The sequence below is a fragment of the Phacochoerus africanus genome, chromosome 2 (genome assembly GCF_016906955.1).
Source record: "Phacochoerus africanus isolate WHEZ1 chromosome 2, ROS_Pafr_v1, whole genome shotgun sequence".
NCBI lineage: Eukaryota > Metazoa > Chordata > Mammalia > Artiodactyla > Suidae > Phacochoerus > Phacochoerus africanus.
The window spans coordinates 127,467,832-127,539,920 of record NC_062545.1 but is presented as its reverse complement, the minus strand read 5'-3'; the positions used below and the strand labels follow the sequence as shown (position 1 = coordinate 127,539,920).

At 35.9% G+C, this 72,089-nt stretch overlaps 1 pseudogene; it reads left to right on the top strand.

Moving 5' to 3' along the window:
* Positions 1 to 48,113: 48,113 nt before the first annotated feature.
* On the top strand, positions 48,114 to 48,663 carry LOC125121172 (60S ribosomal protein L17-like; annotated as a pseudogene).
* The last annotated feature ends 23,426 nt before the right edge of the window (positions 48,664 to 72,089 follow it).

Sequence of the window (72,089 nt, the reverse complement as noted above, 5' to 3'; positions counted from 1 at the left end):
CAGAAGGATTCCATGTGGGTTGGCAGCTATGCCCAAGCCCTTTCCAACTAGAAGTATTCTAGGATTGTTTTTAATCCATAATAACATAGTATTTTATATGCTCCCCCACATCTTGCCCCACTCATCATTTTATTACTGGCTGCTTTTCTTCATGCTTTATAAGTAATACTGGGTTTCCACCACCACAGAGACTCCTTTCTCTCAGGCCTGGTGTTGGTGAAGAGAGAGGGTCAATGAAAGACTGAAACAGAAGCCCTTTACCCTATTTGGGGGCATTCTCCATTGAAGGATCTCAAGGTGATTGACTCTTCCATTATCCTGTGGAATATATAAATATATCAGCATGCACTTTTCCCCTACTGAAGCTGATGAAGAATTTTCTCATTAGAGCTTACTAGCACAGGAATTGCTGTAAACCCAACTATACATGAGCAACCACAAAAACTGTTCTCTGTACCTATAGATAGCCCTGCTTAGGGATATTGGTATCTTGAAAGAAGAATGTAACCGATGGCCTTTAATCAGAGCTTGCAGAAAACACATAGGAGGTAGCAGATTATGAAAGAGGGGAGGACAGGACCACTCTGGTCAGATATTTGGAGAGCCAGCAGGACCCTAATAATAAGACAAAATAGGGATGGTGGCACAAAGTTAAATGCTATGATACTCATTGTATGTGTAGATTAATTATGGCTTTCCAATAATTCTGATATATTGGTCTTGGTGGCTAAGACATTATTAAAAAACACTTGTATAAACTATTTTATTATCTCAGGATTAGATTTTTTTTCATGAGTGTTGAAAGTATGACCAAAAGATAAATTATGAGTACTTGACTTTTGGGATTTTTTTCAGAATTGGTAAGAGGTTGTAAAGGAAATGAAGCAAATGGCAACCCTGAGTTAGCATCAAAATGTACATATTGAGCACGAGAATTTATAAGCACACAGAAGAAAATTGCCAACACTGCAGGATCAGTGGGAGATATGTTCATCCAGTTTAAACAAAACTAAGCTGGCTCAACACATTTGCTTTCCTTCCTACTGTGTCTTAATGGCCATTTATCCCTCCCCAAGATTAAGCTACTGTCATGACTACAGATATTTATAAAATTATTTTCAATAGAAGGTAAACTAATGTATAATCTATCCTATCTCTTAAATCAAAATCAGAGGGCCCCTGTCTTTCATTAATTTTGTCTCCTTCGTAGACATAAATGAGGCGAAACCCTCCTTCCAGACCAAACTTGGATAATGTGATCACGGGGTCATGCTTGCTGTGCTCTTCCCATGTTATCACTTCGTATCCATATCCTAAGAAGAATTTGGGTGATACTGGCATTAAGATAAAGTAGAAAGCACTTAGGGTTAGATCTGCATCTAGTTTGAATTAACCGTTCATTCTTGGTCACTTACAGAATAAGCCGCATCCTAAAGTGAATTGACCAAACTAAAACAGAGGTCGCATTTGTCTGCAGATTAGTAGACACAATGAAGTGAATCCATAATGTGGCTGAACTTAAATGAGGTTACACCAGTTCTCATAGGCAAAGAATCCCCAGTCCTGCAAACATGAAATGGGTATTAAAACATGTAGAGATAGGGCCAGAATACCAACATTTCTGGTTTCCTGGAGTTTTAAATCACCCTTTCCCCCTTAACCACAGAGGAACATGATTATGCCAGCCAAAAGGACAACGTCATCTATAAGCAGTTTTTATGATTTCCCTCCTGCTCATTTTGATTTAATTTTATCTTCTGTTTTCTTAACAGGAAAGTTTATGGAGTTCCTGTCATTGCTCAGCAGAAGACAAGTCTGATTAGTATGCACGAGGGCGTAGGTTCAATCCCTGGCCTAACTCAGTGTGTTAAGGATCTGACATTGCTGTGAACTGTGGTGTAGGCTAGCGGCTACAGATCTGATTCGATCCCTTGTCTGGAAACCTCCATATGCTGTGTGTGCAACCCTAAAAAAAAAAGGGAAAGATTTTAGGTTATTAATTTGAATTTTTTTCTTTTTTTAGTATAGGCATTTTATTGCTATTCAGATAACTTATTGAGTAGTTTGTGTCCTCTGAGAAAGTTTTCCACATAATGTAAGTTACCTAATTTGTTGGCATAGCATTGCTCTTATATTGTGTTCTAGTTTTCATTTTTCTGAAAGTATTTTTTAATTTATATTGTAATTTCATCTTTGTCTCATTGGTTATTTATGCATGTGTTTTTTCATTTCTACATATTTGTGAATTTTTGAAATTTCCTTCTATTGTTGATTTCTAATTTTACTCCATTGTGTTTGGATATCATACTTTGTATAAATTTTAATTTTTTAACATTTGTTAATGCTTGTCTTATGAATTCACATATTGTATATTTAAGAGAATTTTCTATGTGAGTTTAACAAGAATCTGTACTCTTGTTGGATGTAGTGTTCTATAAATGTTAATTCTAGTTAATTTATAGTATCATTGAAGTATTTTTCTTGTTGATTATCAGCAGAATTGTTATATCCTGCCTTGAAAGTTTGTATTGAAATATCCAAGTATTAATTTTGTCAGTGGTTGCAAAGATTTTGAGCACATGCACACACCCACACTCTTATCTATGTGTGTGTATATTTATTTTATCTTCCTGATGTATTGTATTCTGTGGTCATTATAGCTATACAGTTTCCTTTTGATTCTAGTAAAAATTTTGTCTTAATACTTTTTTGTTTGGAATTAGAATAGCCACTTTTTTCCCATCCTTGTACTTTCAACTTATTTATGTCTCAATCTAAAATTTGTCTCTCATAGACAGCATATATTTTGGTATTTTAAAAAATCTATTCTGAAAAAATTTGCCTTTTGGATTATTTATTTTACATTTAATATAACTATAGACAAATTCAAATTATAGTTCCCATTTTAGCATTATTTTCTATATGTCTTTTTTAGATTGAGAAAGTACTTTTTAGTTCTAATTTGCTGAGTGATTTTTTTGTTTCTGTTTTTTATATTTTTTGTAGTTTTATTGAGATATGATAGGCATTATAGCACCATATAAGTTTAAGATGTACAGCATAATGAATTGACTTACACAACATGAAATGATTTCCACAAAAACTTTAGTGAACATCCATTATATAGATACAAAATTTTAAAAATGTATTTTTTTCTCTGCCATAGGAACGTTCAGGACTTACAATCTTAACAAATTTCATCCATAACATATGGCAGTGTTAATTACATTTATCATGTTATACCATACCTACCTAGTATCTATTTATCATATAACTGGATGTTTGTACCTTTTTGACTGCCTTCATTCAATCCTCCCTTCCATGCTCCTGTCTCTGGTAACCAAAAATACGATAACTTTTTCTATGAAATTTTTTTTTATTACTCAGTGAATTTATTACATTTGTAGTTGTACAATGATCATCACAATCCAATTTTATAGGATTTCCATCCCACAACCCCAGCACATCCCCCCACTCCCCAAACTGTCTCCTTTGGAGATCATAAGTTGTTCAAAGTCTGTGAGTCAGTATCTGTTCTGCAAAGAAGTTCATTCTGTCCTTTTTTCAGATCCCACATGTCCGTGAAAGCATTTGATGTTGGTGTCTCATTGTATGGCTGACTTCACTTAGCATGATAATCTCTAGGTCCATCCATTTTGCTAAAAATGCCGGTATTTCGTTCCTTTTAATGGCTGAATAGTATTCCATAGTGTATATGTACCACATCTTTATCCACTCCTCTGTCAATGGACATTTAGGTTGTTTCCATGTCTTGGCTATTACAAATAGTGCTGTAATGAACATTGGAGTACATGTGTCTTTGCGAGTCATGCTTTTCTCTGGATAAATGCCCAGAAGTGGGATTGCTGGATCAAATGGTAGTTCTATTTTTAGATTTCTGAGGAATCTTCATCCTGTTTTCTACAGTGGTTGCACCAATTCACAATCCCACCAACAGTGTACTAGGGTTCCTTTTTCTCCACACCCTCTCCAGCACTTAACTGTTTGCAGACTTTTTGATGATGGCCCTTCTGGCTGGAGTAAGGTGGGACCTCACAGAGGTTTTGATTTGCAATTTCCCTAATAATGAGTGATGTTGAACATTTTTTCATGTGTTTTTTTTGCCATCTGTATGTCTTCTTTGGAGAATTGTCTGTTTAGCTCTTCTGCCCATTTTTTGATGGGGTTGTTTGTTTTTTTTGTATGGAGCTGCAGAAGGTGTTTGTAAATTTTGGAGATTAATCCCTTGTCAGTTGATTCACTTGCAAATATTTTATCCCATTCTGTGGGTTGTCTTTTTGTTTAGTTTAGGGTTTCCTTTGCTGTGCAGAAACTTTGAAGTTTGATTAGGTCCCATTTGTTTATTTTTGTTTTTACTGTCATTACTCTGAGAGGTGGATCTGAGAAGATGTTGCAGTGGTTTATGTCAGAGAGTGTTTGGCCTATGTTTTCCTCTAGGAGTTTGATAGTGTCTGGTCTTATATCTAGGTCTTTAATCCATTTGGAGTTTATTTTTGTGTATGGTGTTAGGGAGTGTTCTAATTTCATTCTCTTCCATGTGGCTGTCCAGTTTTCCCAGCACCACTTATTGAAGGGGCTGTCTTTTCTCCATTGTATATTCTTGCCTCCTTTGTCATGGATTAGTTGGCTGTATGTGTGTGGGTTTAATTCTGGGCTTTCTATCCTGTTCTACTGATCTATATTTCTGTCTTTGTGCCAGTACCATATGGTTTTGATGATTGTTGCTTTGTAGTATAATCTGAAGTCCAGGAGCCTGATTCCTCCAGCTCCATTTTTCTTTTTCAGGATGTCTTTGGCTATTCTGGGTCTTTCGTGCTTCCAAAGAAATTTTAAAATATATTGTTTGAGTTCTGTGAAAAATGTCCTTGGTAATTTGATAGGGATTGCATTGAATCTGTAGATTGCCTTGGGTAGTATAGTCATTTTGATAATATTGACTCTTCCAATCCAAGAGCATGGTATATCTTTCCATCTATTTGTGTCATCTTTGATTTCTTTCGTCAGTGTCTTATAGTTTACAGAGTACAGGTCTTTTGTCTCTTTAGGTAGGTTTACTCCTAGGTATTTTATTCTTTTGGATATGATGTTAAACGGGATTGCTTCCCTAATTTCCTTTTCTGCTTTTTCATTGTTAGTATATAGAAACGCTGTCAATTTCTGTGTATTAATTTTGTATCCTGCAACTTTGCCAAATTCGTGGATAAGCTCTAACAGTTTTCTGGTAGAGTCTTTAGGATTCTCTAGGTATAGTATCATGTCATGTGCAAAGAGTGATATTTTTACTTCTTCCTTTCCAATTGGGATTCCTCTTATCTCTTTTACTTCTCTGATTGCTGTGGCTAGGACTTCTAGAACTATGTTGAAGAGTAGTGGCAAGAGCAGACATCCTTGTCTTGTTCCTGATCTCAGCAGGAATTCTTTCAGCTTTTCACCATTGAGAATGATGTTCGCCGTGGGTTTGTTGTATATGGCCTTTATCATGTTGAGGTAGGTTCCCGTTATGCCCACTTTCTGAAGGGTTTTTATCAGAAATGGGTGTTGGATTTTGTCAAAGGCTTTTTCTGCATCTATTGAGAGTATCATATGGTTTTTATTCTTCAGTTTGTTAATGTGGTGTATAACACTGATGGATTTGTGGATATTGAAGAACCCTTGCATCCCTGGGATAAATCCCACTTGATCATAATGTACACTTCTTTTAATGTGTTGTTGGATGTGGTTTGCTAGTATTTTGTTGATTTTTGCATTGATGTTCATCAGTGATATTGGCCTGTAGTTTTCTTTTTTTGTGGAGTCTTTGTCTGATTTTGGTACCAGGGTGACGGTTGCCTCATAGAATGAGTTTGGGAGTATCCCTTCCTCTGCAATTTTTTGAAATAGTTTCAGAAGGAGAGGTGTTAGCTCTTCTCTAAATGTTTGATAGAATTTGCCTGTGAAGCCATTTGGTCCTGGACTTTTGTTTGTTGGAAGTTTTTTAATCACAGTTTCAATTTCAGTTCTCGAGTTGGGTCCATTCATCTTTTCTATTTCATCTTGGTTTAGTCTTGGAAGATTGTACTTTTCTAAGATTTTGCCCATTTCTTCTAGGTTTTCTATTTTATTGGCATATAGTTGCATATAGTAGTCTCTTATGATCCTTTGTATTTCTGTGATATCCATTGTCACTTCTCCTTTTTCATTTCTAATTTTATTGATTTGAGTCCTCTGTATTTTTTTCTTGATAAGTCTGGCTAGGGGTTTATCAATTTTGTTGATCTTTCCAAAGAACCAGCTTTTTGTTTCATTGATCTTTTCTATGGTTATCCTTGTTTCTATTTCATTGATTTCTGCTCTGATCTTTATGATTTCTTTCCTTCTACTAACTTTAGGTCTTGTCTGTTCTTCTCTCTCAAGCTGCTGTAGATGTAAAGTTAGCTTGTTTATTTGGGCTTTTTCTTGTTTCCTGAGGTGGGCTTGTATTGCTATAAACTTTCCTCTTAGAACAGCTTTTGCTGCATCCCATAGGTTTTGGAGTGTGGTATCTTCATTGTCTTTTGCTTCTAGGTATTTTTTAATTTCCTCTTTGATTTCTTCAGTGATCCATTGGTTGTTTAGTAGCATGTTGTTTAGTCTCCACATGTTTGTGTTTTTTGCAGTTTTTTTCTTATTGTTGATTTCCAGTCGTATAGCATTGTGGTTGGAAAAGATGCTTGATATGATTTTAATTTTCTTAAAGTTACTGAGGTTGGATTTGCAGCCCAGGATATGATCAATCTTAGAGAATGTTCCATGTGCTTTTGAGAAGAATGTGCATTCTGTTGCTTTTGGATGGAATGTCTTATAAATATCTATTAAGTCCATCTGGTTTAATGCTTCATTCAGGGCCTGTGTTTCCTTATTGATTTTCTGTCTGATTTATCTGTCCATTGCTGTAAGTGGGGTGTTAAAGTCCCCCACTCTGATTGTGTTATTGTCGATTTCTCCTTTTAAGGTTGTTAGCGGTAGCCTTATATATTGTGGTGAACCTGTATTGGGTGCGGAGATGTTTAAAATTGTTATATCATCTTCTTGGATTGATCCTTCAATCATTATATAATGACCTTCTTTGTCCCTGAAAATATTCTTCAATTTAAAGTCTATTTTGTCTGATATGAGTATTGCTACCCCAGCTTTCTTTTGATCCCCGTTTGCATGAAATATTTTCTTCCATCCTCTCACTTTCAATTTCTACGTGTCCCTAGAAGTGAAGTGGGTCTCTTGAAGACAGCCTATATATGGGTCTTGTTTTTGTATCCATTCAGCCAGTCTATGTCTTTTGGTTGGGGCATTTAGTCCATTCACATTTAAGGTAATTATTGATATGTATGTTCTTATTGCCATTTTATTAATTACTTTGGATTTGTTTTTGCTGCTCTTTTTCCTTTCCTTCTTCTCTTGTTCTTTTCTTCCTAGAGAAGTTCCTTTAGTATTTGTTGTAAGGCTGATTTAGTGTTGCTGAATTCTCTCAGCTTTGGCTTATCTGAGAAGGTTTTGATTTCTCCTTCAAATCTGAACAAGAGCCTTGCTGGGTAGAGCAATCTTGGTTGGAGGTTTTTTCCTTTTATCACGTTAAGTATATCATGGCACTCCCTTCTGGCCTGCAGAGTTTCTGCTGAAAAATCTGCCAATAACCTTACTGGGGTTCCCTTGTATGCTATTTGTTTCTTTTCCCTAGCTGCTTTCAAGATTTTCTCTTTGTCTTTAATTTTGGTCAGTTTCATTAGTATGTGTCTCGGGGTGTTCCTCCTTGGGTTTATTTTGTATGGTACTCGTTGTGCTTTCTGGATTTGAGTGAGTGATTCCTTCCCCATGTTAGGGAAGTTTTCAGCTATTATCTCTTGGAATATTTTTTCTGTCTCCTTCTCTCTCTCTTCTCCTTCTGGCACCCCTATAATACAGATGTTGGTGTGTTTCACGTTGTCCCAGAGTTCTCTGAGACTCTCTTCCTTTGTTTTCAATCTTTTTTCTCTTTTCTGTTCTGCATCCGTAATTTGCACTAATCTGTCCTCCATCTCGCTTATTTGTTCTTCTGCCTCCTGTATTCTGCTGTTAGCTGCTTCTAGTGAATTTTTTATTTCAGTTATTGTATTTTGCATCTCTTCTTATTTAAGTTTTATATCTTGTATCTCTTTGGTCAGTGTTTCCTGTAAGTTGTCCATCTTTGCCTCCAGTTTATTTCCAATGTCTTGCATCTTCTTCAGCATCGTCAGTCTAAAGTCTTTTTCCTGGAGGCTGAGAATCTCCTCATGGCTTAGCTGTTTTTCTGGGTTTTTTTCTTTCTCCCTCATCTGAGTTATAGTTCTCTGTCTTTTCATTTTTATAGGTTTTTGGTGTGGTGACCTTCTTACCGATACTAGAGTTGTAGCCTCTCTTACTTCTGATGTCTGCCCCCCTGTGGCTGAAGTCAGTATGGGGGCTTGGTGTAGGCTTCCTGATGGGAGGGGCTGATGCCTGCCCCCTGGTAGGAGGAGCCGATTCTAATCCCTCTGGTGGGTGGGGCTTAGTCTCTGGATGGGATTAGAGGCAGCTGTGTGCCTGAGGGGTCTTTAGCCTGTTTACTGAGAGGTGGGTCTGTGATCCCACCTGGAATGTTGTTTGCCCTGGGGCTTCTCAGCAGCTGGCTGATGGGTGGGGCTAGGTTTTCCCAAAATGGCCACCTCCAGAGAAAGGCACTGATGATGAATATTCCCCAGAGCTTTGCTTTCAATGTCCTTCCCTCACAACAAGCCACATTCACCCCTGTTTTCCCAGGATGTCCTCCAAGAACTGCAGTCAGGTTTGACCCAGATTCCCTTGGAGACTTTGCTTTGCCCTGGGACTCAGTGCACATGAAAGTCTGTGTGCGCCTTTTAAGAATGGGTTCTCCGTTTTCCCCAGTCCCATGGAGCTCTTGTGCAGAAGCCCCACTGGCCTTCAATGCCAGATCCTCCGGGGCTCTTTCTCCCTGTGCCAGATCCCCACACATGAGAGTTTGATGTGTGGCTCAGAACTCTCACTCCTGAGGTGAGTCTCTGAGAACCAGTTAGTTTCCAGTCTGTGGAGCTTCCCACCCAGGAGGTATGGGGTTGTTTATATTGCAAAATCACCCCTCCTACCTCTTGATGTGGCCTCCTCTTTTTCTTCTGGAGTAGGGTATCTTTTTTAAGGTTTCTGGTCCTATTTGGTGAAGTGTGCTCAGTATTTAGTTGTGAGTTTTGTTGTTTTTAGGAGAGAAGTTGAGTTCCAGTCCTTCTATTCCACCATCTTAATCCTGTCTCCTATCTTTCATACTCTGTGGTGTACACATCCACAAACACTTTGTCGCTTTACCTGTGAAATCCTGAGTAAGTCTCTAAACTCCCTCCAGGCTCTGTCTTCCTTTGCAAAAGCAGATTAATACATATTTCACATGGTTCCAGGTTGTTCAAAATGTAATCCTGAGAGCCATCTATATTGGTTCCTATCGGTGAAATTACCACAAAAACAGTAGCTGAAAATAACACCAATTAATTTTCTTATTGTTCTAGAAGTCCAAAGTCCAAAATGGATATCACTGGGCCATAATCAAGGTGTCAGCAGAGCTTCATTTCTTCCAGAGGCTCTAAAGAAGGTGTTGTTTCCATGCCTTTTCCAGTTCCCAGTAGCTGCCTTCATTCTCTGGCTTGCAATCCATCCACCATCTTCAACAGCAGCATATCACATCTTCCCCCAACTTTCTTTTAATTCTTTAAACTTGGTTTACTATTGTCTTAAACTTATTTAAATATCCAATTTTATGCATTTGCCTACTAAGTCTAAAACCTGGGCTCTTTTAGCCACATTTTCCCCTGGCTACTTTTTTTTTCTACCATGTATACAACATAATTACCTGCTTGTTTGTATGTCACAATTTAGTTGAAACATAAATATTTCAGATGATGTAACACCTCTAGTATCAGATCCCTCCCCTATTCTTAGGGTTTGTGTTTGTTCTTCTTGTTGTTGCTATTTGTTTAGAGACTTCTTGGAATAACCCTGCAGATTGTGTATTTCACACAGTGTATTGTCACTGAGTTCTCTACTAGCTTTATTTTTTTTAGTTCTTTTTTCATTTTTCTTTTTATTCTGTGAATTATCATGTTATTTATTATTGAGATATCATTGGCCAGATGTACTACACAATGAAATGTACATATTGCTAACAATCACCACACAGTTACAAATTTTCTTGTGATAATAACTTTCAAGACCTAATCTTAGCAACTTTAAAATATACAATACAGTATTATTAATTGTGTTCATTACGCTTTATTTTATATTACCAGGAATTTTTTATCTTTTAAGGAGAAATTTGTGTCTTTTAACCATTTATACCCAGGAACCTCACCCTTTTCTTCTGGCAGCCACCAATCTGTTCTCTGTATGCGTTTTAAGTTTTATTTTAGATTGCACATATATGAGCTGAAACAAACTTGTCTCTGCTTTATTTTCATGAGTATAATGCCCTCAGGATCCATCCATATTGTTGCAAGTGGCAGAATTTTCTTCTTTTTTTAAGGAATAATATTTCATTATATATACACACTCTCGTTTTCTTTATATATTCATCCATCACTGGACACTTGAGTTGTGTCCGTATCTCAGCTATTGTAATAATGCTGCAATGAACATAGGAGTGCAAGTTAGTGTTTTCATTTCCTTCAGATGAATGCTCTAAATTGGATATTCTGGATCATATGGTGGTAATATTTTTAATTTTTTGAGAAAGCTCCCTAATTTTTCCATTTTGGCTACACAAACTTACATTCCCACTAACAGCACCTAAGGGGTTCCTTTTCTCTAAATCCTTTCCAACAGCTGATTTTTTCTTATCATTTTGAAAACAATAATTACCACCTCTGTGAGATGATATCTCACTGTGGTTCAGAGTTTTATAACTACATGATTAGTGCGTTGCACATCTTTTCATGTACCTGTTGACTATTGTATGTCATATTTGGAAAAATGTCTATTCAGTTTCTCTGCCCATTTTTAAATTGGATTGTTCAAGTTGTTTTTTTGTTTTTGTTATTTTGCTATTGAGTTTTATGTGTTCTCTGTATTTTTTTTGGCTATTAATCCCTTATCAAATATATGATTTGTATATATTTTCTCCTATCCCATAGGTTGCCTTTTCATTTTATTAATGGTTTGGTTTGCTGTATAGACGATTTTTAGTTTCATGTAGTTACACTTATTTATTTATGTTCCTTTGCTTTGTTGTCAAAGGAAAAAAAATCATTGTCAAGACCAATATCAAGGAGGCTATTGCCTGTGTTTTCTTCTAATTTTGTGGTTTCACATCTTACATTCAAATCTTCAGTCCAATGTGAACTGATTTTTGTGTATAGTGTAAAATAGTGATATAATTTCATTCTTTTGCATGTGGCTGTCCAATTTTCCCAATACCATTTTTTGAAGAAAATATCTTTCCCCTATTGTATATTCTTGGCTCCTTTAACAAATTAATTGACCATAAAAATATGTGTGTGGGTTTATTTCTGAGTTTTCTATTCCATTACAGTGATTTATGTCTGTTTTTAATGCCCATACAGTACTGTTTTAATATGTTTATAAAATAGTTTGAAATCAGAAATTATGATGCCTTCTTCTCTGCCCTTCTTTCTCAAAACTACTTTGGGTATTCGGGATATCTATACAACTTCTAGACTTGTTTTTTTCTATTTTTGTGAAAAATGACACTGAAACTTTGATAGGGATTAACTTGACTCTGTAGATGGCTTTGGCTGGCATGGGCACTTTACAGTATTGATTTTTCTAATTCATAATCACAGACTATCTTTCCATTTATCTACATCTTTTTCAATTTCTTTCATCAATGTCTTACAGATTTCAGTGTAAAATTCTTTCATCTCCTTGGTTTAAATTGTTGCTAAGTATCTTATTCTTTTTCATATGATACTAAATGGCATTGTTTTCTTTTTTCTTTTCTTTTTTTCTTGTCTTTTGTCTTTTTTGCCTTTTCTGAGGCCGCTCCTGCTGCATATGGAGGTTCCCAGGCTAAGGGTCTAATCAGAGCTGTAGCTGCCGGCCTGCACCAGAGCCACAGCAATGCGGGATCCGAGCCGCGTCTGTGACCCACACCACAGCTCACGGCAACGCCGGATCTCAACCCACTGAGGAAGGCCAGGGATTGAACCCACAACCTCATGGTTCCTTAGTCAGATCCGTCAACTACTGAGCCACGACAGGAACTCCAGCATTGTTTTCTTAATTCCTCTTTGTAATAGTTTGATATTAGTGTACTGAAACACAATTGATTTGTATATTAATTTTGTATCCTTAAACATTTCTATATTTCTTTATAAGTTCTAACAGTTTTTTGATGGAGTCTTTAGAGTTTTCTATATATAAAGTCATGTAATCTGCAAATATAGACATTTTTTCCTTTCTGATTTGGATACCTTTTATTTCTTTTTACTTCTTAATTCCTCTGGCTAGGACTTTAGTACCATGTTGAATATAAGTGTGATCAGTGGGCATTCTTGTCTTGTTCCTGATCTTAGAGGAGAAGCTTTCACTTTTCCAACTTTGAATATGAAGGTTACTGTAGGCTTGTCCTATAGGGCCTTTATTCTGTTGAAGTTGGTCCCCTGTATATACACATTGTGCAGAATTTTTATCATAAATGAATTTGAATTTTGTTAAATGCTTTTTTTTTGCATTTTTTGAGATATTCAAGTGGTATTAGTCCTTTATTTTTTAATGCAATATACCAAATTAATTGACTTACAGATGTTGAACTATCCTTGCAGGCCTGGGATAAATCTTACTCCATCATAGTATATAATTCTTTTAACATATTGTTGAATTTTTGGCTAATACTTTGTTTAGAATTTTTGAATCTCTGTTCATCAGGGATATTGGCCTATAATTTCCTTGTAGTATCTTGGTCTGGTTCTGCTATCAGGGAATGCTGACCTCAGAAAATAAGATTATTAAGTTTTTTTTTCTTCAACAGTTTAAGAAAGATTGGCATTAGCTCTGCTTTACATGTTCCCTAGAATTAACCAGGGAAGCATCTGGCCCTAGACTTTCGATTATTGGGAGGTTATTTATTACTGACTCAATCTCTTTAGTAGAAATTGGTACATTCAAATTTTCTTTTTCTTCCTGATTCAATCTTGGTAGCCTGTATCTTTCTAAGAATTTATCATCATTTTCTAGGTTGTCCAAGTCTTTAGCATATAATTGTTCATAGCAGTCTTTTATGACTCTTTCTATTTCTGTGGTATCAGTTTTAATATTTCCTCTTTCATCATTGATTTTGAGTCCTCTTTTTCTTGATAAGTCTAACTTAATATTAGTTTCTTTAAAGCTAAGCAATAAACAATCTTAATTTCATTGATCTTTTCATTGTCTTATAAGTCTTTATTTGACTTTTTTTTTTTTTTTTTTTTTTTTGCTTTTTAGGACCACACACATGGAGGTTCCCAGGCTAGGGGTCGAACTGGAGCTGGAGCTGCTGGCCTATGCCACAGCCACAGAAATGCGGGATCTGAACCATGTCTATGAACTACAAAACAACTCACAGCAATGCCAGATCCTTAAAGCACTGAGCAAGGCCAGGGATATAACCTGCCTCCTCTTGGATGCTAGTCAGATTCGTTAACCACTGAATATTGATGGGAACTCCTTGACCTATATTTCTGATAGATCTTTGTTATTTTTTTCCTCTTACTAACTTGAGGCTTAGTTTTATTCTAGTTCCTTGGTTAGGTTAGTTTATTTAAGATCTTTTCCTTTTTTTTTCTTCTATCCTTTTTTTTTCTAAGTGTTATTTCCCATTTTTTTTCTGCTATACAGCATGGTGACCCAGTTACACATACATGTATACATTCTTTTTTCTCACATTATTATGCTCTTTCATAAGTAACCAGACATAGTTCTCAGTGCTACACAGCAGGATCTCATTGCTAACCCAAAGGCAACAGTCTGCATCTATTAACCCCAAGCTTCCCATCCATCCTACTTCCTCCCCCTCCCCCTTAGCAACCACAAGTCTATTCTCCAAGTCCATGATTTTCTTTTCTGTGGAAAGGTTCATTTGCACCATATATTAGATTTCAGATGTAAGTGATATCATACTTCACTCAGCATAAGAGTCTCTGGTTTCATCCATGTTGCTGCAAATGGCATTATTTTGCTCTTTTTATGGCTGAGTAGTATTCCATTGTGCATATATATCACATCTTCCTAATCCAATCATCTGTTGATGGACATTTGAGTTGTTTCCATGTCTTGGCTATTGTGAATAGTGCTGCAATGAACATGCAGGTGCATGTATCTTTTTCAAGGAAAGTTTTGTCTGGATATATGCCCAAGAGTGGGATTACTGGGTCATATGGTAGTTCTACGAATAGTTTTCTAAGGTACCTCCATACTGTTCTCCATAGTGATTGTACCAGCTTACATTCCCACCAACAGTGAAGGAGGGTTCCCTTTTCTCCATCCCCCCTCCAGCCTTTGTTATTTATGGACTTATTAATGATGGCCATTCTGACTGGTGTGAGGGTGGTACCTCATGGTAGTTTTGATTTGAATTTCTCTAATAGTCAGTGATGTTGAGTATTTTTTTCATGTGCTTGTTGGCCATCTGTACATCTTCCTTGGAAAATCTTTTGCCCCTTTTTCAATTGGGTTATTGGGTTTTTTGCTGTTGAGTTGTACAAGTTGTTTGTATAGTTTAGAGATTAAGGCTTGTCAGTTGCATCATTTGAAAGTATTTTCTCCCATTGTGTAAGTTGTGTTTTGGTTTTCTTTTTGGTTTCCTTTACTGTGCAAAATCTTGTTCATTTGATTAGGTCCCACTGGTTTATTTTTGCTTTTATTTCTGTTGCTTTGGGAGACTGACCTGAGAAAATATTCATAAGGTTGATGTCAGAGAAGGTTTTGCCTATGTTTTCTTCTAGGAATTTGATGGTGTCTTGTCTTACATTTAAGTCTTTAAGCCATTTTGAGTTTATTTTTGTGCCTGGTGTGAGGGTGTGTTCTAGTTTCATTGACTTGCATGCAGCTGTCCATGTTTCCCAGCAACTCTTCCTGAATAGACTTTCTTTTTCCCACTTTATGTTCTTGCCTCCCTTGTCAAAGATTAACTGGCCATAGGTATCTGGGTTTATTTCTGGGTTCTCTATTCTGTTGCATTGGTCTGTCATTGTAGACATTTATTGCTGTGAACTCCCTTTTTAGAACTGCTTTTGTTGCATCCAGTAAGTTTTGGTAAGTTGGATTTCCATTTTCCTTTGTTGAAAGAAATTTGTTCAAATCTTTTGATTTCTTCTACTTATTGTATTGTATGTTCAGAACCATGTTAAATCTTAACGTATTTGTGAATTTTCTAATTTTAACTTGTAATCTATCTTTAGTTTCATACAAATGTGGTCAGAAAAGATGATTCTATGATTCCATATTCTTAAATTTATTATGCATTTTTTGTGGCCTAACATATGATCTATCTGGGAGAATTTTCCATGTGTACTTGATAATGAACATGTATTCTCTTGCTTTGGGGTAGAATGTTCTGTATATCTGTAATATATCTAGCTGATGTAATGATTTTCTAAAATCCAATGACTCCTTAGTGATTTCATCTAGATGGTTCCTCCATTAATTAAAGTGAGGTATTAATATCTTTATTATTATATAGCTGTCTAGTTATCCCTTTAGGTCTGTTAATATTTGCTTGCTCCTATGTCGTATATGTAAATATTTACAAATGTTATAGCTTGTTTGAATGTCCTGCTTATCATTTTATAGGGGACTTCTTAGTTTCTTATTGCAGTTCTTGTCTTAAAATCTATTTAGTACTTACATAAGCATAGCTATCCTTTCTTTCTGTTTTGTTTCCACTGCATGGAATATGTTTTCCCTTTTCTTAAAGTTGAAGTGAATCTCTTGTAAGCAGCATATATACTGGTCTTTTAACCCATTTAGCTACTCTCTTTTGATTGGAGAGTTTAGTTCATATATTTGAAGTAATTATTGATAGGTATGGGCTTATTGCTGTTTTATAATTCCTTTCTTCCTCTTATCTTGCTGTCTTCTTTGTAATCTGAGATTACCAAATTGAAAAGTAATTTGTTACAGTGGTTTTATGCTTAGATTCCTTTCTCTTTATCTTTTTTGTATATACCAAGATTTTTTTTGCTTTGTGGTTACCAAGAAGCTTACATGAAGCTACTTGTATTTATAACAGCATATTTAAAGTTGATAACACGTTAATTTGCATTCTAAAGCTCAACATTTTTACTTGCCCTCCCACATTTAATGTTTTGATAGCACTATTTATTTCATGTCTCCAATGAGAAATTATTGTAATTATATGCCTTCTTACTACTTTTGTCTTTAGCCTTCATGCTAGATTTATAAGTGACTAACATACCACCAATACAACATTAAATTATTCTTAATTTTAATATGCATTTGCCTTTGTCAGTGAAATTTATACTTTCATACATTTTCCTTTCACTAACTAGAACCATTTTGTTTCAGCTGAAAGAAGTTCCTGTAACATTTTTTGTAAAGTTGGTCTCAAGCTTTTTCTTTTCTGGAACTCTTTCTCCTTCAATTCTGAAGGAAAATTTAATGGATAGAGTGTTCTAAGTGGGAACTTTATTCCTCTCAGCACCTAATATATTGTGCCTCTCCCTTCTGGCTACAAAATTTCTGCTGAAAAATCTGTTAATAATCTTATGCAGGTTCCCTTGTACATAACAGGTTGTTTTTTCTCTTGTGACTTTTGAGTTTATCCTTGCTTTCTTTAACTTGACAATTTAATTGTTAATTATGATGTGTCTTGGTATTGATCTGTCTGGATTAAACTTGTTTTCAACAATTTGGGATCCATGGCTCTAGATGTCTGTGTCCTCCTCCAGGTTAAGGACTTTTTCAGCCATTATTTCCTCATAAAATTTATTGCCCCTGTCTCTCTCTCTGTCATTCTACTACTATAATCTAATACTACTATCTAATACCATAATATATACTTCTAATACTATAATAAATTATTGGTTATCTTGATGTTGTCCATCAAGTCCCTTAAGTCCCTTAAGCTTTCTGAATTCCTTTTCTTTTTTCTTTTTGCTACTTTGACGAATGCATACCACTGCCTTATCTTTGAGTTTGCTATCCCTTCTTCTGTTTTATCCAGTCTTCTTTTGAAAGCCTTTATTGTTTTTGTGTGCTTGTTTTTTTGTTTTGCTTTTTAGGGCTGCACCTGCAGCATATGGAGGTTTCTAGGATAGGGGTTGAATTGGAGCTTCAGTTGACATCCTACACCACAGCCGCAGTAATGCCAGATCCTTAATCCACTAAGTAGGGTGAGGAATCAATTTGGCATCCTCATGGATACTAGTTGGGTCTTTAACCCGCTGAGCTACAATGGGAACTCTGTACTTTTTATCTCTTTGTTGAAGTTCTCACTTTGTTCATGCATTGTTCTGCTGACCTTGGTGAGGATCCTTATGATTGTATGAACTTCAAGTTGAGGCAAAATATTGGCTTTGCTCTGGAGATGGTGTATTTAAAGTAACCACAAAAGAGATTAGTTTTCTCCATTACCTTGGAGGTCATTGGATTTTACAGCTACTGTGCCACTGAGGTTTTTAGAGAGGGGAATGAAAAGAACCCCAAATTAAACCTTTCTAAAAAAGTCAAAAAATTATAATCCAACCATTTTACCAAGGATCACAAATTTCTCTGGGATAGGTGATTTGCAACTCAATCTCTGATTTCTGGTGAATTTCCAGAGTTCTGAAATTATTTTAGTTGTTTTGCCTGTAATTTTCTTTTCTTTCTTCTTTTTTTGCGGGAGAGTTCATTAGTTCCTTACTCTATCATCCTGGAACTCAATCTTTAGCCATTTGTACTCTGTTCCAGCACAGCTTGTGGGGATATGTGACTCACTAGAATAGATGTCTGAGGAAAGTAGATTGTGCGGGCTAAAGAAAGGCCTGTGTGTCCACAAATAGCTGCAACAAAGGGGAGCTGATCCAGGTGGCTGAGAATTAATCACCTCTTTGCTCCATGAGAGCCTTATAATAGAGAAATCTGCAAAATCTTGGGCATGGTAAGTGTCTCAACACCTGATTACTAATATTATTTTAGCCTGAATAGTAAAAGGGCACAGAGTAGATGATTAATTTGTTTATTTTTATAGCAGATTCTTTTGGAGCTCTGGATAATATTCCCATTGCCTATGGATAATAGCACTTCTGACTGTGGTAACGAATTCTCATGCTTGACTACAATTTCCTGATTCAAGTGCATGCCACATCCCTAGACTTTTCTTTATTTGAGCTTTGGAATGTCACTGAGCCCAAATATAGTAACAGTCCAGTTGAAAATGGAAGTTAAATCTGCACAGGATAACCCTTATCAGTGTATGATATGTCAGTGCCCCAGTTTCCCATTGTGAAGGTGCTTTAGGAAGTGGAATGTGTAAGGAGCCTTTTCAGACAGTATGACTATCTGAGGACAGGTGGCCATGAACTTCTGAGTACTGCCCCATGTGAGCACAATAAGTGAACCAGGCAATGAAAGTCCGTCTTAGGCTTGGACAAGGGGAAGATGAATAAGAATGTAGGGATTGGGGTAGGCAATAATAATCGGCTAATGGTCCATATATTATGTTACATGGTACTTCATTTTGTAAAAGTTCCTAACCATTAATTAGACATTAGAGGATATATTTAAGTTGTCAGAGGAAAAAGAGTAGACCTCAGCAAAGAATAGAGTGAACCTGGGGAGGAATTCATGAGAGTTCACTGAGAGATCTATGTTCATTATAGGAAGGTTGCTCACCTGCCTTTAGATTCTAAGTAATAGATATTTAATGTTGGAACCCAAAAGTCCAGGTTTTGCTGTGACAAATGACTAAACACAACTGAAAATGTACCTTTCTAATAAACAGGTTATAGACCTGCCATTTTGCAAAACATTACCTCATCTTTTTGTGTTCAGATTAAGCCAAAATATGGGTTTCTTTCTTTTAGAATGATGTTTCACACAAAAGGAATCTTGGTATTCCTGAATGTAAATAGACAGTTAAGGTAGAAATTAGGAAAGAGAAACAGGCAAGTAAATAGAGGCCTCTTCTATCTCTTCTTGAGGAAAAAAAAAGTACTTAATTTTAAATGGCTGTGATAGGAAGTATAGCTTATAACCATGGTGAATTAACTATAGCTGTACCCCATGGTTTACTAGAATAAGCTTGCCTGGCACTTGAAACTTTTTGTGTTTCAAAGCAAGATTAGTCAGTGGTCCCTAATCCCTTTAACATTGATTGTTCAGGGAGATAGAGCTCTGGTTGCCTACTGAGCTACTCTTCCTTGTCTCGCATTCCCTATCCTTCCCCTTCAGATCTTGGGATGATGTTCCAAAACAATGACTTACGTCAGCATCACTTTTCAAAGCCACCCAAATTAGATGGTCTCCATTCCATTCTTAAAGCCTGTAATGTTCCTGCTTCCCTGACAAATTACCTATGGAGCAATGAAATTAAACCAGGTCTTATCTGTGACTATTCTGTGCTGTTCTTTTTCTTACTTCTGACTTCCTGTATACTCTGCCAGTATTTATTTTTGGCAACTCAGTTTCATCGTACAAGTTCAAGCCAAAATTTAGTTCTGAGCCACAGATAAGATTCTCAACAAAAGGTTGGGGAGGAATAAAGGGAATTTGTCAGTTGGAAGATGATCTTCTTTTAAGGGAACTTGTCTTTACAGACTAGGAGTACTCTAACAAGCCATTAGGAACCAGCAATTAAGTCGCTGCTTGTTCCACATTACTACCAATATTTGTTTGCTTTTAAAATCTACTTTTTGTTTTCTAAATTCAGTAATCTTTGAGATAGGCCTATCTCTTTGCCAACTGGAATTCTGCAGCCAAAGCAGTTGGTAGCATTGTTGGTCATAAACCAGATGTTTTTAACCTTCCCAACAAATAAATGAGTTGAATAGAATTCTCTTAGATAAGGCCCAGTATGCTGGATAGCTAAGGAATTCCCACAGTGAAGACTGTTGCCATCCAAGATATTACTGTTCTTAACTAAAATGGGATGCCATTTAATATTCATGCCCTAGATGATCTTTGATGCACAGCAGATATTGGTTCATGTTTCTATCACACACATGGTCTTCCCCAATTTAGACATTAATTCCAAATAGTTTTACATCATTCAATCACACACATAAGTAGAGAGAAGATAAAGTTTAAGGTAACTTTAAAATTGTTTCTAAAATGGACCATGGGAGTTCCTGTCATGGTTCAGTAGAAACAAATCTGACTAGTGTATAGGAGGATGCAGTTTCACTCCCGGCCTCACTCAGTGGATTAAGGATCCGGTGTTGCTGTGAGCTGTGATGTAGGTTGCAGATGCAGCTTGGATCTGACATTGCTTTGGCATTGGTGTCGGCCAGAGGCTACAGCTTGGATTTCACCCCTAGCCTGGGAACTTCCATGTGCCATGGGTGTAGCCCTAAAAAGACCATGTCTTTTACTTAAAAAAAAATCTTTAACATACATTCTATAGTCTGTATAATTCAATTTAACTGTATGTGTGTTAATTTCTTGACTGTGTTTAAATTTTACTTTTTTCTTTCATTTTTATTGAGCTATGACTGACATATAGCACTGCATATATTTAAGGTTTACAGCATAATGACTTGATTTACATATACTGATATAATCACGACAAGTTTACTTAACATCCATTATCGTATTCAGTCCAAAAAAATTTTTTTCCCTTGTGTTGAGAACTTTAGGATCTACTATCTTAGCAACTTTCAAATAGACCATACAGCAGTATTAACTATTGTCATGTCATACGTTATATCCCCAGTACTTATTTATCTCATAACTAGAAGTTTCTACCTTTTAACAATATTCATCCTATTACCTCACCTTCCACCCCCCATCTCTGCTAACCACAAATCTGATCTTTTATCAATGAGTTTGTTTGTTCTGGTTCTACCTGTAAGTGAAATCATGTAATCTTTGCCAACCTTTTTATTACTTACTTCACTTACCATGGATGGCCCTTGAAGGTATTATGCTATCAAAAATGGCAGGATTTTGTTTTTAAATTTTTAAAAATTTTATTATTATTATTTTTTTCTCTTCTTAGGGCCGCTCCCTTGGCATATGGAGGTTCCCAGGCTAGGGATCAAATCGGAGCTGTAGGCACTGGCCTATGCCAGAGCCACAGTAACGCACGATCTGAGCCATGTCTGTGACCTACACCATAGCTCACGCCAACGCCGGATCCTTAACCCATTGAGCAAGGCCAGGGATTGAACCTGTGTCCTCATGGATGCTAGTTGGGTTCCTTAGCCACTGAGCCATGATGGGAACTCCAGTATTTCTTTTTTTAATGACTGAGCAGTTTTATATTGTGTATATGTTACCATTATTTAATCAGATATTTTCTTTATTCATCTGTTGATGAACATGAAGTTTGTTTCCATGCTTTGGCTATTATAAATACTGCTGCAATGAACATGAGGGTGCAGACATCTCTTTGACATAGTTATTTCATATCCTTTGGATATATACCCAGAAGTGGAATTGCTGGATAATATGGTAGTTCTATTTTTTAATTTTTGAGGAGACTCCATACCACTTTCTATAGTGACTGCATCAATTTACATCCCCATCCACAGTGTATAAACGTTCCCTTTTCTCCATATTCTTGCCAACATTTATCATCTCTTATCTTTTTGGTAAAAGCTGTTTTAATAGGCATGAGGTGTTATTTCATTGTAGTTTTAATTTGCATTTTTCTAAAGATACGTGATGTTGAGCATCTGGTCATACATCTGTTTGCATCTACATTATTTCTTTGGAAAAATGTCTGTTCAGATCCTTTGTCAATTTTTTTTAATTTGATTTTTTGCTATTGAATTATGAGCTGTGTATATATATTTTGGTATTAACCCATTATCAAATAAATAGTTTGCATATTTTTTCCATTTCCCATAGGTTGTCTTTTTTACTTTGTTGATGGTTTATTTTGCTGTGCAGAAATTTTCTAGTTTGATGTAATCTCATTTGTTTATTTTGAATTTTGTTGCTTATGCTTCAGGTGTCATAAGCCAAAAAATTATTACCAAGATCCATGTCAAGAAGCTTTATTCCAATGTTTTCTCCTAGGAATTTTATGATTTCAGGGACTTAGAATTTAAGTTGCTAATCCATTTTGAGTTAATTTTTATGATTGGTTAAAATAGGGGTCTAGCTTCATTTTTTGCGTGTGAATATCCAATTTTCCTAGCACTACTGAAGAGACTAGACTTTCTCAATGAGAATTAATGCCTCTTTTGTCAAATATTAGTTGACTGTAATTACGTGGATTCATTATGAGCTCTCAGTTCTGTTACATTGGACCATGTATTATTTTTCATTCAAGTACTACACTATTTTGATTAATACAGATGTATAATAGAGCTTGAAATCTGGATGTGTTGATGCTTCCTATTTTTTTTTCTTCTTTTCGAGGACTCCTTTGACCACTCAAGGCTTTTACAGTTCTATATAGATTTTAGGTTTTTTATGCTAATTCTGTAAAAGATTCATTGGAATCTTAATAGGGATTGCATTGAATCTGCACATGGATCTGGGTAGAATGGACATTTTAACAATGTTCTTTCAACCTATGAACATGAGATACCTTTCAATTTATTTGTCTTCTTCCATATCTTTCATCATGTATTATAGTTTTCAGTGTAGAACTTTTTCACCTCTTTAATTTTTTTCCTAGGTAGTTTATTAGTTTTGAATGCTATTGTAAATGAAGCCATTTTCTTTTTCAGATATTTGTTGTTAGTGTATGAGCACACAACTGATTTTTTAATGTTAATTTTGTGCCCTGAAACTTAGTGAATTCAGTGATAATATCTGATAACTAGTTTTGGGATGGAGTCTTAAAGGTTTTCTAATATCAAATCTCATCATCTGCAATTAAAGACAATTTTATTTGTTATGTTACAATTCTGATGATCTGGATTTCTCTTTCTCACAGATTGTTCTTGCCAGGGCTTACAGTACTTTATTGAATAGGAATAGTGAGAGTAGGAACTCTTTCCTTTTTTTCTGATCTTAGAGTAAATCTTTCAACCTTTCATCATTGAGTGTGATGTTAGCTGGGAACATATCATATATAACCTTTATTATTTTGTGTCATGTTTCTTATATACCTAATTAAGCAAATTAGAAGCAAATGTTGAATTTATAAATGTTTTCTCTATATCTACTGAGATTATATGATTTTTTTTCCTTCATTCTACTAATGTGACACTGATTTACATATGTTGAACCATTCTTGCACCCCAGGATAAATCCCACTTAAACATGATAATGGTTCTTTAATGCACTGAATTCAGTTTGCTTGTGTTTTATTGACTTTTTCATCTACATTAATCCAGGGATATTGGCCTATTTTTTTTGTAGTGTCCTTATTTGACTTTATCAGGGTAACACTGTTATTGTGAAATTACTTTGGGAGTATCCCCTCCTCTTTGATTTTTTGAGAGAATCTGAGAAGAATTAGTATTAACTCTTCTTTAAGTATTTGGTAGAATTCACCGGCAAAGCCAGCTAGCCCTGAATTCTTTTTTGAAGAATTTAGAATACTAAACTTGGCCTCCTTGGAAATATTTGGTCACATCAGATTTTCTATTTCTTCCTGATTTAGCCTTGGCAGTTTGTCAGTATATAGTTGCTTAAAGAGACCTTTGAAGATTCTTTGTATTTCTTGGGTGTCAGTTGTAATATCTTGTTGGTTTGAGTCCTCTTTCCTTTATCTTTTGTTAGTCTAGCTAAAGGTTTGTCAAACATTTAATTTTTCTATTGTTTTCCTCTAAGTTCATTTATTCATCCTCTAATTTTAATTTTCTTCCTTTTATTAAGTTTGTTCTTTATTTTCTGGTTCCTTGAGGTGTAGGTTAGGTTGTTTTGAGACCTTTCTTGATTCGTAAGTGGAGGTGTTTATAGGTATGAACATACCACTTAGAATTGCTCTTGCTTCATCTCATAATGTCCTATGACATGCTCCCATTTTCATTTGTTTCAAAATAATTTTTAGTTTCCCTTTTACTTCTTTTATCCACTTGTAGTTCGGGAGTGTTGTTTTATTTCCATATAATTGTGAACTTTTCAGTTTTTTCCTTTTATGTTTTCTAGTTTTATACTCTTGTGATCAGAGAAATTACTTGGTATGATTTCAGTATTCTTGAATTTGCTAAGACTTGTTTTATGGCCTAACATAGCAGTATCCTAGAAAATACTCCATGTGTGCTTGAGAAAAAGATAGAATATTCTCTTTATGTCTGTAAGGTTCATTTAATCTAAAATGTTTTTCAATTTGCTGTTTCCTTACTGATTGTCTGTCTGGGTGATCCATTCATTGTTATACTGCTATTAATTTTTCCTTTTGGCTGTTAGTTTTTGCCTTATATATTTGGGTTTATAAATATTTACAATCACTATATATTCTTGATGCAGTGACTCTCAATTTATAATGGCTTTTTTTAACACTATTTTTATTTATTTTATTTATTTTTTTTGTCTTTTTGTCTTGTTGTTGTTGTTGCTGCTATTTCTTGGGCCACTCCCGTGGCATATGGAGGTTCCCAGGCTAGGGGTTGAATCGGAGCTGTAGCCACCGGCCAACGCCAGAGCCACAGCAACGCGGGATCCGAGCCGCGTCTGCAACCTACACCACAGCTCACGGCAACGCCGGATCGTTAACCCACTGAGCAAGGGCAGGGACTGAACCCGCAACCTCATGGTTTCTAGTCGGATTCGTTAACCACTGCGCCACGACGGGAACTCCCTATTTTTATTTTAAAATCAATGTTATATAGGAGTAGCTACCCCTGATTTTTTTTTTTGTTAACATTTGCTCAAATTATCTTTTTCTATCCTTTCATACTATGTGTGTTAATAAGGCTAAAGTGAGTCTCCTTTTAGCAGCATATTGTTATTTTAAAAAAATCCATTAAGATACTCTATGTTTTTGGCAGAATTTTATCTATTTGCATCTAAAGTAATCATTGATATGTTAGAACTCAATATTGCCATTTAGTTAACTGTTCTGGTTGTTTTGTAAATCTATTGTTCTTCTTATCCTCTGTCTTTGTCTTTTGACATCAGTATGCTTTGATATCTTGTCATGTTTGTTTGTGTTACTATTACACACCCTGTGGTTACCATGGGGCTTACATAAAATATCCTAACATTTTAACACCTTATTTTAACTGGTAACTTCAATGGCATTCCTAAAATTTAAACTTTTACTTCTCCCTTCACATTGTTTTGGTCACTGATGTTAGAGTTTACATATTTCTCCTTATGATGTCAATTAGCATTCCTTTTACTTCTACTCAGTGAACTCCCAAAGAATTTCTGGTAAGGAATATCTGATACTGAAGAACTCCCTCAGTGTTTCTTTGCTACAGAAAGTTTTAGCATTTCACTTCTAAAAGACAGCTCTGCTGGGTATGGAATACTTGAGTGACATTTTAGAAATATTTTGAATATATCAATCCATTCTCTCCTGCCCCAAAAAGTGTCTGTTGAGAACTCTGCTTATAGCCTAGCCTTATGAGTGTTCACTTGCATGTAATTTATATTATTTCTCTTGCTGCTTCCAAGAACTTTCTTTGCACTTAACATTTTAAGTACAATGTGTCTCAGTGTAACTCTATTCAGGTTTGGCACCTGGAGGTAATTTGGGCCTCATGGATCTGGATGCCCATTTCACTTCCGAAGTTGGGGAAGTTTTCAGCCATTACCGCTTTCAATACACTGTTTTTTTCTTCTCCTTCTGTAATTCTATAATGTGGATCTTTGTTTCTAATAAGTCCCAGTGGCTTTCATCAATTTTTACATTCTTTTATCTTTTTGTTCCTCTGACTGCATAATTTTAAATGTCTTATCTTCTAAGTTGTTTCTTCTTTTTGCTGCATGGCATGGTTTATTCTTAAAGCTCTTTACTGAGTTCTTAAGTTCAGTAATTGAGTTTTTCAGTTCTAAGATTTTTTTAAAAAATTCTTTTTGTTGTTGTTTTTGTTGAACTTCTTGCTTGGTTCTGCATTATTTTCCTGATGTTATTTAGTTTTGTCTGTGTGGTTTTGTGCTTTATTAAACTTTTTTTCCCAGAGACTGTTGATATTTCATTAACTCTATTTATTTAGGATCAGTTACTGTTTTATTAGATTTCTTTGGTTATGTCATTTTTACCTGATTTGTCATGATCCTAGATTCCTTTTGTTGTTATCTGCACCTTTGAGTATGCAGATTGCTTTTCCAGAATTTATTGGTTCACTTTATGGGAGAAAATTCAGAACCAGTTTGGTTGTGTGAAGTTCTGGACATGGAACTTGGTAACATTTTTGGGAAAGTAGGGCTTTCTTTCAGACTCTGTTTTTGAGAAAGGCCACTGCCCATTCTGTGAGGTCAGAAGATGGTGCTTCTGGCTGAGAACAGTGGAATAGGACTGCTGTTTTTGTTCCCTGCTAAGGTAAACCTACAGTTTGGGATCCGTACTTATGTGTTTTATACTGGGTTTGGTTTATTTCCTCTGTGCATTTAGTTACATACTTATATACTATTCCACATTTAAATAAAATCATGGTATTTGTCTTTATACATCTACTTATTTCACTTAGTTAACTACCCTAAAGATCCATCCATGTTGTCGTAATGGCAAGATTTCATCTTTTTTAGGGCTGAGTGTGGATAGATGAATAGATGCTATATCTTCTTTAACCATTCATCTGTTGATGAGCACAAAGGTTGCTTCCATATCTTGGCTATTTTAAGTAATGCTGTAATGAATATAGGTATAATGTTTTTTGAATTAGTATTTTCATATTCTTTGGATAAATACCAAAAAGTAGAATAGCTGGATCATATAATAGTTCTATTCTTAGTATGGAAAGTGCTCAAAAAAAGTGTTTCCTATAGTGGCTCTTAATTTACATCCCTAATAACAGTGCATGAGTCTTTCCTTAACTCTATACTTGTTATTTCATGGCTTTTTAAATATTACCCTTCTAGTGGGCATGAGGTGATAATCTCATTGTGTCTTGATTTACATTTCCTTAAAAATGAGTGATGGAGTTCCCGTTGTGGCGCAGTGGTTAATGAATCCGACTAGGAACCAGAAGGTTGCAGGTTCCATCCCTGCCCTTGCTCAGTGGGTTAACGATCCGGCGTTGCTGTGAGCTGTGGTATAGTTCGCAGACACGGCTCGGATCCTGCGTTGCTGTGGCTCTGGCATAGGCCGGTGGCTACAGCTCCAATTCAACCCCTGGCCTGGGAACCTCCATATGCCACGGGAGCAGCCCAAGAAATGGTAAAAAGACAAAAAAAAAAAAAAAGAGTGATGTTGAATACCTTTTTATGTGCCTTTTGACTATTTCTATGTGTTCTTTGGAAAATTGTCTCTTTGGGTCCTCTATTCATTTTTAAAATCAGGTTGCTTGTTTTTTTTTCTTGTTGTTGTTCAGTAGTATGAATTCTTTATATATTTTGGATAGCAACCTCTTACTGGCTATGTGCTTTACAAATATATTATTTGTTTCTTTTGCCATGTAGTTTTTTAGTTTGATGTAGTCCCATTTATTTATTTTTGTATTTTATCCCTTGCCTGAGGAGACAGAGCCAGAAAGATGTTGCTAAGACAAATAAATGTCAGTGAGCACACTGCCTGTGTTTTCTTCTAGGAATTTTATGGTTTCAGGTCTTATATTTAAGTCTTCAGTTGATTTTTGTGTATGATGCAAGATACTGATCTAGCTTCCTTTCTTTCCTTATTTCCATGTGGCCATCCAGTTTTCCAACACTATTTGTTGAGAAAACTATCCTTTCTCTATTGTATGTTCTTTGCTCCTTTGTCAGACATTATTTGTTTGTGTGTGTGTGTGTGTTTATTTCTGGGTTCTCAATTCTCTATCATTGATCTCTGTGTTTTTCTGCCAATACCATATTGGTTTTATTACTATAACTTTGTGATATAATTTTAAATCAGGGAGTGTGATCTCATGTCCACTATGTTCTTTTATTCTTAGGATTGCTTTGGTGATTTGAGTTTGGGGATTTTTTTTTTTGGTTCCATATAAATGTTAGTATTTTTTATTCTATTTCTGTGAAAAGTTTTGATAGGGATTACATTTAATCTGCAGATTGTTAAAATGTTTTACCTAAAGCTATATTAATTATTCTAACCCATGAGCACAGAATATCTACTTCTCTGTGTCTTCTTTAAACAGTGTCTTATATTTTTCAGTGTATAGGTTTTTCAAGTCCTTGGTTAAATTTCTTCCTAAATGTTTTATTCTTGGGTTGTAATTGTAAATGGGATTGTTGTCTTAGATTCACTTTCTGCTAGTTTGTAGTTAATGCAGAGTGATGCAATATATTTTTGTATATTGGTTATGTAATTTTACTGTATTTATTATTTTTAATAGTTTTTAATGGAATCTTAAGGATTTTATATATATTAAAGCATAACATCCACCCTTAGTGATAGTTTACTCCTTCATTTCCAATTTTGATGCCTTCAATTCTTTTTCTTGTCTAATTGCTTTGGCTAGGGCTTCCCATACAGCATTGAATAAGAGTGGAAAATAGTGGGCATCCTTGTCATGTTGTTTATCTTACAGGGATGGATTTCAGTTCCTCATCATTGAGAATACTGTTAGCTGTGGCTGGTTATATATTGCCTTAATTATTTTGAGTAACATTCCTTCTATACTCATTTTAGTGACAATTTTAAACAAATGATTGTTGAATATTGTCAAATCCATTTTTTCCTGAAGCTATAGAGATGATCAGTATGACTTTTATCTTTCATTTTATTAATGTGGTGTATCACACTGATTGATTTACAGATTTTGAAAAATCCTTGTTCCCTGAAATAAATCCCACTTGGTCATGGTGTATGATCTTTTTCATGTATTGTTGTACTTCTTTTGCTAATATAGTGTTGAGAATTTTTTCATCTATAATTTTCTTCTTTTATGTGTTTTTCTTATTAGGTTTTGTAGAAGAGTAATGTTGGAGTTGCAAAATAAGTTAGCATTTCCTCTCATTTTTTTGTAAGAGTTTGAGAAGGATAAGTATTAAATCCTTTTAGAATACTTTGTAAAATTTACCTGTGAAGCTGTCAGGTTCTGGCTCTGGATTTGTGGTTTGGGGGATGTTTTAATTACTGTTTTAGTGTTACTAGTGATCAATCTCTTCAAATATTCTTTTATTTCACCTTCCCTGATTAAGTCGTAGATGGTTGTATGATGGTAAGAATGAATCCATTTTTTTCTAGGTTTTCAAAATTTTTGGCATATAGCTGTTCATAACATTCTATTATAATTCTTTGTATTTCTATGGTATCCATTGTAACTTTTCTGCTTTCATTTTAGCTATTATTTCTCTGAGCCTACTCTTTTTTATTCCTTAGTGGGTATAGCTAAAGTTTTGTCAATTTAGTTTATCTTTTTAAAGAACCAGCTCTTGGTTTTATTCATCTTTTCTATTTTTGTCTCTATTTAGTTCTACAATGACCTTTTTCTATTTCTTTCCTTCTACTGACTTTGGACTCCATTTGTTCTTTTTATAGTTCTCAGGTATGAGATTGTTTGGTGTGTTTTTTTGTTTGTTTTTTAGGTAGGCCTATATTTCCATTTTTTGCATCCTTTAGATTTTTGGTATGTATTTTTGTTTTGGTACATTTTATTTCTCCTTTGACTCAGAAACAGCAGACAAAATTTTCAGGAGGGAGGCCAGAGGGCACCACCTTCACAGTCCTGTTTCAGGTCCCCATTGTCTCAGCAAAGGACTTTGTGCTCAGGTAAATCGCCCAAGCTTTTGGAACTGTTGCCTTCTTTGGTGGTCAGTGTGGCTTGTGTTCATATGTTCAACAGGAGAGTAGCAAATTTTATCTAGTTATGTTCAGGACTCAGTGAAGAAGGAGTACATGGAAAAATGTTCATCTCAGTGCCTTACCCTGGCAGAAGTATATTTTCATGTTTTAGAAGCTACTGAGTTCCTTCCCTTTATAACACTTTCCACACTCTCAAATACTGGGAGCCATGAGAATAAAAAAAAATGGCCTGGACAACTACAAAGTACTGAAAGTTTACAAAAATCTAGGGCAGGGTTGACCAATGAGGTTTTTCTCATACATTAGAGTACTACTTCAAGATCAGGAGAAGTGGCTGTTTAATTCAGAGAAACCAACAAAAAGAGTCAAAAATGAAGAAATGGAGGATTATGTTCCAAATTAAAAAACAAGATTAAAACACAGAAAAAGACTTTAATTAAATACAGATACATGACTTACCTGACAAAGTGTTCAAAATTAGTCATAATGATGAGGCTTACCAAGTTCAGCAGAACAATACACAAAGTAAGAATGTCCATGAACAGATAGAAAATTTAATGAAGTACCAAATAGAAATACATTAGCTTTAGAATGTAATATATGAACCAAAAATTTCCAGAGAGGAGGTTCAATAGCAGCCTGGATAGAGAAGAAAGTATCAGTGACTGGAAGACAGAGCAGTGGAATTCATCCAATTGATGGAGCAAAAAGAATGAAAAGGAATTAAGATTACTAAGGATACTTATGGGGCAATATTAAGTGGACACAGATTTCAATGTAGGTCTCAAAGAGGAGAAAGAAGAAGGAAACAGTCATCCAGAGAGTTCAAAAAGAGAGGAAGGAATACAAAAAGACCCATACCAAGATACATAATAATTAAATAGTCACAAGTTAAAGATAGGAAATAACCTCAAAAGTAGCAATAGAAAAACACGCTTTTATGTAAAAATGAATTATCAACAGAATTTTCAGCAGAAAATCTGCAGACCATAAGAGAGAGTCACAATATATTTAACGTGCTAATAGGAAGAAAGTACCAATTGAGAAAACTCTGTCAAAGTTGTCCTTCAGGACTGGAGAGATAAAGAGCTTTCAAGACTGAAAAAAATGCTGAAGGAGTTCATCACTAATAAACTGGCCTTACAATTAATGTTAAATGGGATTTATTCACCTGGAATAAGAGCTCTAATTAGCAAAAGAAAAACATAAGGCAGTACAAATTTTATCGTCTAAGGTAAATATATTAAGAATAAACTAATGTTGTATTGGTGGTAGGTTAATCACTAATAAATCTAGTTTGAAAACTAAAGCAAAAAACAGTAAAAAATAACTATACTATTTGTGGGTGAATATACAAGGTTAGTGGATACCCAAAGTAAAAGGACATAAATTGGATGGTAAAAACATGTAACCTGTTGGGAGAGTAAAATTGTAGAGCTTTAGAATGCATTCAAATTAACTTTATAAACTTATAATTGACTGTTTTATATAAATCTTGTGTTAGTCACAAATAAAAACCTGTAGTAAGTGCACAAAAGATTAAGGAGTATAATAAGCATTACACTTTTTGCTAGAAAAAATCATCAAATCTCAGATAAGAGAAGAAATGGACTGTAAAACAGCTCCATAAAAATGGACAAAATGGCAATAATAAGTCCACATCTATCAATAATTACTTTAGATAGAGTAATTCTCCCACCAAAAGACAAAGTGGTTGGTGGATAAAAAAATAAAAACCAACTATATAAGGGACTTTCCATCTATCACCTCAGTTTTATGATTGGAAGTTTTAAGAATGATAACAAAAAATGGATAAAGATATTCCATGAAAATGTAAAGCAAAGAAAGCTTGGGTAGCTGTACTTATATCAAAGGGGTTCACAATTTAATGATAAAAGGGGGTCAATCCAATAAGAAAATGTAACATTTGTAAATAGTTATGTACCCTAACATAGGATCATATAAGTACATAAAGCAAATTTTAACAGATCTAAGGAGAGAAATAGCAATACAGTAACAGAGAAGTTAAATATCCTCATTTAATCAATGGATAGATCATTGAGACAAAATATCAAAAAGGAACCACTGGTCTTAAATGACAAGTTAGACCAGATGAACTTAACAGATAATTATACACAGTCCATTCAAAAGCAAGAAACACATTCTTCTCAAATATACATAGAACACGCACCAAGATTTATGACATGTTAGACCACAATAAGTCTTAGGATTTAAGTTTTCTTGAATTTATTATCAAGCATCTTTCTCCACACAATGGTATGAAATTAGAAACCAATTTTAAGGAGAAAACTGGGAAATTCACATGTGTATAGAGACATATAACCTAACTTTATATTTGAAGGAACTAGAAAATATAAGTAAGGAAATAAGATCAGAGTAGGTTATATGAATCTTTAGTTAGACGCACCAAAAAAAAAAAAACTAGACTCAAATAAGTAAAATTAGAAATGAAAAAGGAGAGATTACAGGAAATACCATAAAAATACAAAGACTCATAAGAGACTACTATGAGCAATTATAAGCTGACAATTTAAACACTAAAAAGAAATGGATAAATTTCTAGAAACATACGGTTTACTAAAATTGAATCATGAAGAAATAGAAAGTATGAACAGATTGATTATTGTTAGGACATTAAATCGTCAAATATCTTTGATTATTGTTAGGACATTAAATCGTCAAATATCTCCTAACAAACAAAAGTCCAGGACCAGATGGCTTTACTGATGAGACCTACTAATCATTGAAAAATTACTACTACCAAATGCTTCTGAAACTTAAAAAATAGAGATGAAAGAACATGTCTAAAAGTACTTCATATAGCCAGCATCACCTTGATACCCTAGTCAGACAAAGATCTACCAGAAAAGCACAGGACAATACCCCTGGTGAACATAGATATCGAAATCCTCTGTCAGATATCATCAAACTGAATCAGCGACCTGAATTCAAAAGCACATTAAAAGAACCATACACCATGATGAAGTAGGATTTATTCCAAGCAGCAAGGTTGGTTTCAACATTTTCAAACTTATCAATGATATAACACATGAACACAATTTAAAAAAATTACCATTTCAATAGACACAAAAAAAAACTTGATAAAATTCACCATCTATACATGAAAAAAAAAACAAAGTGGGTATATAAAGAATGTACCTCAATAGAAGCCAAAAATGAGAAGACCACAGCTAATAGCATACTTGAAATTGAAAAACTGAAACCATTTTCATGAACAAGACATTCTCACTCTCATTGTTCAACATAGCACTGAAAGTCCTGGCCAGAACAATATGAAGAAAAAGAAATACTAGGCATCCAAATAAAAGAGTAAGAAGTAATACTCTCTTACTTTCCAATTGGCATATTACATATAGAATACAATAAAAATTTTTTAAAAATTAGAATAAATGAATGCAATAAAGTTTCAGGATACAAAATTTATCATAAAAATCTGTTTTCTTTTATATACTAGGAACAAACTATCAGGAAAAGAAATTAAGAAAACAGTCTCATTCACAACTGCATCAAATACAATAAAATATATAGGATTAAGTTTGACCATGGAATATATTTGGAAAACTATGACATTGATGGGAGGAATTGAAGACACAAAGAAATGGAAAGATTATTCTATGCTCACAGATGGGAAGATTTAGTATTGTTAAAATATCCATAGCAACCAAATCCACCAACAGATTTACTGCAATCGCTATCAAAGTCACCAAAGCATTTTTCACAGAAATAGAACTAAAATCCTAAAATTTGTATGAAAGCACAAAAGATCCTAAAAGCCAAAGTTATCAGAAAAATAACAAAGTTAGAGGCATCATGCTTCTTGACTTGTAACTATATTACAAAGGTATAGTAATTAAACCACTTTGGTTTTTTTTTTTTTTCTTTTTGCCATTTCTTGGGCTGCTCCCGTGGCATATGGAAGTTCCTAGGCTAGGGGTCTAATCAGAGCTGTAGCTGCCAGCCTACATCAGAGCCACAGAAATGCAGGATCTGAGCCGCATCTGCAACCTACACCACATCTCACAGCAATGCCGGATCGTTAACCCACTGAGCAAGGGCAGGGATGGAACCTGCAACCTCATGGTTCCTAGTCGGATTCGTTAACCACTGCGCCACGACAGGAACTCTTAAACCACTATGTTTTTGGCATACAGACAGACATAGATGGGACATAATAGAGAGCCCAGAAATAATTTCATACATATACAGGCAATTAACTTATGGCAAAGAAGCCAAGAATATGCATTGGTTAAAAACAGTCTTTTTGGTAAGTGGTATTGAGAAAATCAGTTAGCCATATAAAAAGAATGCAGCTGGGCCACTATCTTAACATACACAAAAATAAACTCATAACAGAATCAACTAAGAATAAAGACTTAAATATAAGACCTTAAAACTTCTAGAAGAAAACATAGGTGGTACAAACCTTGACATTGGTCTTGATGATTTTTTGGATTTGACCCCAAAAACAAAGGCAACACAAACAAACATAAACAAGTGGGACTTCTAACTAAAAAGCTTCTGCACAGCAAAGAAACCATCAACAAAAAGAAATATTTGCATGTCACTTATAAGGAATCAATATCTGAAATTTATAAAGAGCCCATACAACTCAATAGTAAAAGCAATCTTTTTAAAAATGGACGGAAGAATTGAATATTCATTTTCCCAAAGAAGTTATATAGCTACATGAGAAGGTGCTCAACATTGCTAATAATCTAGGAAATGGAAATCCAATCATAATGAGATAGCCCTCACACCAGTTAGAATAATTGTTATTAAAAAGATAAACAAGTGTTGGCAAGGAAAAATAGAAACTCTTGTGTACTGTTGGTGAAAATGTAAATTGCTACAGCAACTATGGAAAGCATTATGGAGATTACTCAAAAAGTTAAAAATAGAACTTCCATATGAAGCAGCAATTCCCCTTCTGATCATTTATCCAAAGGAAAGGAAAATAATAACTCAAAAAGATAGTCGAGTCCTATGTTTCTTGCAGTTCATTTACAATAGCCAAGACACAGAAGCAACCTAGTGCCCTTTGATGAATGAATGGATAAAGAAAATGTGGTATGTGTATACAGTGGAATATTATTCAGCCATTAGAAAGAAAAAAAAGCTACCATTTGTTAACAGCATGTTGGAACCTGAAGGCCTTATGTCTAGTGAGATAAAACAAACAGTGATCCACTTATAGGTGGAATCTTTTTTTTTTTAAAAGGGGGGGAATCCACACACATAGATACAAAGAACATATTTGTGGTTGTCAGTGGTGAGTGAAATGGATCAAAAGGGATAAAAGGGTATAACTTTCCAGTTATAAGATAAATATTGGGGATGTACCATACAACATGGTGACTAGTTAAAAATCCTTTATTGAACATTTTATTTTGATTTTACTATTATAGTTGGTTTACAATATTCTGTCAATTTTTACTGTACAGCAAAGTGAGCCCGTCATACATGTCTTTTTTTCACATTATCCTCCATCATGTTCCATCACAAGTGACTAGATATAGTTCCCTGTGCTATACAGCAGGATCTAATTGCTTATCTTTGTTGCACATTTTAAAATCACTAAGGATGTAGATTTTAAAATTTCTTAAAGAACTTATCACTATGCAAAATGATGGATGTTAAGTTGTTATGGAAATCATTTTGAAATTATACATAGTTCATATTATGTTCTAGATCTAAAACGAATAAATTATGTAATGTAAACTCAATAAAAATGTTAATTTCCTAGGACACATCTTAATGTCCAGTGAGTTTCTGGACACCATCATCCATGAATCTTCTCTGTACTAATCAACTAATTCAGCTTCTGTATTTTCTGGTTTGGAAATGAAAGTTGAGTCTTTAATTTTGCCCTCTCTGTCTATTGTATTACCTTTCATAGGCCCTGTTACCTATTTTGGTGAATTTCTTTGGCAATGATGCCATTACTTATGGATATCTATAGGGCTTAACATACAATACAGATCCATATTAACAGCTAAGTGTGCTTCAAACAACAAGGAAATTCTACAGACCTTCATTAAATTCCACATACTAGGATAATTTTCTATTAAATATATTCCACAGAAATCACTACTGGATTAAAATATTGGAATCCTTTTATACTCAAATTTCTATCTGTGAAGGATAGCAGTTTAATTTAAGGAGAATGAAAAACAATATTCCATGTTGCTCGATTGACCTTACTGATACCTTGACATTTCTGAGCTTATCACAGCTATTGGTTACTAGGAGGTTCAGTAAGGGAACTGTCCTGATGGATTTTCTACAAGCTAGAGGAACCTTCACGTAACAGCTCATATGGAATGTTGAAGTTAGAATGCTTCTTTAGGCTACAGATATTTCATTATTATGTTTAGAAGCATATGTACTCTAGAATTTCATCAAGCTAATTGGTGATTTGAGATGGCAACTTGGTTTGCAGTGAGAGAGGCTAGGTGGCTTTTCATGGAGCTTTATTTGCAGAAAAAACATACTTAGATTCTCTGAAGTTTTAATAGAGCCTACTCTACCTCATGAAAAGTCCCTTAGCCACCTCTTGGAAGCCTATCTTTCTCCTAAGGAGAGAAATGATTTTAGATTTTTTAAGTTGTCTTTCTGTCTACCAAACTAGAGTCTGTCTTTAACTTCCTATTTCCATGATCATTCCTGCTTCTTTCTTAATTCCTTTTACATACATAGGATGGTCCTATATTGTACAATATAGTGTTATGATATTTGACTTCCCAACTAGATCTATAATCTAGGTCTTGTAATCTTCATGGATGATTTTGTTTCAGACATTATGTAATCTGTCTTGATTACCATGGGGGTTGAAAGAAAATTTATAGAGTGTTTGAGAATTCTTCTTGTGATCAAGTCTTCAATAAGCCTGTGTCAAATTAAACAGTTTAAGTAAGAGTAGAGAGTGAATATTACTAAAACAAGAAGGAGAGATGATTTCTAGATGCTTCTATCTGCCACTGGGCCTTATTTTGTTCAAGCAGGGTTTAGGACGTAGTTATAGTTTGACAGGGAAAAAACAATCCCTATTTATTTGACAAATAATCATAAAGAGGGCCTGGGATCTCTACCTACATATTTCCTATTGAGTCAGGATGATGCAGGTATAAAAGGGAAATTGATAACACTGAGAGGCTTCCCTTTAAGTGAGTGATAGAAAGCAGGCAACTTCACATTGGAGAGAGACCTGGCATGTTACCATGATGCCAACTGTTAGGAGATAAAATAAAAATGGATAAATACATTTTTCTCTGTGTCCCATAACTTATTATTCCATTACATGTAGATTGCACATTCCTTATTCTCTTTGTTACCTGTGCTCTTAGGAAGAATTGTGGAGAAGGAAATGTCAAAACATGCATGGCTAATTTCAAAGAAAATTTAGTTCAGGATGCCGTCATCCTGCAATTTGTATCATCCTAGCTTTCTATTATTACAGTATAATTGATCTTCACCCAGTAACTTTTCATTTTATTGACAATTTGGGGTCTAGCATGAACCCAGTTATAGTCTAAAAGGTATATAGGTGAATTTTGTTGCCATACCTCTGCAAAAGATAGTGACAAGTTTTAAGACTGCTAAGCTAGCATTCTAATTCAAGACTTAGCCTGCTTTTGCAATTCCTGTTGCAGGATGAAAAGTGTGACCTTCCTTGGGACCTTATTTCTTATGAGTCAAATGCGGAAGTTCTTTAGTCCTATGAAACCTCTAAAGTGCATGCTTGTAGTGGGAGAAAGGAAATGGAGGTTTATGTATTACAAAATAACTTTCAAATTTCTCAAGGCTTTCTGAAAATCACCAGAGAAGACTTTTATTTGCTAGCCATGTAAACCCTGGTGAAACAGTATTCTTTAAAAATGAATTCAATCTCTTATTTATTTAAGAAGAATAAAAAATTGTGCCAGAGAATGGTGGGAGGAGAAAAATTCACCATAAAGCTGTTAGCTCAAGTCTTTACTAAAAGGTGAGAACAGTTCAAGATGACTGCTCTGCTGGGAACATGTAGCTTAAATTTTTTATGGGATAGATTAAAGCAGTTCAAAGTTCACATTTATTCTCAGAATTTTTCACTGTTTAGATTCTTAGAAGGTCTGAGTAAACTGAACTTCAGTTAATCACAAGACAGATGCAAGACTGGTGTTTCAGCTTATCAAATGGTAGGTCACTTTGAGTTTGGCAAGGAGAGTGGTGAGGAATGCTGGGGGCAAAGTTTTGCTATAGTCAATGAAAAATTATTACTTATTCAGCACCTTTCACAGAATATATAAATAAACCAATAGTGTTAACCCAACTGTGGATAAACATCATCCTCTAAAAGCAACGATTTTAGTTATTACTCCAAAACCCCAGAGTAATTAAGGGAATGCTGATATTTGAATGTCATCTAAACTTTGAACACATCCTTTGCCATATAATAAGATACCATATCTTCAATGATTGCATGAGTACTGTGGCTGTCATGGAGGTACTTTGCTCAGACGTACCTTGAAACTTGGTGGGGGGAGGGAAATACTTGCCTGACATGCCTATTGAACAGCTATGGCTTAACACAGATTTTAGCCCACCTAGCCAGGGAACCTAACCAGACCTAATAGGAAGCAATGTAGCACATCTGATAACCCTACTTACAGTGGCACTTGAACAGAGAGTACAGTATGTAGCAGAACCATAAAGCTGTTAGCTCAAGTCTTTACTAAAAGGTGAGAACAGTTCAAGATGACTGCTCTGCTGGGAACATGTAGCTTAAATTTTAAATTTAAATCCACTTGTCTGGCCAAGGAATTCGGTGAACAGTATTACCTGAGTTGGGTCTCCAGACAATGAGCTGTGTGGATCCTGGGGCCCATTCTACTGTTCTGCCAGGCATAAGAGCAAATTCATAGCCCTAAGTACTGCTGAGTATATAGTATTAAGTTCTCGCCATTTAGTAAGCCTGATGGAGGCTTACCATGAGTTCAGTCCATAGCCTCATATAGGCAGGGAACTAAGCCAGCAGTACTATGAAACTCTTCTCAGCCAGCAGCAACCCACCCTTTCTTAAATCCGAGTGCAGGCAGTGTCCTTGCCCCAAAAACTCTGAGAGCAAGCCCCACATTCCCAAGGATGCTTCCAGAAGACACACCCAGAAACCCAAACTAAGATGACTGGTGAGGAACTATTTATGCTTGAGCAAATCTATTTCATCTGGAAGAGGAGACAGCTTATTCAAATGTGTAGATACCAACAAATGGAATCAAGGAATAAATCAATAATTATAATAAATCATAGATGCAGAAAAAATATTTGACAAAATTCAATATCCATTCATGATTAAAAAACAAAAACTCTTACCAAAGTGGGCAGGGAAGGAACATATCTCAACATAAAAAAGCCATTTATAACAAATACATAGCCAATAAATACTCAATGGAGAAAAGATGAAAGCCTTCCTGCTAAAATCTGGAACAAGGAAAGGATGCCCACTCTCACCACTTTTATTCAATGGAGTATTAGAAGGCCTATCCCCAACAACCTGACAAAAATAAAAGAAATAAAAGGTATCCAAACTGGAATAGAAGAGGTAAATTTTTCAATATATGCAGAAAGCATAATATTATATATAGAAAACCCTAAGAACTCCACATAAAAAATAGTTGATCTGATAAACTAATTAAGCAAAGTAGCAGAGTACAAGATTAACATTCAGAAATTGGTTCCATTTCTGTATACAAATAATGAAGTATTAGAAAGGGAATATAGAAAAAAATACCTTATAAAATTGCACCCAAAAACCCCTATGAATAAACCTGACCAAAGAGGTGAAAGACCTATATGCTGAGAACTATAAAATATTAATCAAGGAAATTAAAGAAGATTCAAAGAAATGGAAAGATATTTCAAGCTCCCAGATTGAAAGAATAATTGTTAAGATGACTTTACTGAGCAAAACAATCTACAGATTTAATGTGGTCCCTATCAAACCACCTATGGCATTTTTCACAGAAACATAAAAAAATATACAAAAATGTATGTGGAACCACAAAATACCCAGAATTGCCAAAGCAATCCTAAGGGGGTGGGGAAGCAGGAGGCATAATGCTTCCATACTTCACACAATACTACAAATCTACAGTAATCAAAAGAGTTTGCTGTTGATACAAAAACATACATACAGATCAATGCAACAGAATTGCACCCAGAAACAAACAGAGGCACCTACAATCGATTTTTGACAAAGGAGGTAAGAACATAAAACGGAAAAAAAAGTCTCTTCATCAAGCGGTGCTGGCAAAATAGCTGATGTAAATCAGTGAAACTAGAAAACACTCTCACACCATGCACAGAGACACTCAAAATGACTTAAAGACTTAAGTATAAAATATAACATCATAAAACTCCTAGAAGAGAACATAGGCAAAACATTCTCTGACATAAACCATATAAAAGGTTTCTTGGTTAGTATTCTGAGGCAACAAAAATAAAAACAAAAGCAAACAAATGGGACCTAATCAAACTTAAAAGCTTTTGCACAGCAATGGAAACAATCCTAATTATTAGAGAAATGCAAATTAATACTATAGTGAATCATCACTTCACACTGGTCAGAATGGCCATCATTAATAAGTCTACAAATAAATGCTGGAAAAGGTATGGAAAATAGGGAATCATCCTACAATGTTTGTGGGATTGTTAATTGGTATAACCATGATGAAAAACAGTATGGTGGTTCCTTGGAAAACTAAAAGTAAAAATACTATGATCCAGTAATCCCACTCATGGGTACATATCTAGACAAAACCATAAATCAAAAAGATACACGCACCCATACTTCAAAACAGCACTATTTACAACAGCTAAGACATGGAAACAACCTAAATGTCCATTGACAGATGAATGGATTAAGAAGATGTGGTACATATATATACAGTAGAATACTACTACTCAGTCATAAAGAGAAAAAATAATGCCATTTGTAGCAACATAGATGTAACTAGAGATTACCATAGTAAGTGAAGGAAGCCAGAAAGAGAGAGACAAGTACCATATGATATGACTTATATGTGGCATTTTAAAATGGCACATTCAAACCTATATACAAAAGAGAAATAGACCCATGGACATAGAGAACAGACTTGTAGTTGCCAAGGGGGCATGGAGAGTGGGACAGACTTGGAGTTTGGTGTTAGTAGGTGCAAATTGCTAACCCCAGAATTGAAAAACAATATATGATGGATAAAAAATAATGTCCTAGTGTATAGTATAGGAAATGATATCAAATCTCCTGGGATGGACCATGATAGAAAATAATATTAAAAAAAGAATGTGTGTATATTACTAAGTAACTTTGCTGTACAGAATAAATTGGCACAACATTGTAACTTAACTATAATTTAATGAAAAATCAAAAGGAGTTAAAATAAATCTGGTTGATATAAAACCACCAAGGAAATGAAGCTCCAAAAATAGATTTTAAAAAAATCTATAATTTTTTTAGACAAAGACTTTAAAATAATCCTATTTTAAAACTTTAGTGAACTACAAGAACACACAGATCACTAAACAAAATTAGGAAAACCATGCATTAACAAAATGAGAAGTATAACAACAAAATAGACATCGTCAAAACAAACAAATCCTGGGGCTGAGAATACAATGACCAAAGAATGTAACAATTTTAAAATCGAATTCAACAATGTAGAATAAAGAATCACTGATGTAAAAGACAAGACATTTGAAATTATCCACTCATAGGAACAGAAAGAAAAAAGAACAAAAAAGAATCAAACAGCCCAGGCTTACAGTAGTTATTAGACACAATCAAAAGAAACCATATTCACATTATGGAAATTCTAGAAGCAGAAGTGAAAAAGAATGAGTCATAAAGTATCTTTAGAACAATAATGTCTAAAAACTTCCCAAACCTGAGGAGAGAAATGGACATTGAGATACATGAAGCCCAAAATACTCTAAATAATTTGAGTATGAATAGGACTACACAGAGCCATATGATAATTATCAAAAGTCAAAGAAAAAGAAGTTTGAAAACAGCAAGAAAAAAGAGAGAAGTTACATATAATAAAAGAGAGCACACTCCTAAGACTATTGATGTATTTCTCAACAAAGTTTCAGGCCATGAGAAAATGGGATAATATTTTCACTCTATTGAAAGAAGAAAAACTATCAACCAAGAATTCACTACCAACAAAACTCTGCTTCAGCAATGGAATAGATATAAAGACATCCTGAAGAAAAAAAAAGGCATCAAGGGTTATTACATTAGTTCTGCCTTACAAAAAATTCTCAAGGGAGTTTTTAAAAGAAATAAAAAGATGTTAATTGACATCATAAAAATACAAAAAGGCAACCTAAAACTACTGGTAATGATAAGTATATAGTCAGAGTCTTTAATACAATAATTAATGGTAGGGTATAATTCACTTAATTTCTAGATTAAAGTTTTTAAAGTGAAAAGTAACTATAACAATTTGTTATCAGTTATTCAATATTAAAATATGTAAACTTTAACAGCAGTAATCTAAATGTGAAGGGGAGGGGAGTTTAAAGCATAAAGCTTAGAAATTCTATTGAACTTAAATTGTTATCAGTATAAAATAAGGTGTTAGAATTTTATGATATTTTATGTAAGCCTTATGATAACCACAAGGGAAAAACCTATAGTAATTACCTAAAAGAACATGATGAAGAAGTTGAAACATATTGATACTCAAGACATCAAAGATAAAAATGTGTGGCAAAGATGGTGGAGTAGGAAGACCCTGAATTCACCTTTTTTTAGGTACACACCAAAATTACAACTATTTACAGAGAAACTATTGATTAGAATGACCTGCAGACTGGCATAAAATATTTTACATCATCTAAAAATATAAATAAGAACTACAATGAGATGGTGGAAGGGGTGGAGATGCAATATAGTCAAGACCCACACTTCTGGTCAAAAGACCCACATATGGGAGAATAATCACTTTGCAGATGTTCTCCTCAAGGAGCAAGGGTTTTGAGCCCCATATTTTGCTCCCCACCCTGGGAGAGTATGCACTGGGAGGATGAACTCCCAGAATATAATTTTGAAGACCAACAGAGCTTGCATACAGGAGATCAGGAGGGCTATAGGAAACCAAGACCACGTTCTTAAAGGGCACATGCAAAATATCACACTTTTTGAGACCCAGTGCAGAGGCACAGCTGGAAAGGAGTCTGGTGAGACCCACTTGCTTATCTTGGAGAGCCTACTAGAGAGGCAGGAGGCAACTGGATGTCCACCTAGGGACATAGATGCTGGTGGCATCCATTTGGGGAAACTTGTTCTAACATAAGGATGCTGGTAATGGAAAATGCCATTTCGAACTCCTCCCTCCCTCTAGTCTATTATGGCCACGGGCTTTTTCACCCCCCAACCCCGCAGCTGGTTGGCACTAGCCCTGTGACTTCCCAGATTCATCAGCCAGCTGCATGGGCACAAAAATCATCAGCCTTAGGCACCACCAGGACTTGAAGCCAGTATCCCTGGACCTGGGTCTGCTAACCAACAAGCCAGCACTAACCCTAGGATCCCTAGGGCATTCAGCCACCACCATGGGATGTAGACCCAACCCAGAGGGCCATCACCAAGCCTGGGACCTTCTGATCCCTGTATCCAGCTGCCCCAACCTAGCATTACCAATGAGTGAGCTGGACCCATGAGTGACCTGGATCCACCCATCAGTGACCTGGTAGACTCCACTGGTGAAGGTCCTGGCAGCCAAGTGGGCTGGATGCTATCCCTGCCAACCGGCACAACTGTAGTAGTTGGCCTCACTATAATACAAGGGCCCATGGAACCCACATAGGGGGCACCCCTAGAACATACAGCTCAGGAGACGAGAGGAGTGTGCTGCTGGGACCCAAAAGATATTTCCTATATAAAGCCACTTCCCCAAGATTAAGAAACATAAGTGGCTTAAATAATCCAGAGATATTAAAAAAAAGAGAAATAGGCAAAATGAGGCAACAGAGGGGTATGATTCAAATAAAAGAACAACAAAAAACTCCTGAAGAGCCAAGCAAAATGGAGATAAGCAATCAACCCAACAAAGAACTCAAGGTAATGACCACTAAGATGTTCAACAAACTCAAAATAAAAATGGATTACACAGTGAGAAATTTAAGAAAGAGTTAGAAAATGTAAAGAGAGCTTAGGATACAATAACTTAAATTAAAAAATATGCTACAGGAATCAATAGTAGATTAAATGATACAGAGGAACAGGTCAGTGAACTGGAGGCAGAGAAGTGGAAATCACTCAAAATGAACAGTGAAAAAAAGAATTTAAATAAATAAGAATACTTTAAGAGACCTCTTGGGCACCATGAAGTATCATGACATTTACATTATAGGGGTCCAGAAGAGGAAAGAGAGAAAGGGGTATAGAACTTGAGAAAATAATAGCTAAAACCTTCCCTAACCTGGGTAAGGAAACTGACATCCAGGTGCAGGACTCACTGAGAGATCCAAACAAGATCAATCATAAGAGATCCATGCCAATATACATTGTTATTAAAATGGCAAAAATTAAAGGCAGCAAGGAAAAAATCTAAATGTGTATAAGAAAACAGTGATAAGACATAAGCTGACTTTTCAGCAAAAATTGTGTATAACAGAAAAGAATGTCACTATATATTTAAAGTGATGAAAGGAAAAAACCTAAAACCAATAGTACTCTATCTGGCAAGGTTATCATTCACATAATAAGGAAAAATAAAGAGTTTTATAGTCAGATAAAAGATAAAAGAGTTCAGCACCACTAAATTGCTTTCCAAAGAAATCTTAAAAGAACTTCTATAAGCCAAAAAGACCACAACTAGAAATGTGAAAATGACAAAAGTGAAATTCTCATTGATAAACACAAATAAACAGTAAATGTAGTAGGAGGTTAAAAAGACAAAAGTAGTAAAACCATCTATATTCACAATAAGTATTTAAGGGATACACAAAACAAAGATATGTAAAATAAAAGTAAAAAACATTAACATGGGGGAGAGTAAAATTGCAGGGTTGTTAGAATGTGTTTGAAATTAATAGATCATCAACATAAAATAAACATATATGTATGTATGTGTGTGTATATATATATATATATTCCTCAAGATGCTACCAAAAGCTATTAGAATAATAAATTAATTTGTAGGATACAAAATTAAATACAGAAATAGGTTGTGTTTCTGTAAACTAAAAATGAACTACAGAGAAATTAAGAAAACTATTCTATTTACAATTGCATCAAAAAATAAAATATTTAGAAATAAACCTAAATAAGGAGGTAAATGACCTGTACTCTGAAAACTATAATATACTGGTGAAAGTAATTGAAGACTACACAAACAAATGGAAAGATACATCACACTTTTGCTTAGAAGAATCAGTACTGTTAAAATGACAATACTCCCCAAGGCAATTTATAGAGTCACTGCAATCCCTATCAAAATACCAATGTCATTTTTCATAGAACTAGAATGGAAAAATTTTCAAATGTATATGTGAATATAAAATACATTCAATGGCCAAAACAATCTTGAGAGAGAATAAAGCTGGAGGTATCTTACCCCTGATTTCAAATTATCCCATAAAGTCATGGTAATCAAAACAGAATAGTAGCAAAAAAACAGACACATAGATCCATGAAACAAAAGAGAGCCCAGGAGTTCCTATTGTGGCTCAGTGGGTTAAGGACCTGATGTCTCTCTGAGGATGTGGTTTCAATCTTTGGACTTGCTCAGTGAATTAAGGATCTGGTATTGACACAAGCTGTGCCATAGGTCACAGATGTGGCTTGGATCCAGTATTACCATGGCTGTGGTGTAGGCCAGCAGCTGCAGCTCCAATTTGACCACTGGCCTGGGAACTTCCATAGGCTGCAGATGCAGCCACAAAAAGAAAAGAAAAGAATAGGCCATCAATTAACTCATGCTTATTTAGTCAATTAATGTGTGACAAAGGAGATAAGAATATACAGTGGTAAAAGATAGTCTCTTCAATAAATAGAGTTGAGAAAACTGGACAGCTACATGTGAGAAAATCAAACTGGATTACTTTCTCACACCATGTACAAAACAAACTAAAAATGGATTAAGCTCTTGAATGTAAGACCTGGAACCATAAAACTCCTAGAAGAAAATACAAGCAGCATGCTCTTTGACATCAGTTTAGCGATTTTTTTTTGGGGGGGGGGGGCTATGTCTCCTCAGGCAAGGAAATCAAAAGCAAAACAACCAAATGAGACTACATCAAGCTAAAAATGTTTAGCATAGTGAAGGAAACTATCAACAAAGTGAAAGTGTGTTCTACTAAATGGGAGAAGATATTTGCAAATGATATGTCATATAAGGAGAAAATACCTAACATATATAAGGAACTCCTATTATTCAGTACCAACAACAAGTGATTTAAAAATGGGCAAAGTTCTTGAATAGACATTTTCCCAAAGGCATACAAATGGCCAATGACATGAAAAAATGCTCAGCATAACTAATTATCAGGGAAATGCAAATCAAAACCACAGTGAGATACACACTTGTCAGATGGCTGTCACCAAAAGGACAACAAATAATAAGTGTTGGTGAGAATTTGGAGAAAGGGGAACCCTAGTATACTATTGGTTGAAAGGTAAACTGGGGCAACTACTGTAGAATACATAATGGAGGTTCTTCAAAAACTAAAATTATAACTATCATACAATCCATCAAATTCACTTCTGGATATTTTTCTGAAGAAAGTGAAAATATGTATTATCCTTATGTTTATTGGGACATTACTTACAGTAGTAAAAATATGGAAGCTACATAAGTGTCCATCAGTGATAGGTGAATTGACAAGAAGTGATACACACACACACACACACACACACACACACACACACACACACACACACACACACACACACACACACAGGAATATTACTTGGCCATAAAAAAGAATGAAATCTTGCAATTTATGTCAACATGGATAGATTTAGAGGGCATTATGCTAAGTGAAATAAATCAGAGAAAGATAAATAACATATCATTTTACTTATGTATTAAATCTAAAAACCAAATGGACAAACCTAATCAAACTGAAACATACTCACAGATACAGAGAACAAACAGGGTGCTACAGAGGGGAGCATTTGGGGAATGATTGAAATAGGTAATACAGATTAAGAGATACAAACATGGTTTCAAAATAAATGAGTTATGGGGATGAATGTACAGGTTTGGGAATGCCATTATTGTAATAACTTCATATTGACAGATGGTAACTAGATTTATCATGATAGTCATTTTATAGTGCATAGAAATATTAAATCACTACATTGTGCACCTGGAACTAATAGTGTTTCAGGTCAGTTATACTTCAAATGCACACACATAGAATCAACAAGATATGAAACAAGGAACCACAGATCTACCAAAGAACAAGAAAACAATTAACAGGTGGCAATAGTAAGTCTTTACCTATCAATTATTACTTCAAAAGTAAACTAATTAATCACTCCAATCAAAAGACATAGAATAGCTGAATGGGTAACAAAACAAGATCCAACAATACGCTGCTTACAAGAAACTCACTCTAGTTCAAAGACACACATAGACTGAGAGTGAAGGGGTGGAAAAATATATTTCGATAAAACAAATAATCCAAAAAAATAAAAGGTAATTATACTTTTACCTATTTTAATTAAAATATATTTTGTATAAAAGGAAAAGGCCATTATATAAAAGGGGTCAATCCATCAAGACTATAAAAATGTTAAATAATTATGTGCCCAATATCAGAGCCCACAAGTATAAAAAGCAAAATAAAACATAGCTAAATGGAGGAAAAAAACAACAATACAAAAAAATGTTAGGGATTTTAATACCCAACTCTCAACAATGGATACATCATCCAGACAGAGAATCAACAAGAAAATAGCAGATTTGATCACAATGTATGAAATGCACTTAACAGACATACAGAGAACATCCTATCTGACAATAGTAGAATCCATCCTTCTGAAGTACACATGGAACATTTTTTAGGATACTCATATGTTGGTTCAAAAAACAATCTTAGGCCTCCTTTTCTGGTAAGTGGCTTGAAGTGACCTTTAAAAATGCTTCGCTATTCACTTGAACCAGAAAACCCTGAAAATCATGCAAATCAAGAGGTTCAAATCTTTGTGTTAATTTTAAGAACACTCATTAAACTGCCCAGGCCATTAAAGGTATGCATATTCTAAAAGCCACCAAGTATCTGAAGGATGTCACTCTACAGAAGCAACGTGTACCATTCCATCATTATAATGGTGGAGTTGGTAGGTATGCCCAGGCCAAACAGTGGGGCTGAACACAGGGTCAGTAGCCCAAAAAGAGTACTGAATTTTTATTGCACATGCTCAAAAGTGCAGAGAGTAATGTTTAACTTAAGGGCTTATATGCAGATTCTTTGGTCAGAGAGCACATCCAGGTGAACAAAGCCCCCAAGATGCAGCACAGGACTTAGTTCTTGGTTGGATCAACCCTTACATGAGTTCTTCCTGCCACATTGAGATGATCCTTACTAAAAAAGAGCAGATTGTTCCTAAGCCAGAAGAGGAGGTTGCATAGAATAAAAAGATATCCTAGAAGAAACTGAAGAAACAAAAATGTACGGCCTGGGAATAAATGTCACAAAAATAAATGCAAATTCAAATAAAAAAAATCTTGCAATTTAAAGAAGACTGAATTAATATCAAGTATTTTTTTCTGACCAAATGGCATGAAACTAGAAATCAGTAACAATAGGAAAACTTGAAAATTCACAAATACATAAATACTCAACAATACTTTCTTGAACAACCAATTGATAAAAGAAGAAATCAATGGGAAATAAAGTATTTTGAAACAAAAATGGAAATACAACATAAAAAATGTATGGGATGTAGCAAAAAAAAGTTCTAAGAAGGAGGTTCATACTAATAAACACCTACATCCACAAAATTTCTCAAATAATCAACCTAAGATTTCATTTCAAGAACTAAAAAAAATTCTAAAAAATTTAAAAAATCTGAGCCCAACTGAGTAGAAGGAAGGAGATAATAAAGATTAGAGAAGGAATAAATGAAATGGAGAATAGGAAAAGAATATAAAAGACTAGCAAAACTAAGAGTTGACTGCTTAAAATATAAATAAAATTGACAAAATTTTAGATATACTAACCAAGGAAAATAGAGGATTCAAATCGACATAATTATACATGAAAAAGATTTCACAATTGATACCACAGAAATGTAAAGTATAATAAGAGGTTACTATGAACAACTGTACTTCAGCAACTATACATCATACTAGAAAAAAATGAAAAAATTCTTAGAAACATACAATCTACCAAAACTAAATTGGGAAAAAATAGAAAATCCGAACAGATGAATTACTAGTGAGGTGATTGATTCAGTAATCAAAAATCTCCCAACAAACAAAAGCCAAGGACCAGGTAGCTTCACAGGTGAATTTTACTAAATATTAAAATAATTAGTGCCAATCCTTCACAAACTCTTACCAAAAATTGAAGAGGAGGGAATACTCTCAAATTGATTTTATGATTCCAGAATTAACCTGTTACTAAAGCCAGAAAAGGACATTCCAAAATAAAATATACAGGCCAATGTACCTGATGTTTATAGATTTTAAAAATTCTAGATAAAATACTAGCAAGCCAAATTCAGCAGTACATTAAAAATATAATTCAATAGGATCAAGTGGGATTTATCCCTGCAATGCAAGGATGGTTCAACATACACAAATAAATAATGTGATACATTACATTACTAGAATAAAATATAAAAATCATACCACTTAAATAACAGAAAAAATATTTTGCAAAATTTGATATTTGTTCATGATACAAAAATCTTAATAAAATAGGTACAAAAGCAATGTACTTCAACATATTAAAGACCATATATGACAAACCTACAGATAACATCATACTAATAGTGAAAGTTTGAAAGCTTTTTCTCTAAGGTAAGGAACAAGAGAAGGGCACTCACTTCAAGAGTGCTTACCATTCTTATTCAGCATAGTACTGAAAATTAGGCAAGAATAGAAAGAATAGCCTTTAGGATTGGAAAGAAAGAAGTAAAATTATGTCTGTTTGCATATGACATAATTATATATATATATATATATATATATATATCCTAAACACTTCACCAAAAAACTCTTGTATTTAATCAAATATTCAGTAAAGGTTCAGGATAAAAAAAAATAGCATTACTATAAAGTAACAATGAATTATCTGAAAAGTGAATAAAGAAAACAATCCTATTTACAATAGTATCCAACAACAAAATGCCTAAGCATAAATTTAACCAAAGAGGCAAAAGATCTCTATGATGAAAACTATAGGACTCTGATGGACAAAAACAAAGATGACACAAATTAATAGAAAATTATCCCATGTTCATGGATTAGGAGAGCTAATATTGTTAAAATATCCATACTACCCAAATCCATCTATAGATTCAATGCAATTCCTATAAAATTTCAATGGCATTTTTTATAGTAGTAGAAAAAGCAATCCTAAAATGTATATGAAACCACAAAAAAATTGAACAACCAAAGCAATCCTGAGGGCAAATTTGTTCTCTCAAGCAAGAGGCATCCCACTATGTAATTTCAAACTATATTATAAAGCTATAGTAATCACAATAGTATGCTACTTGTATAATTAGACACACATAGACCAATGGAACAGAATTGAAAGCCTAGAAATAACCCACATATATAAAGTCAACTAATATTTGACAAAGGATCCAAGCATATTCAATGAAGAAAAGATAGTCTTTTCAATAAATGGCCCTGGGAAAATTGGATATTCATATATAAAAAGAAAGAAACTAGGAGTTCCCATCATGGCTTAGTGGTTAACAAATCCGACTAGGAACCATGAATTTGCGGTTTTGCTCAGTGGGTTAAAGATCTGGCATTGCTGTGAACTGTTGTGTAGGTTGCAGATGCGGCTCAGATCCTGCATTGGTGTGGCTCTGGCGTAGGCCAGTGGCTACAGCTCCAATTTGACCCCTAGCAGTGGAACCTCCATATGCCATGGGAACAGCCCAAAAGACAAAAAAGAAAGAAGAAAGAAAGAAAGAAAGAAAGAAAGAAAGAAAGAAAGAAAGAAAGAAAGAAAGAAAGAAGGAAGGAAGGAAGGAAGGAAGGAAGGAAGGAAGGAAGGAAGGAAGGAAGGAAGAGGAAAGAAAGAAAGAAAGAAAGAAAGAAAGAAAGAAAGAAAGAAAGAAAGAAAGAAAGAAAGAAAGACACTTGTCTTACACCACTCACAAAAATTAACTTGAATGCCTTAAAGATTTAAAATAAGACAAGAAGCCACAAACTCCTGAAAGAAAACATTTTAAAAAGCTCTTTTAATGGGTCTTGGATATGAAACCTAAAGCACAAGCAAAATAAAAAATAAACAAGTAGGACTATATCCAACTAAAAAGCTTGTAGATGACAATGAAAATCATCAACAAAATGAAATGACAACCTTCAGAATAGGAAAAAATCTTGCAAACTATGTATCTTATAAGGGACTAATATCTAAAATACATTTAAAAACATAAAAGTCAATGGCAAAAAAATCTCATTTAAAAATTGATGTGAAAAAAAGAATGTCTATAAATGTATAAATGGGTCACTTTGCTGTACAGCAGAAGTTGACAGAACATTGTACATCAAGTATGATAATTTTTTTAAATTGATATGGGACTTGAATAGACATTTTTCCCAAATAAGATATATGAATGGACATCAGGTACATGAATAAATGCTCAACATGACTAACCATGAGGGAAAAGCAAATCAAAACCACAATGAGATCTCATTTCACACCTGTTAGAGTGGCTAGTATCAAAAAGCCAGTGGATAAAAAGTGCTGGTGAGGAGATGGAGAAAAGGGAAGACTTATTCTCTGTTGGGGGATTGTACAACCATAATGGAAAACATTATGGAAGTTCATTTATAAATTAAAAAATGGAACTACCATTTTATCCAGCAATTCCACTTCTGTGTATATATCTGAAGATAATGAAATTACTATGTTGGCAAGATATCTGCACATCCATATGCACCACAGCATTATTTATAATAACAAGGATATGGAAACCACCTAATTGTCCATTGACAGATGAGTGGATCAAGCAGATGTGGTATATATACACAGTGTCACACTATTTAGCCATAAAAGGGAGGAAATCCTGCCAATTGCAACAACATGAATGGAACTTTATGGCATTATATCAGGCAGAGAAAGATTTATGTATATTTAAAGACTTCAATATTGTATGATCTCACTTGTATATGGAATCTAAAAACAAACACAATGAAAAAGATATCAGGTTTGTGGTTACCATAAGGGGCAGTAGAAGGAGGAAAAATTGAATGAAGGTGCTCAAAAGTTACAAACTCCCAGCTATATGATGAATAAATATTAGGGACATGATGGCAATAGTTACCACTATTTCGTGGTATATGTGAATGTTGTTAAAGTAAATCTTCTCAGAAGCAAAAACATTTTTCTTCCCTTTTTTTTTTCTTTTTCATTTTAAGGGCTATACCCATCACATATGGAAATTCCCAGGCTAGGGGTCAAATCAGAGCTAAAGCTGCTAGTCTATGCTATGCCACAGCCACAGCAAAATGGGATCTGAACGAAATGTGTGACCTACACCACAGCTCATGCAAACACCTTAACCCACCGAGCAAGGCCATGGATCAAAACCACATCCTCATGGATAATAGTTGTGTTCATACCACTAAGCCACAATGGGAACTCTGAAAAATATTTTAATTTTTTTTATCTACATGAGATGGTAGATATTAAGCTCACTCTGGTAATAATTTCACAATATATATAAAGTCAGATCATTATGTTGTATAATTCAAACTTACACAGTGCTATATATGAATTATATCTCAGTAAAATTTGGAAAAATACAAAATCTTACAATAACTAAATGAATCAGTTTGTACTATTTTGGAGGAAACTTTATAAATTGTTAATTAGAAAGGAACAATTCATTGCATAGAAGAGTGTCTTTGCAAATGCAGTACAATTTCTTGGAGGTATAAATAAGAACCTGTTAACAATAGTTGCTTTTGTGGAGGTCACTTAAAGAGATATTTAAATTTCACTATATATCATTTTCATTTTGTTTATACTTTTTACCAAGTGTATTTGTTAATTTATTTTTGAATAACACTAATATGGGAAAACTGCATTTTAAAATAAAAAATAAAGGTTTATACAAAGGGCAAATAAATGAATAAATAAAAACTGGCAAGGAATACAACAGCCTTTCATAATCACATCCACCATGGTTTATCTCTGGGAGTGGATGCCTGAGGCTCATCTATACCAAAGAGTTAAAAAAACATGCCACAAATGGCTATGGCAAGGAACAGTCAATTAGCAAGCAAGGTCTTGTTAGTATTAATATGTACACTGTCAAGAACAGAAAAATGAAACCCTAGCCATAGTGGGCATTTTGGAACTCCAATGTCTAAAGATATCTTTATATGTGGCTATAAAGAACAATGCTAGAGAGAGGACAAGATGGCGGAGGAGTAGGGGGACACGCTCGCCCTCTCCCACAAACACAACAAAAAAAGCACATCTACAGAATAAATGACTCACACAGAACAGCAACCAATCGCTGGCAGAGGAACCTAAACTCCAATAACGGCAAGAAGTTTGTGACATTACTGGGCAGAACAGGAGAAAAGAGGAGAGTGAGAGAAGGTGAATCTGAGTGGGACCGGCACTCCCGAAAGGGAACTGTGGAGGAGAAAGGGATCCCGCACCCTGGAAAGTCACCTACACGGGGGAAAGATCAAACGAACCGGAGGAATCTCCAGATGCAGAGAAGAGTGTAGCAGTAAGTTGGAATACGGAAAAGCCGATCAAGAACCGAACGGACCATCTGAACTATGGGCACAGTCACCAAAAATTGAGACGCCTGGGTGGGGGCTGGGCACCAAGATATTGGCTCCAGAGGTTAGACCCCGAGAACGGGCTGGGGGGCGGGGCGGAGCGGAAACTGCTTGGGAGGTCTACAAACCATTTGACGGGGCAGAGATTACCTGGGAGACTAGAAAACAAAGCTGTTGCAGAGGAAGGGAGCAATACTCTAGAGGCAGGGAAGTGGAAAGCCGCATCAGAGGGAACCTGGGAGAAGAGCCTGGTCTGCGCCCGTGCTGGGGAAGGGAGAGAAGAAGGGGTGGGTCCTCATAGAATACCCCCCACGCCACAGCAAGCTTACAGGCCCGCTAGCTAGCTGAAAGCTGTGCTTCCCAGTGCATCCCCTCCCCCCACCCCTGCCACCCCCTACGCTCTCGCTGGACCTGGGGCTGCCTGCCATCCAGGAGGGCTGGCCTCAACAATTGCCTGAAGCCTACCACCGCAGGGGCTGTCCCTGCACAGGCCTGCTTGCCCTTTGGAGGGGCTACACTTCCGCAGAACAGCACCAAACACCACCAGCCCCCGAGAAAAGGCCTGCAGCCCAGAAAAGCTACAACAAGCCTAGCCAGGCCATGAATAGATCTGCCTAATTCTTGGACGGTTTTTCTGAGTCGGGCTGCCCCAGGGAGGAGCTTCTTGGATTTCCAGTGGCCCTGCTACCTGCCCAAGCCCCCAGGGGGTGCCAAGCTCTAGAGGATCAGCTGCATAGGACTGCCAGCTCCAGGCAGGACACCCTGCAGCCCAGAAAAGCTCCAACAAACCTGGCCGAGTCGGGAAAAGATCTCAGACGGTCTTTCTGAGTCGGGCTGCCCTGGGGAGGAGCCTATTGGGTTTCCAGTGGCCCTGCTAACCGCCCAAGCCCCCAGGGGGTGCCCCACTTCCACGGAATAGCTGCTCAGCACCACCAGCCACCTGGAGGAGCCCCTGCAGCCCAGAAAAACTACAACAAGCTCGGCCAGACTGTGAAAAGATCTGCGTACATTCTCAGGCCATCCTTCTGAGTTGGGCTGCCCTAGGGAAGAGCCTCTTAGGTTCTCAGTGACCCAGATAGCTGCTCCAGCCCCCAGGGGGTGCTTCACTCCTGAGGAACAGCTGCCAACACCGCCAACCCCCTGCAAGAACCCCACAGCCTAAAAACACCAGAGCAAGCTCTGCATGACCAAGTGAAATCTGCTACCATCGTGGTGTGGACCTCCCAGTCCTGTCTGCCCTCAGGAAGTCCTCCTTTGCTTCAAAGAAACACTGTTAGCCCCATCAACACTCCAGAAAAGCCACATTGCCTCAAAAAAGATTGACCAACAACGCCAGCCCTCAGGAAACATTACACAGCAGTGACAAGGCAAACACTGCCCGATCACGGAGAGTACAACTCCCTCAGGAGAAAGAAAACAACAAGCAAGATGAAGAAGCTGAGAAACCACCCCCAGTCAAACCAACAGGAGAACTCACCTAAAACAATCAACAATGAAACAGATCTCGGCAGTCTGACAGACCTGGAGTTCAAAAGAGAAATAGTGAAAATACTGAAGGAATTAAGAGAAGATATGAACAGTAATGCAGATGCCCTCAGAAAGGAACTAGAAAATATAAGGAGGAGCCAAGAAAAATTAGAACATTCAGTTGCAGAGATGCAAACTGAACTAAGGGCAGTAAAAACCAGAATGAATAATGCAGAAGAACGAATCAGTGATATGGAAGATAGAATAATGGAAATCACTCAATCCGGTCAACAGACAGAAAACTGAATCCAAAAACTGGAAAGCAATATAAGAGGCCTATGGGATAATATAAAGCGGGCCAATCTACACATAATAGGAATTCCAGAAGGGGTAGAAAAAGATAAGGGAATGGAAAATATATTTGAAGAAATTATCGCTGGAAACTTCCCAAATCTAAAGGATACTGGGTTCAAGATACAAGAAGCACAGAGGGCCCCAAACAAAGTGAACCCTAATAGACCCACACCAAGACACATCATAATAAAAATAGCAAAAGTTAGTGATAAAGAGAGGATCCTAAAGGCAGCAAGAGAAAAGCAGAATGTTAGCTACAAGGGAACCCCCATAAGGTTATCAGCTGATTTCTCTACAGAAACACTACAGGCCAGGAGGGAATGGCAAGAGATATTGAAAGTGCTAAAAAAAAAAAATGCAACCTAGAATACTCTATCCAGCAAGAATATCATTTAAAATAGAAGGGGAAATAAAAATTTTTTTCCAACAAACAAAAACTTAAAGAATACTGCAACACAAACCCAGATTAAAGGAAATATTGAAAGGGCTACTCTAAACCCAAAAAGAAAGGAAGGAAAGGGAAGAAAAAAGAAAAGAAAAAAAAAAGAAGAAGAAGAGGAAGAACTAGGACTGAGGAAACCGCAATCAGAGAGCAGTCACTCAAATAAGCCAGCATACAGATTTAATCATGAACATGCTTCAAACAAAATAAAATTAAAAAGAAAAAATAAAAAAGAGTCATCAAAACCATAAAATGTGGGCAAGGATGTTAGGAAGTAAATAACCCTTTTTGTTTGTTTGTTTGTATGTTTCTCTTCTTTATTTTAATATAGTAATGAAGTGTTTGAACTTACAGGACCATCAGGCTAAAACACACAATTATGGGAAGGGGTTAGCATACTGAAAAAACAGGGCAACCACAAGCCAAAACCAAATATTGCATTTGCAAAAAATGAAAAAAAAAATACACTCAGGCAGATAATAACAGGAGACCATCCAACCAAAAAAAAAAGAAAGGAAGAATGGAGAACCATAGAACCAACTGAAACACGAGGTTCAAATGGCAATAAATAATCATCTATCAATTATCACCTTAAATGTCAATGGACTGAATGCCCCAATCAAAAGACACAGACTGGCTGAGTGGATAAAAAGGCAAAAACCTTCACTATGCTGCCTACAAGAAACTCACCTTAGGACAAAAGATACATATAGATTGAAAGTGAAAGGGTGGGGAAAAATATTTGACGCCAATAGACATGACAGAAAAGCAGGAGTCACAACGCTCATATCAGACAAAATAGACTTTAAAACAAAAGACATAAAGCAAGACAAAGAAGGACACTACTTAATGATTAAGGGATCCATCCAGGGAGAGGATGTGACTATCGTCAACATATGTGCCCCAAATATAGGAGCACCCAGATACATACATCAAATATTAACAGACATAAAGGCAGATATGGATGAGAATACAATCATAGTAGGAGACCTTAATACCCCCCTCACATCAATGGACAGATCCTCTAGACAGAAAACCAATAAAGCAACAGAGATCCTAAAGGAAACAATAGAAAAGTTAGACTTCATTGATCTCTTCAGGACACTACATCCAAAAACATCAGACTACACATTCTTCTCAAATACTCATGGAACATTCTCAAGAATCGACCACATCTTGGGACACAAAGCGAATCTCAATAAATTGAGGAGCATAGAAATTATCTCAAGTATCTTCTCTGACCACAATGCCATGAAATTAGAAATCAACCATGGGAAAAGGAAAGAGAAAAAACCTACTACATGGAGACGAAACAACATGCTACTAAAAAACCAATGGGTCAATGAGGAAATCAAGAAGGAAATTAAAAACTACCTTGAGACAAATGATAATGAAGACACAACCGCTCAAAATCTATGGGATGCTACGAAAGCAGTGCTCAGAGGGACATTTAGAGCAATACAGGCCTTTCTCAAAAAAGAAGAAAGATCCTAAATTGACAACGTAACCCTCCACCTAAACGATTTAGAAAAAGAAGAGCAAAAAAGACCTAAAGTCAGCAGAAGGAAGGAAATTATAAAGATCAAAGATGAAATCAATAAAATAGAGACTCAAAAAACAATAGAGAAAATTAATAAAACCAAGAGCTGGTTCTTTGAAAAGGTGAACAAAATTGACAAACCCCTGCCAGACTCACTAAAAAGAGGAGAGAAAGAACCCAAATAACCAAAATTAGAAATGAAAAAGGAGAAATCACAACGGATACAGCAGAAATACAAAAAAACATAAGAGAATACTATGAACAACTATATGGCAACAAGTTTGACAATCTGGAAGAAATGGACAATTTTCTAGAATCTTACAGCCTGCCAAAACTGAATCAAGTAGAAACAGACCAATCACTAGAAATGAAATGGAAGAGGTCATAAAATCACTCCCTACAAATAAAAGTCCAGGACCAGATGGCTTCACAGGCAAATACTATCAAACATATAAAGAGGAACTGGTGCCCATCCTCCTTAAACTCTTTCAAGAGGTTGAAGAAGAAGGAATACTCCCAAGGACATTCTATGATGCCACCATCACCCTCATTCCAAAACCAGGCAGAGATACCACCAAAAAAGAAAACTATCGCCCAATATCATTGATGAATATAGGTGCAAAAATTCTCAACAAAATCTTAGCCAACCGAATCCAACAACATACCAAAGAAATTATACACCATGACCAGGTTGGGTTCATCCCAGGTTCACAAGGATGGTTCAACATACGCAAACCAATCAGCATCATACACCACATTAACAAAAGAAAAGTCAAAAACCATATGATCATCTCAATAGATGCAGAAAAAGCATTTGACAAAGTCCAACATCCATTCATGATCAAGACCCTCGCCAAAGTGGGTATAGAGGGAACATTCCTGAATATAATCAAAGCCACTTATGAGAAACCCACAGCAAATATAATCCTCAATGGGGAAAAACTGAAAGCCTTCTCACTCCAATCTGGAACAAGACAGGGATGCCCACTCTCACCACGGCCCTTCAACATCGTTTTGGAAGTCCTAGCCACAGCAATTAGACAAACAAAAGAAATAAAAGGCATCCATATAGGAAGAGAAGAGATCAAACTGTCACTGTATGCAGATGACATGATACTATACATAGAAAACCCTAAGGACTCAACCCCAAAACTACTTGAACTAATTCATCAATTCAGCAAAGTAGCAGGATATAAGATGAACATTCAGAAGTCAGTTGCATTTCTGTATACCAGCAATGAAATATTAGAAAAGGAATACAAAAACATGATACCTTTTAGAAAAGGAATACAAAAACACGATACCTTTTAAAATTGCACCTCACAAAATCAAATACCTTGGAATACACCTGACCAAGGAGGTAAAGGACCTATATGTCGAAGAACTATAAAACTTTAATCAAAGAAATCAAAGAAGATGGAAAGAAATGGAAAGATATTCCATGTTCCTGGATTGGGAAAATCAATATTGTAAAAATGGCCATACCACCCAAAGCCATCTACAGATTCAATGCAATCCCTATCAAATTACCCAGGACATTTTTCACAGAACTAGAACAAACAATCCAAACATTTATAGGGAACCACAAAAGACCCAGAATCGCCAAAGCAATCCTGAGGAACAAAAACCAAGCAGGAGGCATAACTCTCCCAGACTTCCAGAAATACTACAAAGCCACAGTCATCAAAACAGTGTGGTACTGGGATCAAAACAGACAGACAGACCAATGGAACAGAATAGAGAACCCGGAAATAAACCCTGACACCTATGGTCAGTTAATCTTGGACAAGGGAGGCAAGAACATCAAATGGGAAAAAGAAAGTCTCTTCAGCAAGCATTGCTGGGAAACCTGGACAGCTGCATGCAAAGCAATGAAACTAGAACACACCCTCACACCATGCACAAAAATAAACTCAAAATGGCTGAAAGACTTAAATATACGACAGGACACCATCAAACTCCTAGAAGAAAACATAGGCAAAACACTCTCTGACATTAACATCATGAATATTTTCTCAGGTCAGTCTCCCAAAGCAATCGAAATTAGAGCAAAAATAAACCCATGGGACCTCATCACACTGACAAGCTTTTGCACAGCAAAGGAAACCCAAAAGAAAACAAAAAGACAACTTACAGAATCGGAGAAAATAGTTTCAAATGATGCAACCGACAAGGGCTTAATCTCTAGAATATATAATCAACTTACACAACCCAACAGCAAACAAACCACTCAACCAATGGAAAAATGGACAAAAGACCTGAATAAACATTTCTCCAAAGAAGATATACAGATGACCAACAAACACATGAGAAAATGCTCAACATCGCTGGTTATAAGAGAAATGCAAATCAAAACTACCATGAGATACCACCTCACACCAGTCAGAATGGCCATCATTAATACATCCACAAATAACAAGTGCTGGAGGGGGTGTGGAGAAAAGGGAACCCTCCTGCACTGTTGGTGGGAATGTCAACTGGTACAGCCACTATGGAGAACAGTTTGGAGATACCTTAGAAATCTATACATAGAACTTCCATATGACCCCGCAATCCCACTCTTGGGCATATATCTGGACAAAACTCTACTTAAAGAGACACATGCATCCACATGTTCATTGCAGCACTATTCACAATAGCCAAGACATGGAAACAACCCAAATGTCCATAGAGAGATGATTGGATTCGGTAGAAGTGGTATATATACACAATGGAATACTACTCAGCCATAAAAAAGAATGACATAATGCCATTTGCAGCAACATGGATGGAACTAGAGAATCTCATACTGAGTGAAATGAGCCAGAAAGACAAAGACAAATACCGTAGGATATCACTTATAACTGGAATCTAATATCCAGTACAAATGAACATCTCCTCAGAAAAGAAAATCATGGACTTGGAGAAAAGACTTGTGGCTGCCTGATGGGGGGGGGGGAGTGGGAGGGATCGGGAGCTTGGGCTTATCAGACACAACTTAGACTAGATTTACAAGGAGATCCTGCTGAATAGCATTGAGAACTTTGTCTAGATACTCATGTTGCAACAGAAGAAAGGCTGGGGGAAAAATGTAATTGTAATGTATACATGTAAGGATAACCTGACCCCCTTGCTGTACAGTGGGAAAATAAATAAAATTATTAAAAAAAAAAAAGAACAATGTTACCTAGACTTTTTTCAGTATTACTTGCCATTGCCTCTTGTGAATCCTGGCTCCACAGAAGTTGTATAATAGAAGAGTTAGGGAAAGTGAGTCAGGTTTGTCCTAACATACCCTTGCTCAATTTCTGCAGATAAAAACCTTAATCACTGTCCTTTTGAGAACTAAAACCTAGCTTTCAAGTGACAGACTAGCTTAAGATATTCTTGCCCTTTCAATCCAGTAGCCTTTTACCAAATCATACATGCATAAATACCATTGCTGGAGCTCCACATTTAAAAACCAGCTTTCCTTTATCTACCTGCATATTACTCAATCTTTGCTTGTTCTTTGAAAATTAATTTAATTGTAGGGATGAGAAGACAAGATGGTGGAGTAGAAGACCTGTAGCTCACCTCCTCGCATGAGAACATGAAAATCACAACTCACTGCTGAAGAACCATCAGTGTAAAAAAAAAAAAAGGCTAGGACACACACACACACAAACACACACACAAAGAACAAATTACAAGACAGTATGAGGCACATACTCTCAATATTATCAAATTCCATAACCCTTGGGTGGTTGACCCACAAACTAGAGAATAATCATATGCAGAAGTTCTCTCCTGGGAGTGAGAGTTCTGAGCACTGTGTTAGGCTCCCTAGCCTAGCCTAGGGGTCTGGCCCTGAGGAGGAGCCCTCAGATCATTTGGCTTTGAAGTTCAGTGTGTCTTGACTGCAAAAGCTCCACAGGACTAGGTGAAACAGACATCTCACTCTTAGAGGGCATACACAAGGTCTCATGCACACTGGGACCCAGAAAAGAAGCAGTGACTTAATAGGAGCCTGGGAAAAACCTACCTCCTGATTTTGGAGGGTCTCCCAGGGAAAGATGGTGGGAGGGGCCTCTGTAGCTCTCTCTCAGGACAAAAAAGCTGGTGTGACCATAACTGGGAGTACGCATCCAAAGGCTGATGTATTGCTTGGGACATTGGCACCAACACCTGGCCCCACCCAACAGCCTATAGGCTCCAGAGCTGAGAGGCCTCAGCTAAACAACCAATAGGGTCGTAGCCCTACCTATCAGGAGACAGGCTGTATAAAGCCTCCCTGAGTATACAGCTGCTTCTAAGCAAATTCCTTGACACAGTCTTGCCCATCAGAGGATAAGACCCAGCTCCACCCACCAGTGGGCAGGCACTGGCCCCTCCCTCCAGGAAGCTGGCAAAGGCCTCTAGATTGGCCTCAAAAACCAGGGGCAAACTGCCAGAAACAAGAAACATACAGTCCCACAGGTTATGGAACTGAGTCTGCAAACACAAGTCATATCCTAACCTGGGAAGTATACTGCTGTGAGATATAGGCTATCTCCTACAAACGGCCATTTATCCAAAGTTGATATAAGTTCCAGATGAAGAAACATGATAAAGCCCCAGAAGAACAACTAAGTGATGTGGAGATATGCAATATACCCAAGGACAAATTCAGAGTAATGACTGTAAAAATGATTCAAGAATTCAGGAAAAGAATGGAGGCACAGAGCAAGAATTATACAAAGTTTTTAACAAAGAATTAGAAAAGTTAAAGAATAAACAGAATTGAAAATTATAATAATTTAAAAGAAAAATACACTAGAAGAATAAATATGGCAGAATAAAAGATAAGTGAGCTGGAAGACAGAGTGGTGGAACTCACTTCCATAGAATAGAATAAAGAAAAGAATAAAAAGAAATGAGGACAGTTGTTTAGTTTTTATTGTCATTATTCTAGGAGGTGTCATTATTCTAGGAGGTGGGTCAAGCAAGATGTTGTTATTTATGTCAAAGAGCATTCTGCCTATGTTTTCCTCTAGGATTTTTATAGTGTTTGGTCTTACAGTTAGGTGTTTAATCAACTTTGAGTTAATTTTTGTGTATGGTGTTAGAAAGTGTTCTAATTTCATTCTTTTACATACAGTTTTCCATTTTCCCCAGCATCACTTTTTGTAGAGACTAACTTTCTGTCACTGTATGTTCTTGCCTCCTTTGTCGTAGATTAGTTGACCATAGTACTTGGGTTTGTTTCTGGGTTTTCTATCCTGTTCCATTCATATATATTTCCATTTTTGTGTCAGTACCATGCTGTTGTGATAACTGTAGCTTTGTAGTTTTATCTGAAGTCAGGGAGCCTGATTCTGCCTGTTCCACTTTTTCTTTTTCAATATTGCTTTGGCTATTTGGTGTCTTTTGTATTTCCATACAAATCTTACAATATTTTGCTCTACTTCTGTGAAGAATGTCATTGGTAATTTGATAGGGGTTGTGTTGAATCTGTAGATTGCCTTGGGTAGTTTAGTCATTTTGACAATATTGATTCTTCTAGACCAAGATCAGGGTGCCTAATTAAACTCATTAGCTTTTGCACAGGAAAGGAAAGTATTCAAAAAATGAAAAGACAGCTCATAGAATGGGAGAAAATCTTTGCAAATAATTCAACCAACAAGGGCCTAATATCTAAAACATACCAATAACTCATACAACTCAATAACAAAAAAAAACCCAAACAACCCAATTGAAAAAAAAAATGTGCAGAAGAGCTAAATAGACATTTCTCCAAAGATATATGGATGGTCAGTAGACACATGAAAAAATGCTCACATCACTAATTATTAGAAAAATGCTAATCAAAACTACAACAAAGTACCACCACACCAGTCAGTATGGCCATCACTAACAAGTCTACAAATAACAAATGCTGGAAAGGGTGTGAAGAAAAGGGAACTCTCCTTAGCTTTTGCTGGGAATGTAAATTGGTACCATTAGAAAACAGTATGGAGGTTCCTCAGAAAACTAAATGTAGAACTACCATATGATCCAGCAATCCCACTCCTTCACACATCTTGACAAAATTTTTATTGCAAAATATACATGCATGCCTATGTTCACTGAAGCACTATTCACAATAGCCAACATCTGGAAACAATCTAAATGTCCATTGAGAGATGAGTGGATTAAGAAGATTCAATGGAATACTATTTAGATATAAAAAAGAACAAAATAATGATATTTTCAGCAACATGGATGGAACTAGAGATTCTCATAGTAAGTGAAGTAAGTCAGAAAGATAAAGAGAGCTATATGATATTACTTATATGTGGAATTTAAAATATAGCACAAATGAATCTATCTACAAAACAGAAACAGACTCACAGACTTAGAGGACAGACTTCTTATTGCCAAGGGGGATGGGGGAGGAAGTGGGATGGATGGGGAGTTCAGGATTGGTAGATGCAAACTGTTATATTTAGAATAGAAAAGCAATGAGGTCCTACTGTATAACATAGGGAACTCTATCCCATCTTTGGATTGACCATGTGATAGATAATATGAGAAAAAAAAATATGTATGTAAATGACTGGGCCACTATGCTGTACAGCAGAAATTGACACAACACTGTAAATCAACTATAATAAAAATATAAATTAAAAAAGGGATAAGTACAGTTTATTTATTTATTTATTTTGCTTTTTAGGGCTGCACCCATGGGATATGGAAGTTCCCAGGCTATGGGTCAAATCTGAGCTATAGCTGCTGGCCCGGGCCACAGCCACAGCAACATAGGATCCAAGCTGCAACTGTGACCTACACCACATCTCATGGCAACATGACATCTTTAACCCAATGAGCAAGGTGAAGGATCAAACCTGAATCCTCATGGATCCTAGTTGGTTCATTAACCCCTGAGCTGTGAAGGGAACTCTGAGATAAGTATAGCTTAATATTGAATGCACCAGTATTTGCATTATAGGGGTCACAGAAGGAGAAGAGAGCAAGAAATTGCCTAAGAAGATATTTAAACAGAAAGTAACAGAGAAATTCCCTAACATGAGAAAGGAAGTATGGAAAATACTTCCTTTCTCATGTTAGGTACATGCCAAAACACATAATAATCAAATTGACCAAAATTAAAGACAAAGAGAAAATATTAAAAGCAATGAGGGAAAATCAAAAAATAATACAGAAAAGAATTCCAATATGTTATCATCTGATTTTTCAGCAGAAACTGCAGGCCAGAAGGGAGTGGCATGATGTATTCAGAAAAAGCTTTTACAAAGAATGCACATTAAGGTTCTCATTCAAATTTGAAGGAGAAATCAAAAGCTTTGCAGACATGCAATAGCTAAAAGAATTCAGCACCACCAAACAAGCTTTACAACAAATGTTAAAAACAGAAAAGAAAGGACCATAACAACAAACAAGAAAATCATGAGATGGGAAAACTCACCAATAAACGCAAATATACAATAAATGTAGGAAATCATCCATACACAAATATGATTTCTAAACCAATAATCATAAGAGGAGGAGAATACAAATTCAGGACAATTTAAATGCATTTGAAATTAAGAGATCAGCAACTTAAAACCATTGTGTGCGAGTGTGTGGACTATTATATAAAAATCTCATGGTAACTGCAAACCAAAAATCTATAATAGATATACACAAACAAAAAGAAATCCAAATACAACACTAAAGAAAATCATTAGATCACAAGAGAAGAGAACAAAAGAGGAAAGGGGGGAAAAAAGAATTTAATGTTAGATAGTGGCCTGCTCTAGCCTTTTCAATTTAACACTAATACATTGGTTTAGGCAAATCATACTGCTTTATTTTGCCATTCATAGTTTGAACTCAATGCCTGGCCTTTAACCACTGGCAGTAGAACATTGGTTCTTAGTTTTCTTCTCTAATAGCCTCAGGACTATTTATAGCCTTAGAAATGGCAGGAATGACTCTGCTCAAAGTATTGTTTCTAAAGGTTTAGACAGCTAAATATTAATTCCTTGTTTATTTCTTGCTCTCCTGAAAATCTAGAGCAAATGGAAATCTGTTCTCCAGTAGCTAGAGAATTACTGTGGAGACTGCAATTGTATTTCTGGTTTCTATGTTACTGGCAAAATTGAAAAAAACAATGTATTACAATCAGTAGGAGTGAACAGAATCTGGATTTCAGTTTCATTTTGTGAGGCAGAATCTGGGGATTATAAGTTTTCTTCTGCTTTGGCAACACTTATAATGTGAATCAGCATAACAGATACTTTATGCCTCCAAGATCAGTTATAGAAGCCTAAGTGAGAGAAGAAGCATCCAAACATCCTTTAAATTATGTCTTCTACCTGTCCTGCTTCAACTCACACTGGGCAGAACAAGAACTAGGAAGGAAACTCAAATTGATGGTGTGGCTGATTCAGCTATTGTTCAGTCTATCGTTTCCATGAAAACCAGCCTTTCAAAGCTGTGGAAAAACCCCCTTCACCTTTGCTATTGCCTACTTGATATTTGTCTAAGTATGGTGTCTTGAGAGAAAAGGACTAAGTTTCTATCCCACCCTGACATTCAAAGTCCTAAGAGGTTGCCTGTACTACTTGATTGGTCTCATTCATTGTTGTGTCAGAATCAAAGTATGCATGTAATACATGTAGTCCACATGTACTATGCAGTCCAGAGGAAGTTCTCCAAGAAAGTGGCTGAGAAGAAGAACTTTCTCTTTTCCTCACACACTCCTCTTTCTACCCACTCACAGATGGGTTCTATGCCATTTTACTCAGTCCAGGACACCAGGAATAGGCCAAGGAGTCACCAGAGCTGGAAATGCAAATATTCCTGAGGCTGGAAGAGATTCATTCATCTCCTAACTGCCTCCACCTCTGGAAAAGATCTATCCAGAACAAGGAGCCAGTATGGATTCGTGGCACTGATGTCTGGGATAACTCCTTTCTTTTTCCTTTTGTCACTGAAGGCTGTTTTCAGAAGCCCCAGGTATTCATTATATCATATTCCAGATAATGGGTACCGCTTTGTTTTCCTGGTGATGGGAAAGGACATCAAGATTGGTGGTCAAAGGGTTTTGTGTAGTATTCAAATAAGTGCTGAAAAATCCTTGTTTAGAATTCAGTTGTCATCTTTTTCTCATATCCAGACTATTTGATATTAGTATGTGTTGATATACTTGAACAGAATGTTAAAATTACCAAGGTGTCTGAAGCAAGACAAATCAGCTATTTGTCAGATGAATCACCTGGCAAGAGTATCAGCTTCTCTTATTTTTTGCAACTGTGAGAGAATTAGATATTTGCTGTAATATAGAAAGTAAATGTCTATAGAGGCTAGCACAGAATTTGGTATACAGCATTTGCTCAAGAATTTAATATTGAATAAAACTCTAGAAAGAGAATATGTTAAGGAGGCTACAATGAATCAAGCTGATACTTTCATATTAGCTGGGATTACACAGGTCTCTGGGGAAAGCAGGAAGGTTTGGAAATACAGAGTGCCTGCCAGTATTAGTTTTGCTGTCACTATCAGAGTCCCAAGTTCAATCACAATCTGGAGAGACTTAGACACCTTGTAGGTTATGGTTGATATTTTCAGCTCACATTTATGAGATGCCTCAAGAATAGACCCATGATACTTTGCCAAAGAGGCTATCCTCACAGCCATAAATATACACTGGCCAGTACAATTAAACTTGGGTCACAAATCATTGTCTATGCACGGACTGTCTCTGTCCTCAGTTTGAAGTATTAAGGGCTTTATCCACAACAGATCTAACCTTGCTCAGGTTATCTTACAAAAAAATGCATCTACAATTCTAAGGTCCTTTATAGAAAATTTCATTCTTTTCTGTAAGTTTCTCCCTTACTTGGCCCTTTCCGCCCAGTTATTTACTTTTTTTGTCTTTTGTATTTTTTTTTTTTTGGTGTGTTTATAGACCTGCACCCGTGGCATATGGAGGTTCCCAGGCTAGGGGTCGAATCGGAGCTGTTTCTGCTGGACTACACCAGAGCCACAGCAATGCTAGATCCCAGCCACATCTGCAACCTACACCAAAGGTCATGACAATGCTGGATCCTCAACCCAGTGAGCAAGGCCAGGGATTGAACCCGCAACCTCATGGTTCCTAGTTGGATTCGTTTCCACTGTGCCATGATGGGAACTCCCCAGTTATTTACTTTAGTAAGACTTAAGACTGTATCACATTTACACAATAGCACAATCACTGCAGGCATCTGTTGATTAGTTGAGCCAACTGGATAGTATAATAACTGTTCTTGTGGCATAAGAGAGGATACAGGATATACTGTGTCATTGTCCATTTGTAGTAGACATAGAGAAACACAACCAAATCCCTCTTCAAAATAAAACTTTCTACCAGCTACAGGGAGTATGGTGGTCCCAGAATGCCTCCACCAGTCAGCATCTTCAGGTTCTGCCTTAGCTGCTGAAAGCCATCTCAACCAAGCTCATGCCCTTCTTCCCTATCTGGTGACTGAGTGTGGCAGAGCCATTTGGGCCCAATGGGGGCACCTCTGACAGGCAACAGGGTCTTGAGTACTCCATCACCAGGTAGGTTAAGGGTCTGTTGCACCTGCATTGCAATACACATTTTCCCTCTTCCCAATTCTGTTTCTAATCCTTTCTTTCACAGATGTCAACTGCTAATAAACGTCACATACCCTAAACTTCATTTTAGTATTTCTTTCTGGAGAGTCTGACTTGTGAATCCATTTATTCTAGATTCTTCTATCTGACCTCAGGGCTATTATTAGGGTAAATAAGAAAGTAGTCATTTTGTATCCACCACCTTTACATAACCATTTTTATCTTTCATGCTGCTCTCTATCAACAAACCTCCAATCTAGAATTTACCATTTGTGATCCAATATAACAGTAATATCTTCTGATGATAAATTTTAGCTTTCTCTTTATTAAATGGATATGCCATCTTTCAGTGGGTTGCTGAAATGATTAAAAGGAGACAATTAAAAGAATATATAGTGTGGTATGTATCAAAAATATGTCTTTAGTTACCATTAGATTTAATCTTGCAAATCCAGTGGTTTGAGGTGCCTCAGGCACATCAACATTGGGGCTGGCATGTGAGAAGTATCTAATGTTATAAATTAATCCCCAGAATGACTTTAACCAGAATATCACATACCAAAGAATAAGATACTGTTAGGCATGTTAGCAAGAGAAGGATAATCTATGTGTTGGTCTATATGAATCCTAATTCTTCTATTTGTTAATCGTGTCTATACAAGTGGCATAAACATTGGCTCAGAGGCTAAGCTGGTATTTCAAGTTGCATATACCTAATTTGGATGAGTTTATTGTATTACAAACTTATCAAAAACCCTAGAGATCTAAGTAATCCAAAACATAGTGACATGATGTAAGGTAATGTCAAAAAGTCATCTTTAAATAGTCTATCTGTTGTTCATTATTTTATGGGTGTGTGTGTGTGTGTGTATGTGTGTGACAGAGAGAGAGAGAGAGGGAGAGAGAGAGGGAGAGAGAGAGAGCTCTAACTGCAAGATAACCAGGTGTAATTTATGCATTTAATACCAGTGTGACTAAAAATTTCACATGGAAAACTTTGCAGTCCAACTAGCATAAAACTCCTCCCTCTCCAACCAAATAAGTTTCTTCCACTGTCAACAGACTTAACTTTCATAATATATTACTTTGCCACCATCATAGCTACTGATCAGTGGCCAAGATGTGACATGGAGAGAGCTCAAAGATGAGCTTCCAGCAAGCCAAGGAGAAACACAAGACCATATGTGGAAGCACTCCTGAGGTGAACTGTCTTGATTATTAACATAAGAAATGTTCTATTTGGCTTACTTTGAGTTAACACAGAGCTCTGAGACAGTATTCAGGACAAACTCAACCATATAGACCTGGCTTCCTCCATGCTATTTCCTTCTTCAAGGCTATTCATACTCTTCCATTAGACTCTAACTTTGTAGGTCCCCAGCCCATATTGTGATTAATATGGCACAAATCACTTTAGGTCTTCAAGCACTCCAAGACTAGCTGGAGTCATATAAAACTAGAGCGATAGCTTGCATGGTGTATCCCAACTGTTCATATTAAATAACTTCAGACTAGGGTGCCTAAGAAGAGAAAAACATCCTTAGCCTTGACAGAGATGAGTAATTTTGATATGAACATGTCAAGCTGAAGGGCAAAATTGTTTAGCAGGATTTCCTTTGCCTTTAGAACTTAATACAGTTAGTCTTTTCCCTATTCAGAATTACCATTTCTACAAGGAAACTAAACTACTTACAAAATGCTAGAAGAAAAAATTTGAGGAATGTTATAAAGCAGTAAAAATGAATGAACGATAGATGCATGCAAAAGGACATAAATTAGTCTCAAACAATGTCAAGTGAAAAAAAAAAAAGTCCCAGACAGCTCTACATTGTGACAATTTTAGCAAGTACAGAAACAAGCAAAGATTGATGTACTAGGGCTTATATGTGACAGTTATATACACAGTACTGTATAAAATAGATGATTAACAAGAACTTCCTGTACAGCACAGGAAAATCTACTCAATAGTTTATAATAACCTATATGGGAAAAAAGAATGGATATATTTATATGTATGAATGATTCACCTTGTTGTATACCTGAAACTAAAATATAAATAATTCAGGAATGGTTGTCAGAAAGAATGTAAGGATGAAAACAGAGGAATGGACAGGAATGAAAAACAGAAATATCTGGTTTGGATGCAGGGTTCATTGGTTTGTTATATAACATATGTGGAAGAACATACCAAATGTATCAAATTTTACATGGAGAGAAAAATAGCTAGGCTTTTTTCCTTTTGCTCAATAGGTCAGTTTTGCTCTTTGAAAGAGCCTAACTTTTCATTACCAATCTTTTCTATATATAATAACACCTTATTCTGGAGAAGCAAGCTTTCTATAGCCAAGTTAATGACTCTACTTCATCCCATCAGTCATCTATTAAGGAATTTTAAAATCTTAGCATCATGGAAACATGTAGCCTTCTGTATTACATTTCACTGTGACTAATAGGTCTTTAAGAGCAGCTGCTTGAATTTTGTCTAAGATAGGGGAATGCCTTAGATGAATGGAGAATTTTATTTTACCTTAAGTTCTAGCAAAAGGGCTCTTCAGAAATGAGAAAGCCTGAGTCCCAATTCCACTGGTCAAGAGTATATATTTTCACCTGATCTCATAATACAAAGATATTTAAGAATTGGTTGACTCTCCTGTGTATATGCCACCAGAAAGTACTTCAAAAGGTAATGTAAGTCAGAGCTACACATATTCTCTCACTCTCCATGGTTACATTTGATTCTATGTGTATTGAGTCTCTTAGGCTATGGATGTTGTATCTTATCTGGATATCCAAGCCTTTATAGAGTCAAACTAAGAAGGTATATTAATCTGTTGGCATGTCAAATTTAATACTTGCTGGACTCAATATTGATAGAACCTAGTCAATATGATGACTATTTAATTCTAGGCAAAAGACATCATATTAATTATATCGTTAGTCTTAAGACATTTAAGAAACTAGATATTACCACTGTTTGGAAGAAGAGGAAATTGAAGCACAAAGGTTAACTTTAGTTATATAACCTTCTGCAAATTATGGAGCTAGAATTTCAACTGTAGCTGATTCCAGAACTCTTATTCTTAACCACCGTACTCTACTTCTTCCAAAGCTTAGCTGATTAACATGCCAGTATGAAAGGATTAATCCTTTCAGTAAAGTGGTCTGTATCATGGTATCAAATCAAGTGGATAATTGTTTTCAAGGCTTCTAACCTCTCTTAGGACTGAGAACCAAGGACAAAGGTTCTATTCAAACCCTTCATGCAAAAGCACTGTCTAATGATAACACTGGCTGGGGCCACTAGGGCTACCCATGTGTTTTTCAAGTCCACAGATCCAGAGTAAGACATGACTAAGAAGAATAGAAACCTTGGTAGAACTGTTCTCATTTAAAAACCTGAAGAGAAGGATAGTCTCTAGTTTGAGACACTTCAATATAAAGAACCATACACTGGAATCTGCAGTGATATCAGCAAGACTCACTGTCTAACACATAGTCTGTAAAATCACCTTCTTGACTGATAAGATTGTTGTATATGCAGATAACATAGACAAGAAGCATAGAGGAAAGTGACAGGACCTTATGCAAGATATATCAGGCTATTGATCTTGAATAACTGGATGTAGATGATCATTGTCCAGATATTTTGTTTATACTCCATGAAAACAAATCCAAGTCTAAGAGCTCAACAAGTTAGTGATGGATTAAGCTCAGTGAGTGTAAAAGAGGATGAAGGTAGATTTTTCCTAAAACCAG